At 52.7% G+C, this 70,423-nt stretch overlaps 3 protein-coding genes across 7 annotated transcripts; 1 reads left to right on the top strand and 2 right to left on the bottom strand.

Moving 5' to 3' along the window:
* The first annotated feature begins 48,532 nt into the window (after positions 1-48,532).
* LOC103636299 (high chlorophyll fluorescence 153) lies at positions 48,533-49,571 on the top strand. Of its 2 annotated transcripts, XM_008658657.4 has the most exons (3): positions 48,533-49,035; positions 49,125-49,329; positions 49,424-49,571. In XM_008658657.4, exons 1-2 carry the CDS (start codon positions 48,781-48,783, stop codon positions 49,308-49,310), a joined length of 441 nt encoding a protein of 146 aa, XP_008656879.1. In that variant the 5' UTR covers positions 48,533-48,780; the 3' UTR covers positions 49,311-49,329; positions 49,424-49,571. The 2 variants fall into 2 exon arrangements, with proteins under 2 accessions (XP_008656879.1, XP_035817779.1); XM_035961886.1 differs by having other exon boundaries at positions 49,125-49,571.
* Positions 49,572-51,261: 1,690 nt separating this feature from the next.
* Positions 51,262-52,658, bottom strand: LOC103636298 (glucan endo-1,3-beta-glucosidase GII). Its single transcript, XM_008658654.3, has 2 exons — positions 52,548-52,658; positions 51,262-52,419 (listed from the first exon to the last, which is right to left on the bottom strand). The coding sequence occupies exons 1-2, from the start codon at positions 52,618-52,620 to the stop codon at positions 51,473-51,475; spliced, it is 1,020 nt and encodes a 339-aa protein (XP_008656876.1). The 5' UTR covers positions 52,621-52,658; the 3' UTR covers positions 51,262-51,472.
* An 8,394-nt stretch (positions 52,659-61,052) lies between these two features.
* On the bottom strand, positions 61,053-67,826 carry LOC100193201 (heterogeneous nuclear ribonucleoprotein 27C). 4 transcript variants are annotated; one of them, XM_008656123.4, is made up of 15 exons: positions 67,535-67,800; positions 66,589-66,652; positions 66,447-66,516; positions 66,267-66,356; positions 65,777-65,842; positions 65,555-65,620; positions 65,343-65,431; positions 65,208-65,253; positions 64,287-64,341; positions 63,386-63,462; positions 62,848-62,986; positions 62,615-62,748; positions 62,437-62,541; positions 61,445-61,576; positions 61,053-61,358 (listed from the first exon to the last, which is right to left on the bottom strand). In XM_008656123.4, exons 3-15 carry the CDS (start codon positions 66,462-66,464, stop codon positions 61,293-61,295), a joined length of 1,083 nt encoding a protein of 360 aa, XP_008654345.1. In that variant the 5' UTR covers positions 66,465-66,516; positions 66,589-66,652; positions 67,535-67,800; the 3' UTR covers positions 61,053-61,292. The 4 variants fall into 4 exon arrangements, with proteins under 4 accessions (XP_008654345.1, XP_008654346.1, XP_008654344.1 ...); XM_008656124.4 differs by having other exon boundaries at positions 66,623-66,652; XM_008656122.3 differs by lacking the exon at positions 66,589-66,652 and having other exon boundaries at positions 66,447-66,584; positions 67,535-67,826.
* Positions 67,827-70,423: the final 2,597 nt, after the last annotated feature.

Genomic DNA, 70,423 nt, shown 5'->3' with positions numbered 1-70,423 from the left:
GCGGCAAGACGCCCGAGGGAGGCACAAGCTCACGCCCCCCTGGGAGGGGCCATTCGTCATCGCCAAAGTTCTGAAGCCCGGAACGTACAAGCTGGCCAACAGTCAAGGCGAGGTCTACGACAACGCTTGGAACATCCAACAGCTACGTCGCTTATACCCTTAAGATGTTTTCAAGTTGTTCATATACCTCGCACCCACGCAAAGTTTAGTCATCAAGGAAGGGTCGGCCTCGCCTCGGCAAAGCCCAACCCTCCCTCGGGGGCTAAAAGGGGGGGACCCCCTCTGCGTTGAAATTTTCCTCGAAAAAAGATCTCTTCTGCCAGAATATCTTTCGTGCTTTCTGACTACTTCGAAAAGTGGATCCTGAAAACGACAGAGTACACGTAAGCAGCCAAGGCTGACCGAGCCGAGGGACTCCTACGCCTCCGGGATACGGATACCTCACTCATCACCTTCTGCGATAAGTAACTCGCGTTCGGATAAAGTGATTCCGCGGACCGAACAAGTCTTCACGTTCGGAAGCTCTTCTGCCGAAGCGATCCTTCGAGCCTTCTCGACTGAGTCGGTGACAGGGCCTCATGGACGGGTGAAAGTGCGCGTAAGCGGCAAGGCCGACCGAGCCGAGGGACTCCCACGCCTCCGGGATACGGATACCTCACTCATCACCTTCCGCGAAAAGCAACTCTCGCTCGCACAAACATCCCTGTTACCGACAAAAAAGTCCAGATACTCGAAACAAGAGGAAAGGAGACGCAGCTTTACAACACAGCGAGGGTGTATGTTCTGGCCTCGGCGGCCGCAGAAGGCACACGCTACAAGACACTCTGATCCTGCAGGCTCGGGTCTTGACGCTGGAAGGGGGCAGCAGCACCCTCGGCATCGACGACAACTTCGGCGAGGTTCGACCTAGCCTCGGACGGCGAAACAGTCCGAAGACCTCCACTCCAAAGGACGACGTCATCACCACGCCCGGGCCATCGCCGCCAGGGTCTTCTCCGGGAATCCGGCTCGAGCAGGCGGCTCGGCCGGTTACCCCTGGGGCCTCGGCCAACCATCTCCCAAAGGCGCCAGCCCGACCCGAGGCCTCGGCTGCTCAACTCCGGCGTTGGTCCCGCTCACGGACAACCCGGCTAGGCTCCGGCCAACCAGGTTTTCATTTTCGAGCCAACTCCGCCTCTGTTCATGCTGATATCGCTACCCCTGGCCTCGGCTCGTCGAAGAGCGGCCAAGGGGTCCCTTTAACTAAGCTAGAGGAGCCTCAGACAACAAGGTCGACCGAGCCGAGGGACTCCTACGCCTCCGGGATACAGATACCTCACTCGTCACCTTGACACGGGGCGACTCATGCTTGGTGAAGCGGTTCAGATAATCAACAGGCGAGTCTTAGTGCTCGAAAATGAGGAAAAAACACGGCTCTGTGCCAAAATTACGTACATATTCAGGCCTCGACAGCCACGATGAACAAAAACACTGGCATTCAAAGTGCCATTACAAATGGAACTCTGGTTCCGTCCCCCGCGGGTATGAGCGACCTCGAGCCTGCGGGGCGACGAACGTCGGGGGACCTGCCAGTGACCTCTGCAGCAGCAGCCATGGTCCCGGGTGAACGCGGCCACCGGAGGGCTCTCGTTCGCGGTCCCGCTCAAGGGATGCGAACCAGCTATTAAAGCCAAAGAGCGGGCCGCTCCCAAGCGCACCGGCAGGTCCTCGCTGCCGTCCTCGCCGCGAATGCGAGGGAGAGGGCAGAATGTTGCATCCTAGCTAGGTAGCAACAGTTCGCCTTCCCCGGCATGGCTGGAGGATGTCTCTGCCGCAGGGCTGGAGGGCGATTGCCACCACCAGAAGCTGGAAGAAGAGGTGGCCCGCCGACCCGCGCAGGAGGTAGAGCCCCGGCTCGCCTCGCTCCCCGCCCCAGCGAGGATGACGAACACCCTCGATGCTGAGGGCGGGATCGGGATCACAGCCCGGATTGCCACTCCCCATCCAGGAGCTGGAGGTCACCGTCTTGGGTGACCACCAGCGGAGGGGAGCGACCGGGCTGTGTGATGAAAATCCTTGAAGCCGAACGATGGCTGAAAGGTACCAACTCCCACGGAGTTGCGTTCCTCCAACGATGAGGCGAAAAGACGGCGGGTATCCCCCATCCGGGGGCTTGGAAGGTGGAAAGACGCGATGCATGAGGGAGCGAGAAGACATGGTCGCCTTCCGAAAGGGGTCGCCCTCCTTTTAAAGGCAACTCTCCCTACTTGCGCCCCCAACCGTCATGGGCTGAGTCTTCTCCAACACGCTCCAAGGCCCTCCCCTGCGGCTCCGGCCAACCAGGTTTTCATTTTCGAGCCAACTCCGCCTCTGTTCATGCTGATATCGCTACCCCTGGCCTCGGCTCGTCGAAGAGCGGCCAAGGGGTCCCTTTAACTAAGCTAGAGGAGCCTCAGACAATAAGGCCGACCGAGCCGAGGGACTCCTACGCCTCTGGGATACGGATACCTCACTCGTCACCTTGACACGGGGCGACTCATGCTTGGTGAAGCGGTTCTGATAATCAACAGGCGAGTCTTAGTGCTCGAAAATGAGGAAAAAACACGGCTCCGTGCCAAAATTACATACATGTTCAGGCCTCGACAGTCATAATGAACAAAAACACTGGCATTCAAAGTGCCATTACAAACGGAACTCCGGTTCCCCCTCCGCAGGTATGAACAACCCCACTCCATGGGGGAGGGCCCGCGGAGCAACAGAAGCCTGACGAGCGGCTCGCCGCCGCCCGCTCTGACTACGACGACAACGACCCCCGCTCCGGGTGGCCGAACTGCAGCAGCGCAGGCCTCAGGGTGGGCGCTGCTGCAATCTTGCCCTCGCCCACGCCGACGCTCGAGGGGCGAGGACAAGTACAAAGAGCCGGAGGCCCGAGGCGCGGATGGTGGCGGTGATCCCGTCGGCGACGGGGACTTCTCGAACCGCCTCCGCCTCGGCACCGACGGCAGGGGCCATCAGCCCTCCGGCAGATCCCCACTCAAATCCTCCCGGACGAGTGGGGCACCGGCCTCCGCGTGAAGATGCCACGCCGGTGCAAAGGCAGGACCACCCCAGAACACGAACGCCGCCCTAGCAGCGCGCGACATCTGGGGTGGTCCTCCCGTGCACACGGCGCAGCAGCCGCCCTCCGGCAGGAGGGGCCACCGGGAGCCAAGCCGACGAGCCCGACACGCTGGAGGTGACGACGCCCGCCGTCGACCAGCCCCGCGTTGTCGAAGTCCGGGCCGCCCGCAGGGCCAGTGAGCGCCCTCTCCCTCGAACGCCGCGGGAGAGGGTGACCCACGAACCCGCGCGGGAGGTAGAGCGCCGGCTCAACCCGGCCCCCACCCCAGCGAGGATGATGAACATCCTTGAAGCTGAGGGTGGGACCAAGATCGCAGCCCGACTTGCTTCTCCCCACCCAGGAACTGGTGGTCACCGTCTTGGGTGACCGCCGGTGGGGGGGTACAGCCGGGCTGGCAGATGAAAATCCTTGAAGCCGAACGATGGCTGAAAGGTACCAACTCCCACGGAGTTGCGTTCCTCCAACGATGAGGCGAAAAGACGGCGGGTATCCCCATCCGGGGGCTTGGAAGGTGGAAAGACGCGATGCATGAGGGAGTGAGAAGACATGGTCGCCTTCCGAAAGGGGTCGCCCTCCTTTTAAAGGCAACTCTCCCTACTTGCGCCCCCAACCGTCACGAGCTGAGTCTTCTCCAACACGCTCCAAGGCCCTCCCCTGCGGCGTGGGGGCTGGGTCCCGCATGTCATGCAAACCGGCTCAGAGCAGAGGAAGCCAAACCGTCGCGCGTGGCGCACGCAACCGCCTAGCGGTTACAAGTGACCCTCCACTTTTGCCCAGACCAACGGGCGAAAGAGGCGGGCAGCCATGCAGGCGGCATGCAACCGTGCCAAGTGGACGCGCTTCTCCGACTCCCAACGCGCCCAGCCTGGAGGCCCAGGCCCACGCGTCATGCAACCGGCGCGCCGGATGCTTCATGCAAGCAACTGCACCGCCACTTGCGCCACCACCGCTCCTCTTCGGTTGCGGAACCAATACCGCGACTCGAGGCAACCCAGCACACGACCCAGCAGCGCCAGCCTGGCGCGGCGGTCAATGCAGCCGAAAGTGGGCCGGCAGTACGTAATGACGGTGGCAGGCGGGCGGGAGCAGCGATCACGTCATCAGCCTAGCTCACGTCCCATCCGGGGGCAACAAGAGAACCTCCTCTCACGGCGTGAAGACAATGCGCTCGTGATCCATTCCTCGAATGGCTCGCGCACGCGCAACGGCCGCCCCGCCAACCACTCGCCCCGTCGCATTAACTCCGCGGCGGGACAGGCGGCACCTATGGCAGGAGAAGCTGGCGACGCTTCGCCTTCGTCGTAAAAACCGCACCAAAAAAGGTACGCCGCGTCGTTCGATTTCGTATCCTTTTCCGTTTTTCCTCTTTCTCTATCTCTTGCAACAGGGACCAGGAAAGGGGGATACCCCAAAAAAGATCCTTCCCCGTGAAGGAACCAGGCTCCGAGCCTCCTTACTGATCAGAGGTTCGAAGGCTGGCCCCCCCGAAGGGTTTCAACAGCCGCCTCAGATCGCGTGGGCCCTACACCCACTACTGGTCAGAGGTTCGAAGGCCGGCCCCCCGAAGGGTTCCACGGCCGCCTCAGGCTACTCGGGCTCCGCGCCCATTACTGATCAGGGGTTCGAAGGCTGGCCCCCGAAGGGTTCACAGCCGCCTCAGACGCCGAGCGAGGGATGACCAGGGTACGTTCGATACATAACCAAGGCTCGGGCTGCACTCCCGAGGTACCCTAGGACATTTCCGAGACCAGCGGGAGCGATCTTGTAACGGAATCCCATCAGAGGGAGGCATCGAGCCCTCGGACCCCGTCGCCAGGGGACCGGGTCCGGTAGATCACCCGCAGGTACTTTTGGGCGTGCCTCTGGGCCCCTAGCCGACCCCTAACGAACGGGGCACGGACGTCCACTCGGATTACCCGCTTGCAGCTCACCGGAGACACCATGTTCGGCGCCCATCGAGGGTAACATGGCGCTTTCCCCCCCTCCTCCTTGCGGAAAGGCGACGCAGGGGCGTATGTAAAAAAGCCGAGTCTGTCCCTGATCGCCCTCTCGCCCTGTGCGGAGGCTCGGGGGCTGCTCTCGCAAACCCGGCTCCGGCCGAACCGTTGACAGCGTCAACGTACCAGCCCGAGAACTTGGGCCCCGACCGTACACTCGGGCTACGGCCAGTTCGCATGAGGGAACAACCAGACCGGCCGAAGCGTTACGCAAGGCATTAGGACCTCGGAGGAGTGAAACCACTCCTCCGAGGCCTCGGGGGCTACACCCGGCGGGTGCGCTCGCGCGCACCCACCGGAACAAAACACAACCGAGAAAGGCTGGTCCCCTTGCAAAAAAGTGCGACGAAAGCCTCCAAGCGAGTGCTAACACTCCCTTCGAGGCTCGGGGGCTACTGTCGGGGACCATAATTAGGGGTACCCTCAAGACTCCTAATTCTCAGCTGGTAACCCCCATCAGCATAAAGCTGCAAAGGCCTGATGGGTGCGATTAAGTCAGGGATCAGTCCATTCGAGCGACTCGATCATGCCTCGCCCGAGCCTAGCCTCGGACAAGGGCAGCCGACCCCGGAGGATTTCCGTCTCGCCCGAGGCCCCCCTCCAACGGCGGACACATCTCCGGCTCGCCCGAGGCCTTCGCTAAGAAGCAACCCTGACTAAATCGCCGCACCGACCAACCGAATCGCAGGAGCATTTAACGCAAAGGTGGCCTGACACCTTTATCCTGACGCATGCCCCCCGGTAGAGCCGAAGTGACCGCTGTCACTTCGCCGCTCCACTGACCGGCCTGACAGAAGGACAGCGCCGCCTGCGCCACTCCGACTGCAGTGCCACTTGACAGAGTGTGACTGACAGGCAGTCAGGTCCTGCCAAAGGCACCATAGGAAGCTCCGCTCCGCCCGACCCAGGGCTCGAACTCGGGCTCAGTCCCGGAAGACGGCGAACTCCGCTCCGCCCGACCCAGGGCTCGGACTCGGGCTCAGCCCCGGAAGACGACGAACTCCGCTTCGCCCGACCCTAGGGCTCGGACTCCGCCCTGGCCTCTGCCGAACGACCTCCGCCTCGCCCGACCCAGGGGCTCGGGCTCGGCCTCGGCCATGGAAGACAGACTCGACCTCGGCTTCGGAGGAGCCTCCACGTCGCGCAACCTAGGGCGCAGGCCAGCCACGTCAACAGGAAGCGCCATCATCACCCTACCCCGAGCTGACTCGGGCCGCAGAGAACAAGACCGGTGTCCCATCTGGCTAGCTCCGCCAGATAGGCAATAATGGCGCCCCGCATGCTCTGTGATGACGGCGGCTCTCAGCTCTCTTACGGAAGCAGGAGGACGTCAGCAAGGACTCAACCGCTCCGACAGCTGTCCCTCCATCAGGCTCCGTCGCTCCTCCGACGGCCACGACATCACACCAGCTGGGTGCCAAATTCTCTCCGGCTGCCACATCGGCATGTACTTAGGGCGCTAGCTCTCCCCCGCTAGACACGTAGCACTCTGGTACACCCCCATTGTACACCTGGATCCTCTCCTTACGCCAATAAAAGGAAGGACCAGGGCCCTCTTAGAGAGGGTCGGCCGCGCGGGGACGAGGACGGGACAGGCGCTCTCTTGGGGCCGCTCGCTTCCCTCTCCCGCGTGGACGCTTGTAACCCCCTACTGCAAGCGCACCCAACCTGGGCGCGGGACGAACACGAAGGCCGCGGGATTCCCACCTCTCTCACGCCGGTCACCGGCCGCCTCGCCTTGCTCCTTCCCCCCTTCGCGCTCGCCCACGCGCTCGACCCATCTGGGCTGGGGCACGCGGCGACACTCACTCGTCGGCAAGAAAGGCAAGAAGAAGTCGCAAGCGAAACGCGACGCCGCCGACGCGGACCTTGTCGCCGCCGCCGAGTACAAGAACCCTCGGAAGCCCCCCGGAGGTGCCAACCTCTTCGACAAGATGCTCAAGGAGCCGTGCCCCTATCATCAGGGGCCCGTCAAGCACACCCTTGAGGAGTGCGTCATGCTTCGGCGCCACTTCCACAGGGCCGGGCCACCCGCGGAGGGTGGCAGGGCCCGCGACGACGACAAGAAGGAAGATCACCAAGCAGGAGAGTTCCCCGAGGTCCGCGACTGCTTCATGATCTACGGTGGGCATGCGGCGAATGCCTCGGCTCGGCATCGCAGGCAAGAGCGCCGGGAGGTCTGCTCGGTGAAGGTGGCGGCGCCGGTCTACCTAGACTGGTCCGACAAGCCCATCACCTTCGACCAAGCTGACCACCCCGACCACGTGCCGAGCCTGGGGAAATACCCGCTCGTCGTCGACCCCGTCGTCGGCGACGTTAGGCTCACCAAGGTCCTTATGGATGGGGGCAGCTGCCTCAACATCATCTACGCCGAGACCCTCAAGCTCCTGCGCGTCGATCTGTCCTCCGTCCGAGCAGGCGCTGCGCCCTTCCACGGGATCATTCCCGGGAAGCGCGTCCAGCCCCTCGGACGACTCGACCTTCCCGTCTGCTTCGGAACGCCCTCCAACTTCCGAAGGGAGACTCTGACGTTCGAGGTGGTCGGGTTCCGAGGAACCTACCACGCGGTACTGGGGCGGCCATGCTACGTGAAGTTTATGGCCGTCCCCAACTACACCTACCTGAAGCTCAAGATGCCGGGCCCCAACGGGGTCATCACCGTCGGCCCCACGTACAAACACGTGTTCGAATGCGACGTGGAGTGCGTGGAGTACGCCGAGGCCCTCGCCGAGTCCGAGGCCCTCATCGCCGACCTGGAAAGCCTCTCCAAAGAGGTGCCAGACGTGAAGCGCCATGCCGGCAACTTCGAGCCAGTGGAGACGGTCAAGGCCGTCCCTCTCGACCCTAGTGGCGACACCTCCAAGCAGATCCGGATCGGTTCCGGGCTCGACCCCAAATAGGAAGCAGTGCTCGTCGACTTTCTCCGCGCAAACGCCGACGTCTTTGCGTGGAGTCCCTCGGACATGCCCGACATACCGAGGGATGTCGCCGAGCACTCGCTGGATATTCGGGCCGGAGCCCGACCCGTCAAGCAGCCTCTGCGCCAATTCGACGAGGAGAAGCGCAGAGTGATAGGCGAGGAGATCCACAAGCTAATGGCAGCAGGGTTCATCAAAGAGGTATTCCATCCCGAATGGCTTGCCAACCCTGTGCTTGTGAGAAAGAAAGGGGGGAAATGGCGGATGTGTGTAGACTACACTGGTCTCAACAAAGCATGTCCGAAGGTTCCCTACCCTCTGCCTCGCATAGATCAAATCGTGGATTCCACTGCTGGGTGCGAAACCCTGTCCTTCCTCGATGCCTACTCAGGGTATCACCAAATCAGGATGAAAGAGTCCGACCAACTCGCGACTTCTTTCATCACGCCCTTCGGCATGTACTGCTATGTCACCATGCCGTTCGGTTTGAGGAATGCGGGCGCGACGTATCAGCGGTGCATGAACCATGTGTTCGGCGAACACATCGGTCGCACGGTCGAGGCCTACGTCGATGACATCGTAGTCAAGACAAGGAAAGCTTCCGACCTCCTCTCCGACCTTGAAGTGACATTCCGATGTCTCAAGGCGAAAGGCGTCAAGCTCAATCCCGAGAAGTGTGTCTTCGGGGTCCCCCGGGGCATGCTCTTGGGGTTCATCGTCTCCGAGCGGGGCATCAAAGCTAACCCGGAGAAGATCGCAGCCATCACCAGCATGGGGCCCATCAAGGACTTAAAAGGCGTACAGAGGGTCATGGGATGTCTCGCGGCCCTGAGCCGCTTCATCTCACGCCTCGGCAAAAGAGGCCTGCCTCTGTACCGCCTCTTAAGGAAGGCCGAGTGTTTCGCTTGGACCCCTGAGGCCGAGGAAGCTCTCGGGAACCTGAAGGCGCTCCTCACAAAGGCGCCTATCTTGGTGCCTCCAGCTGATGGAGAAGCCCTCTTGGTCTACGTCGCCGCGACCACTCAGGTGGTTAGCGCCGCGATTGTGGTCGAGAGGCAAGAAGAGGGGCATGCATTGCCCGTTCAGAGGTCGATTTACTTCGTCAGCGAGGTACTATCTGAAACCAAGATCCGCTACCCACAAGTTCAGAAGCTGCTGTATGTAGTGATCCTGACGAGGCGGAAGTTGCGACACTACTTCGAGTCTCATCCGGTAACTGTGGTGTCATCCTTCCCCCTGGGGGAGATCATCCAGTGCCGAGAGGCCTCGGGCAGGATTGCAAAGTGGGCGGTGGAAATCATGGGCGAGACAATCTCGTTCGCCCCTCGGAAGGCCATCAAGTCCCAGGTATTGGCGGACTTCGTAGCCGAATGGGTCGACACCCAGCTACCGACGACTCCGATCCAACCGGAGCTCTGGACCATGTTTTTCGACGGGTCGCTGATGAAGACGGGAGCCGGCGCGGGCCTACTCTTCATCTCGCCCCTCGGGAAACACCTATGCTATGTGCTACACCTCCATTTCCCGGCGTCCAACAATGTGGCTGAGTACGAGGCTCTAGTCAACGGGTTGCGGATCGCCATCGAGCTAAAGGTCAGGCGTCTCGACGCCCGCGGTGACTCGCAGCTCGTCATTGACCAAGTCATGAAGAACTCCCACTGCCGCGACCTGAAGATGGAGGCCTATTGCGATGAGGTTCGGCGCCTGGAAGACAAGTTCTACGGACTCGAGCTTAACCACATCGCTCGGCGCTACAACGAGACTGCGGACGAGCTGGCAAAAATAGCCTGGGGGCGAACAACGGTTCCCCTGGACGTCTTCTCCCGGGATCTGCATCAACCCTCCGTCAAGATCGACGACTCGCCCGAGCCTGAGGCACCCTCGGTCCAGCCCGAGGTATCCTCGGCACAGCCCGAGGCACCCTCAGCTCGGTCTGAGGCGCCCTCGGTTCAGCCCGAGGTACCCTCGGCCTCCGAGGGCGAGGCACTGCGCATCGAGGAGTAGTGGAGCGGGGCCACGCCTGATCGAAATTGGCAGACCCCGTACCTGCAATATCTCCGCCAAGGAGAGCTACCCCTTGACCGAGCCGAGGCTCGGCGGGTAGCGCGACGCGCCAAGTCGTTCGTCTTGCTGGGCGATGAGAAGGAGCTCTACCACCGCAGCCCCTCGGGCATCCTCCAGCGATGCATCTCCGTCGCCGAAGGTCAGGAACTCCTGCAAGAGATACACTCGGGGGCTTGCGGCCATCACGCAGCGCCTCGAGCCCTTGTCGGGAATGCTTTCCAGCAAGGCTTCTACTGGCCAACGGCGGTGGCTGACGCCACTAGAATTGTCCGCACCTGCGAAGGGTGTAAATTCTATGCGAAGCAGACCCACTTGCCCGCTCTGGCTCTGCAGACGATACCCATCACCTGGCCCTTTGCTGTGTGGGGTCTGGACCTCGTTGGCCCCTTGCAGAAGGCGCCCGGGGGCTACACGCACCTGCTGGTCGCCATCAACAAATTCTCCAAGTGGGTCGAGGTCCGACCTCTGAACAGCATCAGGTCCGAGCAGGCGGTGACGTTCTTCACCAACATCATCCATCGCTTCGGGGTCCCGAACTCCATCATCACCGACAACGGTACCCAGTTCACCAGCAGAAAATTCTTGGACTTCTGCGAGGATCACCACATCCGGGTGGACTGGGCCGCCGTGGCTCATCCCATGTCGAATGGGCAAGTAGAGCGTGCCAACGGCATGATTCTACAAGGGCTCAAGCCTCGGATTTACAACGACCTCAACAAGTTCGGCAAGCGATGGATGAAGGAACTCCCCTCGGTGGTCTGGAGCCTGAGGACAACGCCGAGCCGAGCCACGGGTTTCACGCCGTTCTTCCTGGTCTACGGGGCCGAGGCCGTCTTGCCCACTGACCTAGAATACGGCTCCCCGAGGACGAGGGCCTACAGCGATCAAAGCAACCAAGCTAGCCGAGAAGACTCGCTGGACCAGCTGGAAGAGGCTCGGGACAAGGCCTTACTACACTCGGCGCGGTACCAGCAGTCCCTGCGACGCTACCACGCCCGAGGGGTCCGGCCCCAAGACCTCCAGGTGGGCGACCTGGTGCTTCGGCTGCGGCAAGACGCCTGAGGGAGGCACAAGCTCACGCCCCCCTGGGAGGGGCCATTCGTCATCACCAAAGTTCTAAAGCCCGGAACGTACAAGCTGGCCAATAGTCAAGGCGAGGTCTACGGCAACGCTTGGAACATCCAACAGCTACGTCGCTTCTACCCTTAAGATGTTTTCAAGTTGTTCATATACCTCGCACCCACGCAAAGTTTAGTCATCAAGGAAGGGTCGGCCTCACCTCGGCAAAGCCCGACCCTCCCTCGGGGGCTAAAAGGGGGGAACCCCCTCTGCGTTGAAATTTTCCTCGAAAAAAGATCTCTTCCGCCAGAATATCTTTCGTGCTTTCTGACTACTTCGAAAAGTGGATCCTGAAAACGACAGAGTACACGTAAGCAGCCAAGGCTGACCGAGCCGAGGGACTCCTACGCCTCTGGGATACGGATACCTCACTCATCACCTTCTGCGATAAGTAACTCGCGTTCGGATAAAGTGATTCCGCGGACCGAACAAGTCTTCACGTTCGGAAGCCCTTCTGCCGAAGCGATCCTTCGAGCCTTCCCGACTGAGTCGGTGACAGGGCCTCATGGACGGGTGAAAGTGCGCGTAAGCGGCAAGGCCGACCGAGCCGAGGGACTCCCACGCCTCCGGGATACGGATACCTCACTCATCACCTTCCGCGAGAAGCAACTCTCGCTCGCACAAACATCCCTGTTACCGACAAAAAAGTCCGGATACTCGAAACAAGAGGAAAGGAGACGCAGCTTTACAACGCAGCGAGGGTGTGTGTTCTGGCCTCGGCGGCCGCAGAAGGCACGCCCTACAAGACAATCTGATCCTGCAGGCTCGGGTCTTGACGCTGGAAGGGGGCAGCAGCACCCTCGACATCGACGACAACTTCGGCGAGGTTCGACCTAGCCTCGGACGGCGACGCGGTCCGAAGACCTCCACTCCGAAGGACGACGTCATCACCACGCCCGGGCCATCACCGCCAGGGTCTTCTCCGGGAATCCGGCTCGAGCAGGCGGCTCGGCCGATTACCCCTGGGGCCTCGGCCAACCATCTCCCAAAGGCGCCAGCCCGACCCGAGGCCTCGGCTGGTCAACTCCGGCATCGGTCCCGCTCACGGACAACCCGGCTAGGCTCCGGCCAACCAGGTTTTCATTTTCGAGCCAACTCCGCCTCTGTTCATGCTGATATCGCTACCCCTGGCCTCGGCTCGTCGAAGAGCGGCCAAGGGGTCCCTTTAACTAAGCTAGAGGAGCCTCAGACAACAAGGCCGACCGAGCCGAGGGACTCCTACGCCTCTGGGATACGGATACCTCACTCGTCACCTTGACACGGGGCGACTCATGCTTGGTGAAGCGGTTCAGATAATCAACAGGCGAGTCTTAGTGCTCGAAAATGAGGAAAAAACACGGCTCCGTGCCAAAATTACATACATGTTCAGGCCTCGACAGCCATAATGAACAAAAACACTGGCATTCAAAGTGCCATTACAAACGGAACTCCGGTTCCCCCTCCGCACGTACGAACAACCCCACTCCATGGGGGAGGGCCCATGGAGCAACAGAAGACTGACGAGCGGCTCGCCGCCGCCCGCTCTGACTACGACGACAACGACCCCCGCTCCGGGTGGCCGAACTGCAGCAGCGCAGGCCTCAGGGTGGGCGCTGCTGCAATCTTGCCCTCGCCCACGCTGACGCTCGAGGGGCGAGGACAAGTACAAAGAGCCGGAGGCCCGAGGCGCGGATGGTGGCGGTGATCCCGTCAGCGACGGGGACTTCTCGAACCGCCTCCGCCTCGGCACCGACGGCAGGGGCCATCAGCCCTTCGGCAGATCCCCACTCAAATCCTCCCGGACGAGTGGGGCACCAGCCTCCGCGTGAAGATGGCACGCCGGTGCAAAGGCAGGACCACCCCAGAACACGAACGCCGCCCTAGCAGCGCGCGGCATCTGGGGTGGTCCTCCCGTGCACACGGCGCAGCAGCCGCCCTCCGGCAGGAGGGGCCGCCGGGAGCCAAGCCGACGAGCCCGACACGCTGGAGGTGACGACGCCCGCCGTCGACCAGCCCCGCGTTGTCGAAGTCCGGGCCGCCCGCAGGGCCAGTGAGCGCCCTCTCCCTCGAACGCCGCGGGAGAGGGTGACCCACGAACCCGCGCGGGAGGTAGAGCGCCGGCTCAGCCCGGCCCCCACCCCAGCGAGGATGATGAACATCCTTGAAGCTGAGGGTGGGACCAAGATCGCAGCCCGGCTTGCTTCTCCCCACCCAGGAACTGGTGGTCACCGTCTTGGGTGACCGCCGGCGGGGGGGGGGGGGGGGGGGGGGGGGGGGTACAGCCGGGCTGGCAGATGAAAATCCTTGAAGCCGAACGATGGCTGAAAGGTACCAACTCCCACGGAGTTGCGTTCCTCCAACGATGAGGCGAAAAGACGGCGGGTATCCCCCATCCGGGGGCTTGGAAGGTGGAAAGACGCGATGCATGAGGGAGCGAGAAGACATGGTCGCCTTCCGAAAGGGGTCGCCCTCCTTTTAAAGGCAACTCTCCCTACTTGCGCCCCCAACCGTCACGAGCTGAGTCTTCTCCAACACGCTCCAAGGCCCTCCCCTGCGGCGCGGGGGCTGGGTCCCGCATGTCATGCAAACCGGCTCAGAGCAGAGGAAGCCAAACCGCCGCGTGTGGCGCACGCAACCGCCCAGCGGTTACAAGTGACCCTCCACTTTTGCCCAGACCAACGGGCGAAAGAGGCGGGCAGCCATGCAGGCGGCATGCAACCGCGCCAAGTGGACGCGCTTCTCCGACTCCCAACGCGCCCAGCCTGGAGGCCCAGGCCCACGCGTCATGCAACCGGCGCGCCGGACGCTTCATGCGAGCAACTGCACCGCCATTTGCGCCACCACCTCGCCTCCTCGATTGCGGAACCAATACCACGACTCGAGGCGACCCAGCGCACGACCCAGCAGCGCAGCCTGGCGCGGCGGTAAATGCGGCCGAAAGTGGGCCGGCAGTAATGACGGTGGCAGGCGGGCGGGAGCAGCGGTCACGTCGTCAGCCAAGCTCATGTCCCATCCGGGGGCAGCAAGAGAACCTCCTCTCACGGCGTGAAGACAACGCGTCCGTGATCCGTTCCTCGAACGGCTCGCGCACGCGCGACGACCGCCCCGCCAACCACTCGCCCCGTCGCATTAACTTCGCGGCGGGACAGGCGGCGCTTCTGGCAGAAGAAGCGGGCGACGCTTCGCCTTCGCCGTAATAACCGCGCCAAAAAAGGTACGCCACGTCGTTCGATTTCGTATCCTTTTCCTTTTTTCCTCTTTCTCTATCTCTTGCAACAGGGACCGGGAAAGGGGGATACCCCGAAAAGGATCCTTCCCCGTGAAGGAACCGGGCTCCGAGCCTCCCTACTGATCAGAGGTTCGAAGGCTGGCCCCCCGAGGGGTTCAACAGCCGCCTCAGATCGCGTGGGCCCTACACCCACTACTGGTCAGAGGTTCGAAGGCCGGCCCCCTGAAGGGTTCCACGGCCGCCTCAGGCTACTCGGGCTCCGCGCCCATTACTGATCAGGGGTTCGAAGGCTGGCCCCCGAAGGGTTCACAACCGCCTCATACGCCGAGCGAGGGATGACCAGGGGTACGTTCGATACATAACCAAGGCTCGGACTGCGCTCCCGAGGTACCCTAGGACATTTCCGAGACCAGCGGGAGCGATCTTGTAACGGAATCCCATCAGAGGGAGGCATCGAGCCCTCGGACCCCGTCGCCAGGGGACCGGGTCCGGCAGATCACCCGCAGGTACTTTTGGGCGTGCCTCTGGGCCCCTAGCCGACCCCTAACGAACGGGGCACGGACGTCCACTCGGATTACCCGCTTGCAGCTCACCGGAGACACCATGTTCGGCGCCCATCGAGGGTAACATGGCGCTTTCCCCCCTCCTCCTTGCGGAAAGGCGACGCAGGGGCGTATGTAAAAAAGCCGAGTCTGTCCCTGATCGCCCTCTCGCCCTGTGCGGAGGCTCGGGGGCTGCTCTCGCAAACCCGGCTCTGGCCGAACCGTTGACAGCGTCAACGTACCAGCCCGAGAACTTGGGCCCCGACCGTACACCCGGGCTACGACCAGTTCGCATGAGGGAACAACCAGACCGGCCGAAGCGTTACGCAAGGCATTAGAACCTCGGAGGAGTGAAACCACTCCTCCGAGGCCTCGGGGGCTACACCCGGCGGGTGCGCTCGCACGCACCCACCGGAACAAAATGCAACCGAGAAAGGCTGGTCCCCTTGCAAAAAGTGCGACGAAAGCCTCCAAGCGAGTGCTAACACTCCCTTCGAGGCTCGGGGGCTACTGTCGGGGACCATAATTAGGGGTACCCTCAAGACTCCTAATTCTCAGCTGGTAACCCCCATCAGCATAAAGCTGCAAAGGCCTGATGGGTGTGATTAAGTCAGGGATCAGTCCATTCGAGCAACTCGATCATGCCTCGCCCGAGCCTAGCCTCGGACAAGGGCAGCCGACCATGGAGGATTTCCGTCTCGCCCGAGGCCCCCCTCCAACGGCGGACACATCTCCGGCTCGCCCGAGGCCCTGCCTTCGCTAAGAAGCAACCCTGACTAAATCGCCGCACCGACCGACCGAATCGCAGGAGCATTTAACGCAAAGGTGGTCTGACACCTTTATCCTGACGCACGCCCCCCGGCAGAGCCGAAGTGACCGCTGTCACTTCGCCGCTCCACTGATCGACCTGACCGAAGGACAGCACCGCCTGCACCACTCCGACTGCAGTGCCACTTGACAGAGTGAGACTGACAGGCAGTCAGGTCCTGCCAAAGGCACCATAGGAAACTCCGCTCCGCCCGACCCAGGGCTCGGACTCGGGCTAAGTCCCGGAAGACGGCGAACTCCGCTCCGCCCGACCCAGGGCTCGGACTCGGGCTAGGTCCCGGAAGACGGCGAACTCCGCTCCGCCCGACCCAGGGCTCGGACTCGGGCTAAGTCCCGGAAGACGGTGAACTCCGCTCCGCCCGACCCTAGGGCTCGGACTCGGGCTAGGTCCCGGAAGACGGCGAACTCCGCTCCGCCCGACCCAGGGCTCGGACTCGGGCTAAGTCCCGGAAGACGGCGAACTCCGCTCCGCCCGACCCTAGGGCTCGGACTCGGGCTCAGCCCCAGAAGACGACGAACTCCGCTCCGCCCGACCCAGGCCTCGGACTCGGGCTCAGCCCCGGAAGACGACGAACTCCGCTTCGCCCGACCCCAGGGCTCGGACTCCGCCCTGGCCTCTGCCGAACGACCTCCGCCACGCCCGACCCAGGGGCTCGGGCTCGGCCTCGGCCATGGAAGACAGACTCGACCTCGGCTTCGGAGGAGCCTCCACGTCGCCGAGAGCTCGAGCGCGTGGGCGAGCGCGAAGAGGGGAAAGAGCGAGGCGGCCGGCGACCGGCGTGAGAGAGGTGGGAATCCCGCGGCCTTCGTGTTCGTCCCGCGCCCAGGTCGGGTGCGCTTGCAGTAGGGGGTTACAAGCGTCCACGCGGGAGAGGGAAGCGAGCGGCCCCAAGAGAGCGCCTGTCCCGTCCTCGTCCCCGCGTGGCCAACCTTCTCTAAGAGGGCCCTAGTCCTTCCTTTTATAGGCGTAAGGAGAGGATCCAGGTGTACAATGGGGGTGTAGCAGAGTGCTACGTGTCTAGCGGGGGAGAGCGAGCGCCCTAAGTACATGCCGATGTGGCAGCCGGAGAGATTTTGGCACCCAGCTGGTGTGATGTCGTGGCCGTCGGAGGAGCGATGGAGCCTGGCGGAGGGACAACTGTCGGAGCGGTTGAGTCCTTGCTGACGTCCTCCTGCTTCCGTAAGAGAGCTGAGAGCCGCCGTCGTCACAGAGCATGCGGGGCGCCATCATTGCCTATCTGGCGGAGCTAGCCAGATGGGACACCGGTCTTGTTCTCTGCGGCCTGAGTCAGCTCGGGGTAGGGTGATGATGGCGCTTCCTGTTGACGTGGCTGGCTTGCGCCCTAGGTTGGGCGACGTGGAGGCTCCTCCGAAGCCGAGGTCGAGTCTGTCTTCCATGGGTGAGGCCGAGTCCGAGCCCCTGGGTCGGGCGAGGCGGAGGTCGTTCGGCAGAGGCCAGGGCGGAGTCCGAGCCCTGGGGTCGGGCGAAGCGGAGTTCGTCGTCTTCCGGGGCTGAGCCCGAGTCCGAGGCCTGGGTCGGGCGGAGCGGAGTTCGTCGTCTTCTGGGGCTGAGCCCGAGTCCGAGCTTTGGGTCGGGCGGAGCGGAGTTCGCCGTCTTCCGGGACCTAGCCCGAGTCCGAGCCCTGGGTCGGGCGGAGCGGAGTTCGCCGTCTTCCGGGACCTAGCCCGAGTCCGAGCCCTGGGTCGGGCGGAGCGGAGTTCATCGTCTTCCGGGACTTAGCCCGAGTCCGAGCCCTAGGTCGGGCGGAGCGGAGTTCGCCGTCTTCCGGGACCTAGCCCGAGTCCGAGCCCTGGGTCGGGCGGAGCGGAGCTTCCTATGGTGCCTTTGGCAGGGCCTGACTGCCTGTCAGTCTCACTCTGTCAAGTGGCACTGCAGTCGGAGTGGTGCAGGTGGCGCTGTCCTTTTGTCAGGCCGGTCAGTGGAGCGGCGAAGTGACGGCGGTCACTTCGGCTCTGCCGGGGGGCGTGTGTCAGGATAAAGGTGTCAGGCCACCTTTGCGTTAAATGCTCCTGCGATTCGTTCGGTCGGTGCGGCGATTTAGTCAGGGTTGCTTCTTAGCGAAGGCAGGGCCTCGGGCGAGACGGAGATGTGTCCGCCGTTGGAGGGGGGCCTCGGGCGAGACGGAAATCCTCCGGGGTCGGCTGCCCTTGTCCGAGGCTAGGCTCGGGCGAGGCATGATCGAGTCGCTCGAATGGACTGATCCCTGACTTAATCGCACCCATCAGGCCTTTGCAGCTTTATGCTGATGGGGGTTACCAGCTGAGAATTAGGAGTCTTGAGGGTACCCCTAATTATGGTCCCCGACAGTAGCCCCTGAGCCTCGAAGGGAGTGTTAGCACTCGCTTGGAGGCTTTCGTCGCACTTTTTTGCAAGGGGACTAGCCTTTCTCGGTTGCATTTTGTTCCGGTGGGTGCGCGTGAGCGCACCCGCCGGGTGTAGCCCCCGAGGCCTCGGAGGAGTGGTTTCACTCCTCCGAGGTCTTAATGCCTTGCGTAACGCTTCGGTCGGTCTGGTTGTTCCCTCATGCGAACTGGCTGTAGCCCGGGTGTACGGTCGGGGCCCAAGTTCTCGGGCTGGTACGTTGACACTGTCAACGGTTCGGCCGGAGCCGGGTTTGCGAGAGCAGCCCCCGAGCCTCCGCACAGGGCGAGAGGGCGATCAGGGACAGACTCGGCTTTTTTACATACGCCCCTGTGTCGCCTTTCCGCAAGGAGGAGGGGGGAAAGCGCCATGTTACCCTCGATGGGCGCCGAACATGGTGTCTCCGGTGAGCTGCAAGCGGGTAATCCAAGTGGACGTCTGTGCCCCGTTCGTTAGGGGTCGGCTAGGGGCCCAGAGGCCCGCCCAAAAGTACCTGCGGGTGATTTGCCGGACCCGGTCCCCTGGCGACGGGGTCTGAGGGCTCGATGCCTCCCTCTGATGGGATTCCATTACAAGATCGCTCCCGCTGGTCTCGGAAATGTCCTAGGGTACCTCGGGAGCGCAGCCCGAGCCTTGGTTATGTATCGAACGTACCCCTGGTCATCCCTCGCTCGGCGTCTGAGGCGGCTGTGAACCCTTCGGGGGCCAGCCTTCGAACCCCTGATCAGTAATGGGCGCGGAGCCCGAGTAGCCTGAGGCGGCCGTGGAACCCTTCGGGGGGCCAGCCTTCGAACCTCTGACCAGTAGTGGGTGTAGGGCCCACGCGATCTGAGGCGGCTGTTGAAACCCTTCGGGGGGCCAGCCTTCGAACCTCTGATCAGTAAGGAGGCTCGGAGCCTGGTTCCTTCACGGGGAAGGATCTTTTTCGGGGTATCCCCCTTTCCCGGTCCCTGTTGCAAGAGATAGAGAAAGAGGAAAAACAGAAAAGGATACGAAATCGAACGACGCGGCGTACCTTTTTTGGCGCGGTTTTTACGGCGAAGGCGAAGCGTCGCCCGCTTCTCCTGCCAGAAGCGCCGCCTGTCCCGCCGCGGAGTTAATGCGACGGCGCGAGTGGTTGGCGGGGCGTTCGTCGCGCGTGCGCTAGCCGTTCGAGGAACGGATCACGGGCGCGTTGTCTTCACGCCGTGAGAGGGGGTTCTCTTGCTGCCCCCGGATGGGACGTGAGCTTGGCTGACGACGTGACCGCTGCTCCCGCCCGCCTGCCACCGTCATTACTGTCGGCCCACTTTCGGCCGCATTGACCGCCGCGCCAGGCTGGCGCTGCTGGGTCGTGCGCTGGGTCGCCTCGAGTCGCGGTATTGGTTCCGCAATCGAGGAGGCGCGGTGGTGGCGCAAGTGGCGGTGCAGTTGCTTGCATGATGTATCCGCCGCGCCGGTTGCGTGACGCATGGGCTTGGGCCTCCATGTTGGGCGTGTCGGGAGTCGGAGAAGCGCGTCCACTTGGCGCGGTTGCATGCCGCCTGCATGGCTTCCCGCCTCTCTCGCCCGTTGGTCTGGGCAAAAGTGGAGGGTCACTTGTAACCGCTGGGCGGTTGTGTGCACCACGCGCGGCGGTTTGGCTTCTTCTGCTCCGAGCCGGTTTGCATGACATGCGGGACCCAGCCCCCGCGCCGCAGGGGAGGGCCTTGGAGCGTGTTGGAGAAGACTCAGCCTGTGACGGTTGGGGGCGCAAGTAGGGAGAGTTGCCTTTAAAAGGAGGGCGACCCCTTTCGGAAGGCGACCATGTGTCACACCCGGTTTTAGAAGGCAAACCGAATGCGAACCATGTACGTGCCAGGATCAGTTATTCACGTACACAGCAGTTACATAATATGGACATCATCACACAGTGCTCAAAATAGTATTAATAAGGGGAAATAATAGTCGATTACATCATACGTCTGAGACGTCCATATAGTTCTTACAATAAATCAAAGTGCGGAAAAGAAACGTAGATAACGCGGCCTTCACAGGCAGCCGACTGGGGGTTGCCGCTAACCCACACCTAGAACTCGTCGTAATCTTGGAACTCCTGGAAGTCTCCTTCCACAGCTTCATCTTCGCCTGAGCAGTGGTTGCAATGCTGACAACCTGGGGGGGGGTTTGGTGTGTAGAGCAAGGGTGAGTACACATCAACATACTCAGCAAGCATCCCGTTTGGCTGTAGTGGACTAGCTTTATGTGGGGATAAGTCAAGCAGTTGCTTTTAGTTGGTCAGATTATTACTTACTAGTAGAGAGCCAAGTTTTAGCATTAACCCAAGTTATTAACCCAAACGTACTCCTTTCCAAACGGAAAGAGTACCACTTACCAGCACCATAATCATAATCAAAACCATCAATTCTCATATCCACCTGTACCGAAGTATCTCTGATCAAGTACCACTAATCACTGGAGCTCCCTTGGCCGCTCATAACCGTGAGCACGGCTGATATATCAGTTTCATAACACTCTGCAGAGGTTGTGCACTTTACCCACAAGCCGTGATTCCCTCTTGCCTCGGGCCGATCAAACCCTTAAACACTACCAAGGTGAATAGGCAGGGTTTCACTACGTAGCCTTTACAAAGATTCCCCGGGGCTGTAGCCACCCGTTAGGTTTCCTAAATGCACCGCACTCCTCCCCAAGGGGCGAACCCAAACTTGGCAGAGCGAGCCGCATACACCGAGCCCCATTGACGGCACGACGGCTAAGTGAACTACATCCCGGATCCTCTAATTATTCAGCTAAGGGCACCCCATTCCACCCTCATGGTTGCACTGTTTTCCCGGGCGGTCATCCATAGAACAGGTCCTTACGGAGAGGCACTCGAGAAACCGCTCGAGTCCCCTTGAAAACCACAAGTATAATCATAAAGAAGAACGGGAAAACAGCGTATCATAGATAATCACATCATGTTCATTGATTAGAGTTGAGCAATAGCATCAGACTAAGTAGTAATAATCCGACCCAAATAGGTAAACAAGGACATGGATAACAAAAGCTAGTCAATCCTTAGGTATAAATGTGTAATGCGGGAGGTGAATTAAAGAATGAATAGGACAGAGATAGGTCAAAGGACACTTGCCTCCACCAACCGACTGCTGCTCAGGGGCTTCTCCTGCGAATTCCTCGGGCTCTTCGACCGGATCGTTCTCTATGCGAGCGCAAACATACATACATCCATCCACATATTTAATACAAAAGAACAGTACACCATACAAGATAACAAATAAAGTGAATATGCACCAAGTATGACATTCGATAACGCATTTGTTATGGTTAGAAAGAAACGGGAAAGGTCTCGCAGGGGGTTAAATCTTATGCACTAATGACACAATTGGTTTTTTAACAAAATAATTCTGTTATATATATTTATATATACTAATGGAAACCTAATCACTTTTAGTTGATCAACATTGCACAGGGTAAACAATTAACTACGTGAATCAATAGCATAACGGAATTTTAAATTAAACTTCCTATTTTCCCATAGCATGAACAGTGATTAGCCTACTTAAAATACAGTAATTATGATCACAGAAAGTAAATAAAATAAAAATAAAAAAAAATAAAAAAAACAGAGGGGGGGGGGCGGTTGAACCGGCCCTAGGGGCGGTTGAACCGGCCCTAGGCGGGGCGCGCAGGGGCGGCCGAGCCGGGGCGGCTGAGCCGGCGGCGGGCGGCCGGGCTGGCGAGGGCGGGCGGCGCAGGGGGCGGCCGAGCCGGCCGAGCAGGGGGGCGGGGCGGCCGAGCCGCTGGGCGCGCAGGGGCGCGGGGCAGGGCGCGGGGCGGCCGAGCGGCCGAGCCGGCCATGGGGGCGCGCGCGGGGGGGGGGGGGGGGGGGGGGGGGGCGGCCGGGCTGGCCAGGCGGCCGAGCCGGGGGCGCGCTGGGGGGCCGGGGGCGCGGCCAAGGGGCCGAGCGGGCGAGGGGAAGGGGAGGGAGGAGAGGGGGAGGGAGGAGAGGGGGAGGGGGAGGGGGCTCACCGGCGGGGATCGACGGCGAGGGGCGGCCGGCGGCAGGGGGCGGCGCGGCGGCCTAGGGTAGGGGGCAGGGGCGGCGGCGGCTTAGGGTGAGGGAGAGAAAATGAGAGAAAATGAGAGGGAGGGAGAGAGAATTGGGAAAAATAGAGGGGGTGGGGGGGGGGGCGGCTTGGGCCAATTGGGCCCAAGGGGGGGGGGGGGCGCCAGGGGGCGGCTGGGCCGGCCGGGGTCGGCCCAGGGCGCGGGAGAGAGAGAAAGGGGAGAGAGAAAGAGAGAGAAAGAAAGATAAAAGATTTTCCGCTTGTTCTCGAAATCCGATTTTTTAGATGAATGCGATTGCACTTTCAAACAACCAAAAATGCAAGGGCGGCATGGTGCATCAAACAACATAAAGTATTTAGGGTTTTTTAATACCTACGGGAATTCCAAACCGAATCCCGCTAAACTTTGAAAAAGGTCAAGGTTTAGCGAGGGGAAAAAGAAAAGGGAAAGGTAACGCCCGAATTTTGGCGAGTAAAGAAAAGAAAAAAATTCAACTGCAAAATTCGGGGCGTTACAAACCTATCCCCCTTAAAAGAATCTCGCCCTCGAGATTCAGGGCTGGCTAGCAAAGAGCTCCGGGTACTTGGCCATCAGATCATCTTCACGCTCCCAGGTTGCTTCTTCCTCAGAGTGGTGACTCCATCTGACTTTGCACATTCTGACGGTCTTCCTTCGGGTGACTCTATCTGCAACCTCAAGGATCTGAGCTGGCTTCTCAATATAGGTCAAGTCCTCCTGGACTTCAAGACCTTCCACTGGCAACTGCTCTTCTGGCACACGCAAACACTTCTTCAATTGAGACACATGAAAGACATCATGCACAGCAGACAAATTCTCTGGCAGGCTGAGCTGATAAGCCACTTCTCCACGCTTTGAGAGAATTTGATACGGACCAATGTAGCGGGGTGCTAGCTTGCCTTTCACTCCGAACCTTCTGACTCCTCTGATCGGTGACACTTTCAGGTAGACAAAGTCTCCGACTTCGAAACTCAGCTCTCTTCTTCTTGTGTCTGCATAGCTTCGCTGCCTCGATTGCGCTATCTTCAGATTCTCTCGAACCATCTTGATGTTCTCTTCGGCTTCGAGCAAAATATCTGGCCCAAACACCTGCTTCTCTCCAGGCTGATCCCATTGCAACGGAGTTCTGCAACTCCTTCCATACAGCGCTTGAAACGGTGACATCTTCAAACTGGCCTGGTAACTGTTGTTATAGGAAAACTCTGCATAAGGCAATCTCTTGTCCCATCCGGACTGATCTTGCAACGCACAGGCTCTCAACATATCTTCAAGAATTTGATTGGTTCTTTCAGTCTGACCATCTGTCTGTGGGTGATAAGCTGAACTGAAATTCAGATGCGTGCCCAAGGCTTCATGCAACTGCTGCCAGAAATGAGAGGTGAACTGCGTTCCTCTGTCTGACACTATCTTCTTTGGCACACCATGAAGACAAACGATCCGAGACATATACAATTCTGCCAATACTGCACTGTTGTAGTTGGTCTTGACAGGTATGAAGTGGGCTGACTTGGTCAAGCGGTCCACTACTACCCAAATGGAATCGTAGCCGGCTCGAGTGCGAGGCAATCCGACTATGAAATCCATACCAATTTCATCCCATTTCCACTGAGGGATCTGCAACGGTTGCAACAATCCAGCTGGTCTCTGGTGTTCTGCCTTAATTCTTCGACAACTATCGCACATAGCCACATGCTCTGCGATTTCTCTTTTCATTCCGTACCACCAGAATTTCTTCTTCAGATCCTGATACATCTTCTCACTGCCAGGGTGAATCGAATAAGCTGTCTCATGAGCTTCCTTAAGAATCAACTCCCGAATAGACTGGACATTGGGAACACACAAGCGGTCTTTGAACCATACCACACCTTCTGCATCTTCTCGAAAGTCTTTGCCTCTGCCATCTAGAATCAATCGCCGAATCTCACTGATCTTCTCATCATTTTTCTGCGCTTCTTTGATTTCGCGCTCCAAGGTAGGTTCCAATTCAACTGTAACTCCTCGCGAATTGTTCAGAAACCCGAGACTCAACCTGTCAAACTCTTTGGCCAACTCATAAGGCATCGGACGAGCGACCATCAGATTGACTTGACTCTTTCTGCTCAAAGCATCTGCCACTACGTTCGCTTTTCCTGGATGGTAATGAATCTCCAACTCATAGTCTTTGATCAATTCTAACCATCTTCGTTGCCTCATGTTCAATTCTGACTGAGTGAATATGTACTTCAGACTCTTGTGGTCTGTGTAAACATCGCATTTCTGTCCATACAGATAGTGCCTCCATGTCTTCAGTGCGTGAACCACTGCTGCCAACTCTAGATCATGGATTGGGTAGTTCTTCTCATGAACCTTCAGCTGTCGGGACGAGTAAGCCACAACTCTTCCCTCTTGCATCAACACGCATCCCAAACCTGTGTAACAAGCATCGCAATACACCGAGAAGGGCTTGTGCACGTCAGGCAAGACTAGGACAGGCGCTGTTGTCAACTTCTCTTTCAGCGCTTCAAAGGCCTCTTGGCATTTCTGGGTCCACTTGAACTCAACCTTGTTGCCTAGCAACGCTGTCATTGGCTTCGCAATCTTCGAAAACCCTTCAATGAATCGCCGATAATATCCGGCCATTCCAATGAAACTCTTGATTCCTCGAGCATCCGTTGGCGCTTTCCAGTTTAGAATGTCTGCCACTTTCTTCGGATCCACAGCCAATCCTTCTTTGTTGATTATGTGACCCAAGAACAGGACTTCACTGATCCAGAACTCACACTTGCTCAACTTTGCATACAACTGGTGCTCTCGCAATCTCTGCAACACCATCTTCAAATGATCTGCGTGCTCTTCTTCGCTTTGAGAATAAACCAGAATGTCATCAATGAATACCACCACAAACTTATCAAGGTAATCCATGAATACACTGTTCATCAAGTTCATGAAGAATGCTGGCGCATTGGTCAAACCAAAAGACATCACTGTGAACTCATATAAACCATACTTGGTAATGAATGCCGTCTTCGGAATGTCCGAAGGTCGGATCCTGAGCTGATGATAACCTGACCTCAGATCGATCTTGGAGAACACACTGGCTCCTCTCAACTGGTCGAACAGATCTTCAATTCTGGGCAAGGGGTACTTGTTCTTGATCGTGACCTCATTCAAAGCTCGATAATCGATACACATCCTCTTGGTGCCATCTTTCTTCTCCACAAACAAGACAGGGGCGGCCCAAGGCGAGGTGCTTGGCCGGATGTAACCTTTCTCTGACAGCTCATCAATCTGCTTCTTAAGCTCAACCAACTCTGGTCCAGATATTCTGTAAGCTCTCTTAGAGATGGGGGCGGTTCCAGGAAGAAGCTCTATAGCAAATTCAACTTTCCGCTCTGGTGGCATACCCGGTAAATCCTTTGGAAACACATCTGGGAATTCAGACACAACCTTGATACTCTCAATTGGATCTGCTTCACTGCTATCGACAGCCATCTGATAACAACTTCCCTTCTTCGGCTCAGGTGGGACTAACTCGGTCACCACTTCCTTTCCTAGTGGGGACACCAACTTGATTGTCCTTTTATCACAACTGATAACTGCCTGATACTTATCTAGCCAATTCATCCCTAGGATGACATCTATTCCCTGAGTACCCATTACTATAAGGTTGGCGGGAAACGCTATCCCCCTTATTTTCACACTTATATTCAAACAAATGCTATCGGCTCGAATTCTACCACCGGCTGAGTCAATTTGAATGGGGGTTAACATGGTAGTAGTTGGAAGATTATGTGCTTCTACCCATGATGCAGTAATGAAAGAATGCGTTGCTCCAGTATCAAATAACACTTCTGCAATATGGGAGTCGACCGGGAACATACCTACTATCATGCCGGGGGTCTCCTGAACTGCTTCAGCTTCCAAATGGTTCAGCCTTCCATGATTATAGCGCGGCTGAGGGCGATTGCCTGATCCAGGCTGAGGCACATTCTGCTTCGCTGGGGCATTGGGGCTTGACTGCTGCTGGGCTGCCTTCTTCGGACATTGCATCACCCAGTGGCCCTGCTCTCCACAGTGGAAACATGCCCTGTTTCCAACTTGAGCTGGTGCTGCCTGACTGTTCTGCTGATTTGCTGGGGCAGGAAGGCGAGGTGCCTGCTGATTCTGCCTTTGAAACTGCTGATGCTGCTGAGGTGGACGCTGGTTCTGCCTGAACTGCTAAGGTTGATTGCCTGAGAAACGAGGACGACTGCTGCTTCCAGGCTGGGGTCCACTGATCTTGCGCTTACGATCTTCCATCTCCTTGCGCTTTCTCTCTGTCATGATCGCTCTATCAATCAGGTGCTGGAATGTCGGGAAGGTGTGATTCATCAGCTGATACTGCAGAGGGTCAACCAAGCCTCTCAGAAAACGGTATTGTCGCTTGGCGTCGGTGTTGACATCTTCAGGAGCATAGCGAGACAATTGCAGAAACCTGTCTCGATACTCACTGACAGACGATGACCCTTGCTTAAGGGCCAGGAACTCCTCCTTCTTTACTGTCATCAGACCTGCAGGCACATGGTACTGACGAAAGCTACCTCTGAACTCTTCCCAGGTGATGGTGTCGGGGTTGGCATGGGTGGCGAGGTAAGACTCCCACCATGACTGGGCTGCTCCTCTCAACAGACGGGGACCATACAGAACTTTCTCCCTGTCATCGCACTGAGCGGTATGCAACTCCCGCTCCACAGTGCGCAGCCAATCTTCAGCATCCATGGGGTCAGAAGAATGAGCGAACGTTGGTGGATGACCTCTCATGAATTCAGCACGCTTATCTCTAGGCATCTGAGGCATCTGAGGCTGGGGTGGAGCCTGCTGCTGCTGCTGCTGCTGCTGAATGGCGGCCAGAGTCTGACCGATGGCTTGAACTGCCTGAGTCTGCATCAGAAACATCTGCTCAATCGACATCGGGGGCGGGGGCGGCAGCTGCTGCTGCTGGGGCGCCTCATCTTGCTGACCGGCTTGCTCCTGCTGAGCACGCCTTCCTCCTCTGCGCCTGTTCTCTGACATCTGCAGAACGCAACCACACATCAGAACTGATCTGGCAAAGCTTGCAGCATAAGAAAAGAGTATAGAATTCTCCAACAGCACTGAACAGATGAGCATCTTCACTGATCTCCAACACAGACCACACAGCTTCTCAGATAAAGAGGAAAGTGGAATAAAAGTTTTCCCAACTATATAACTAACTTTATTGACATAGTAGGTAAACCAAAATGCAGGGGATACCCACACTCTGGTGACAATCATTACAAAGATCCAAACCAATCATAGTTCATCATGACAAACATAAATGCACAGGATATAGCAAACTACCCTGTCTAACTAAGACTAACTAAGACTGAGACTAACGCTAAGACTGAAGCTTCTATGTATATATTTATTTCGTATTAATTACAAGATCCAACTCTAACGATCTATGGTTCTAGATTTATCTTGGTCTTGCAGGCGGGATTGCCATAAGACTGGTGTCCACGCTGAGGTGAGCGGTACGGGTGCTGAGTCCCAACGGGAGCGGGGGAACCACCGTCCAGGTGACAACGTTCCGCGCGCTCAGCCCGCAGCAGGGCGATCTCAGCACGAGCCCTACTCAGCTCGTCTAATGCATGGTCCAGCTCCGTGTTTAGCACGGCGGCTAGGTTGACTGTGCTGCTCAACCTAGGATTGCCCTCACCGACAGGTGAGACAATCACGCCTCCTGTGCTGCCAGATGAACGGCGGGGGTAATACTTCAGGTCAAGACCATCAGCTGCCCCACCGAAAACCGAGCAGTAGTGCGAAAGCGCACGCCGTGCAGCATCTTGCATGGCTGCCTCAGCTGAGTCCCGTTCAGAGATAGAATAGTGCTCTGAACAGGCCTCCGCACCCTGGAGACTGTTCTCCGGGCAGCGCACCAAGCAAGTTGCCTCCCAGCGATCCGGGTAGACCCCGCGACTATGCTGGTAGACCACACAGCGATACTCGACGGACCAAGTATGCCGGTCAAATGCCCGACGTAGCAGGGTGTCGAGCGCATCGTGGAAGTGACACCCGCGAGCGGCGTCGCGAGTGATGGGTCGAGCAACCCATCCTTCCGGCTCAGGGTTAGCAGAGAAGTCGGTGTTGTGGCTCGAGCTGTCATCGCCATCTCCGTCGTCTGGGTCTCCTCCAGCAGCTACTCCAGAAGCTGGGGCGCCCAGTGGTGGTGCAGGGGGCGGCTCCAGAGGAAGCACAGGGGAGCAGCTCCTCACAGACTCTATCTCCTGGTGGAGCGAGAAGGAAGAGCTCTGCTGCTCCTGTCGTCGACGCTCCTGCTCCTCACGCAGGCGGTGGTGTAGTCTCTCCAAGTGGCTGGACTGTCCGGCCACGGGACGGCGAAGCGGACGCTCAGCAAGGCGGGAGGGTAAGAAGGGGATGACTGACTTTCGTGCAGTGTGTCTAAGTCGAGCCATCTACAAAAGACATCGCAAGCAAAAGGGTGAGAACAGAATTAATATGACCAGCAAGTAATAAGTAAATGAAGGATCAGAATGAAACGCAATTTTTTTAGCAAGGTATTATATATAGTAGAACATAGGTTTGGTCGGTATGACCAACTTTTGAAGGGATATCAAAGTCAAGGAAGAGACAGAGGTCTATAGTCCTTAGAACGACCATTCTACTCTAGGTTAGCGGTCCTACAGTCAGCACGGCTTTGATACCACTTATGTCACACCCGGTTTTAGAAGGCAAACCGAATGCGAACCATGTACGTGCCAGGATCAGTTATTCACGTACACAGCAGTTACATAATATGGACATCATCACACAGTGCTCAAAATAGTATTAATAAGGGGAAATAATAGTCGATTACATCATACGTCTGAGACGTCCATATAGTTCTTACAATAAATCAAAGTGCGGAAAAGAAACGTAGATAACGCGGCCTTCACAGGCAGCCGACTGGGGGTTGCCGCTAACCCACACCTAGAACTCGTCGTAATCTTGGAACTCCTGGAAGTCTCCTTCCACAGCTTCATCTTCGCCTGAGCAGTGGTTGCAATGCTGACAACCTGGGGGGGGGTTTGGTGTGTAGAGCAAGGGTGAGTACACATCAACATACTCAGCAAGCATCCCGTTTGGCTGTAGTGGACTAGCTTTATGTGGGGATAAGTCAAGCAGTTGCTTTTAGTTGGTCAGATTATTACTTACTAGTAGAGAGCCAAGTTTTAGCATTAACCCAAGTTATTAACCCAAACGTACTCCTTTCCAAACGGAAAGAGTACCACTTACCAGCACCATAATCATAATCAAAACCATCAATTCTCATATCCACCTGTACCGAAGTATCTCTGATCAAGTACCACTAATCACTGGAGCTCCCTTGGCCGCTCATAACCGTGAGCACGGCTGATATATCAGTTTCATAACACTCTGCAGAGGTTGTGCACTTTACCCACAAGCCGTGATTCCCTCTTGCCTCGGGCCGATCAAACCCTTAAACACTACCAAGGTGAATAGGCAGGGTTTCACTACGTAGCCTTTACAAAGATTCCCCGGGGCTGTAGCCACCCGTTAGGTTTCCTAAATGCACCGCACTCCTCCCCAAGGGGCGAACCCAAACTTGGCAGAGCGAGCCGCATACACCGAGCCCCATTGACGGCACGACGGCTAAGTGAACTACATCCCGGATCCTCTAATTATTCAGCTAAGGGCACCCCATTCCACCCTCATGGTTGCACTGTTTTCCCGGGCGGTCATCCATAGAACAGGTCCTTACGGAGAGGCACTCGAGAAACCGCTCGAGTCCCCTTGAAAACCACAAGTATAATCATAAAGAAGAACGGGAAAACAGCGTATCATAGATAATCACATCATGTTCATTGATTAGAGTTGAGCAATAGCATCAGACTAAGTAGTAATAATCCGACCCAAATAGGTAAACAAGGACATGGATAACAAAAGCTAGTCAATCCTTAGGTATAAATGTGTAATGCGGGAGGTGAATTAAAGAATGAATAGGACAGAGATAGGTCAAAGGACACTTGCCTCCACCAACCGACTGCTGCTCAGGGGCTTCTCCTGCGAATTCCTCGGGCTCTTCGACCGGATCGTTCTCTATGCGAGCGCAAACATACATACATCCATCCACATATTTAATACAAAAGAACAGTACACCATACAAGATAACAAATAAAGTGAATATGCACCAAGTATGACATTCGATAACGCATTTGTTATGGTTAGAAAGAAACGGGAAAGGTCTCGCAGGGGGTTAAATCTTATGCACTAATGACACAATTGGTTTTTTAACAAAATAATTCTGTTATATATATTTATATATACTAATGGAAACCTAATCACTTTTAGTTGATCAACATTGCACAGGGTAAACAATTAACTACGTGAATCAATAGCATAACGGAATTTTAAATTAAACTTCCTATTTTCCCATAGCATGAACAGTGATTAGCCTACTTAAAATACAGTAATTATGATCACAGAAAGTAAATAAAATAAAAATAAAAAAAATAAAAAAAAACAGAGGGGGGGGGGCGGTTGAACCGGCCCTAGGGGCGGTTGAACCGGCCCTAGGCGGGGCGCGCAGGGGCGGCTGAGCCGGCGGCGGGCGGCCGGGCTGGCGAGGGCGGGCGGCGCAGGGGGCGGCCGAGCCGGCCGAGCAGGGGGGCGGGGCGGCCGAGCCGCTGGGCGCGCAGGGGCGCGGGGCAGGGCGCGGGGCGGCCGAGCGGCCGAGCCGGCCATGGGGGCGCGCGCGGGGGGGGGGGGCGGCCGAGCCGGGGGCGCGCTGGGGGGCCGGGGGCGCGGCCAAGGGGCCGAGCGGGCGAGGGGAAGGGGAGGGAGGAGAGGGGGAGGGAGGAGAGGGGGAGGGGGAGGGGGCTCACCGGCGGGGATCGACGGCGAGGGGCGGCCGGCGGCAGGGGGCGGCGCGGCGGCCTAGGGTAGGGGGCAGGGGCGGCGGCGGCTTAGGGTGAGGGAGAGAAAATGAGAGAAAATGAGAGGGAGGGAGAGAGAATTGGGAAAAATAGAGGGGGTGGGGGGGCGACTTGGGCCAATTGGGCCCAAGGGGGGGGGGCGCCAGGGGGCGGCTGGGCCGGCCGGGGTCGGCCCAGGGCGCGGGAGAGAGAGAAAGGGGAGAGAGAAAGAGAGAGAAAGAAAGATAAAAGATTTTCCGCTTGTTCTCGAAATCCGATTTTTTAGATGAATGCGATTGCACTTTCAAACAACCAAAAATGCAAGGGCGGCATGGTGCATCAAACAACATAAAGTATTTAGGGTTTTTTAATACCTACGGGAATTCCAAACCGAATCCCGCTAAACTTTGAAAAAGGTCAAGGTTTAGCGAGGGGAAAAAGAAAAGGGAAAGGTAACGCCCGAATTTTGGCGAGTAAAGAAAAGAAAAAAATTCAACTGCAAAATTCGGGGCGTTACACCATGTCTTCTCCTCCCTTATGCATCCTGTCTTTCCACCTTCCAAGCCCCGGATGGGGGATACCCACCGTCTTTTCGCCTCATCGTTGGAGGAACGCAACTCCGTGGGAGTTGGTACCTTTCAGCCATCGTTCGGCTTCAAGGATTTTCATCACACAGCTTGGTTGCTTCCCTCCGCTGGTGGTCACCCAAGACGGTGACCTCCAGCTCCTGGATGGGGAGAGGCAATCCGGGCTGTGATCCCGATCCCGCCCTCAGCATCGAGGGTGTTCGTCATCCTCGCTGGGGCGGGGAGCGAGGCGAGCCGGGGCTCTACCTCCTGCGTGGGTCAGCGGGCCACCTCTTCTTCCAGCTTCTGGTGGTGGCAATCGCCATCCAGCCCTGCGGCGGAGACGTCCTCCAGCCATGCCGGGGAAGGCGAACTGTTGCTACCCAGCTAGGATGCAACATTCCGCCCTCTCCCTCGCATTCGCGGCGAGGACGGCAGCGAGGACCTGCCGGTGCGCTTGGGAGCGGCCCGCTCTTTGGCTTTAATAGCTGGTTCGCGTCCCTTGAGCGGGACCGCGAACGAGAGCCCTCTGGTGGCCGCGTCCACCCGGGACCATGGCTGCTGCTGCAGAGGTCGCTGGCAGGTCCCCCGACGTTCGTTGCCCCGCAGGCTCGAGGTCGCTCATACTCGCGGGGGACGGAACCAGAGTTCCGTTTGTAATGGCACTTTGAATGCCAGTGTTTTTGTTCATTATGGTTGTCGAGGCCTGAACATGTATGTAATTTTGGCACGGAGCCGTGTTTTTTCCTCATTTTCGAGCACTAAGACTCGCCTGTTGATTATCTGAACCGCTTCACCAAGCATGAGTCGCCCCGTGTCAAGGTGACGAGTGAGGTGTCTGTATCCCGGAGGCGTAGGAGTCCCTCGGCTCGGTCGACCTTGTTGTCTGAGGCTCCTCTAGCTTAGTTAAAGGGACCCCTTGGCCGCTCTTCGACGAGCCGAGGCCAGGGGTAGCGATATCAGCATGAACAGAGGCGGAGTTGGCTCGAAAATGAAACCTGGTTGGCCGGAGCCTAGCCAGGTTGTCCGTTAGCGGGACCGACGCCGGAGTTGATCAGCCAAGGCCCCGGGTCGGGCTGGCGCCCTTGGGAGATGGTTGGCCGAGGCCCCAGGTGTAACCGGCCGAGCCGCCTGCTCGGGCCGGATTCCCGGAGAAGTCCCTGGCAGCGATTGTCCGGGCGTGGCGATGACATTGTCCTCCAGAGTGGGGATCCCTGGACCGCGTCGCCGTCCGAGGCTAGGTCGGACCTCGCTGAAGGTGTCGTCGATGCCGAGGGTGCTACTGCCCCCTTCCAGCATCAAGACCCGAGCCTGCAGGATCAGAGTGTCTTGTAGCGTGTGCCTTCTGTGGCCGCCGAGGCCAGAATACACACCCTCGCTGTGTTGTAAAGCTGCGTCTCCTTTCCTCTTGTTTCGAGTATCTGAACTTTTTTGTCGGTAACAGGTATGTTTGTGCGAGCGAGAGTTGCTTCTCGCGGAAGTTGATGAGTGAGGTATCCGTATCCCGGAGGCATGGGAGTCCCTCAGCTCGGTCGGCCTTGCCGCTTACGCGCACTTTCACCCATCCATGAGGCCTTGTCACCGACTCAGTTGAGAAGGCTCGAAGGATCGCTTCGGCAGAAGAGCTTCCGAACGTGAAGACTTGTTCGGTCCACGGAATCGCTTTATCCGAACGCGAGTTACTTATCGCAGAAGGTGATGAGTGAGGTATCCGTATCCCGGAGGCGTAGGAGTCCCTCGGCTCGGTCAGCCTTGGCTGCTTACGTGTACTCCGTCGTTTTCAGGATCCACTTTTCGAAGTAGTCAGAAAGCACGAAAGATATTCTGGCAGAAGAGATCTTTTTTCGAGGAAAATTTCAACGCAGAGGGGGTTCCCCCCCTTTTAGCCCCCGAGGGAGGGTCGGGCTTTGCCGAGGCGAGGCCGACCCTTCCTTGATGACTAAACTTTGCGTGGGTGCGAGGTATATGAACAACTTGAAAACATCTTAAGGGTAGAAGCGACGTAGCTGTTGGATGTTCCAAGCGTTGTCGTAGACCTCGCCTTGACTGTTGGCCAGCTTGTACGTTCCGGGCTTCAGAACTTTGGCGATGACGAATGGCCCCTCCCAGGGGGGCGTGAGCTTGTGCCTCCCCCGGGCGTCTTGTCGCAGCCGAAGCACCAGGTCGCCCACCTGGAGGTCTTGGGGCCGGACCCCTCGGGCGTGGTAGCATCGCAGGGACTGCTGGTACTGCGCCGAGTGTAGTAAGGCCTTGTCCCGAGCCTCTTCCAGCTGGTCCAGCGAGTCTTCTCGGCTAGCTTGGTTGCTTTGATCGCTGTAGGCCCTCGTCCTCGGGGAGTCGTATTCCAGGTCAGTGGGCAAGACGGCCTCGGCCCCGTAGACCAGGAAGAACGGCGTGAAACCCATGGCTCGGCTCGGCGTTGTCCTCAGGCTCCAGACCACCGAGGGGAGTTCCTTCATCCATCGCTTGTCGAACTTGTTGAGGTCGTTGTAAATCCGAGGCTTGAGCCCTTGTAGAATCATGCCGTTGGCACGCTCTACTTGCCCATTCGACATGGGATGAGCCACGGCGGCCCAGTCCACTCGGATGTGGTGATCCTCGCAGAAGTCCAAGAATTTTCTGCCGGTGAACTGGGTACAGTTGTCGGTGATGATGGAGTTCGGGACCCCGAAGCGATGGATGATGTTGGTGAAGAACGTCACCGCCTGCTCGGACCTGATGCTGTTCAGAGGTCGGACCTCGACCCACTTGGAGAATTTGTCGATGGCGACCAGCAGGTGCGTGTAGCCCCCGGGCGCCTTCTGCAAGGGGCCGACGAGGTCCAGACCCCACACAACAAAGGGCCAGGTGATGGGTATCGTCTGCAGAGCCTGAGCGGGCAGGTGGGTCTGCTTCGCATAGAATTGACACCCTTCGCAGGTGCGGACAATTCTAGTGGCGTCAGCCACCGCCGTTGGCCAGTAGAAGCCTTGCCGGAAAGCATTCCCGACAAGGGCTCGAGGCGCTGCGTGATGGCCGCAAGCCCCAGAGTGTATCTCTTGCAGGAGTTCCTGACCTTCGGCGATGGAGATGCATCGCTGGAGGATGCCCGAGGGGCTGCGGTGGTAGAGCTCCTTCTCATCGCCCAGCAAGACGAACGACTTGGCGCGTCGCGCTACCCGCCGAGCCTCGGCTCGGTCGAGGGGTAGCTCTCCTTGGCGGAGATATTGCAGGTACGGGGTCTGCCAATTTCGATCAGGCGTGGCCCCGCTCTGCTCCTCCTCGATGCGCAATGCCTCGCCCTCGGAGGCCGAGGGTACCTCGGGCTGAACCGAGGGCGCCTCGGGCCGAGCTGAGGGTGCCTCGGGCTGTGCCGAGGGTACCTCGGGCTGGACCGAGGGCGCCTCAGGCTCGGGCGAGTCGTCGATCTTGACGGAGGGTTGATGCAGATCCCGGGAGAAGACGTCCGGGGGAACCGTTGTTCGCCCCGAGGCTATTTTTGCCAGCTCGTCCGCAGTCTCGTTGTAGCGCCGAGCGATGTGGTTAAGCTCGAGCCCGTAGAACTTGTCTTCCAGGCGTCGAACCTCATCGCAGTAGGCCTCCATCTTCGGGTCGCGGCAGTGGGAGTTCTTCATGACTTGGTCGATGATGAGCTGCGAGTCACCGCGGGCGTCGAGGCGCCTGACCCCTAGCTCGATGGCGATCCGCAACCCGTTGACCAGAGCCTCGTACTCAGCCACATTGTTGGACGCCGGGAAATGGAGGCGTAGCACATAGCGTAGGTGTTTCCCGAGGGGCGAGATGAAGAGTAGGCCCGCGCCGGCTCCCGTCTTCATCAGCGACCCGTCGAAAAACATGGTCCAGAGCTCCGGTTGGAGCGGAGCCGTCGGTAGCTGGGTCGACCCATTCGGCTACGAAGTTCGCCAATACCTGGGACTTGATGGCCTTCCGAGGGGCGAACGAGATTGTCTCGCCCATGATTTCCACCGCCCACTTTGCAATCCTGCCCGAGGCCTCTCGGCACTGGATGATCTCCCCCAGGGGGAAGGATGACACCACAGTTACCGGATGAGACTCGAAGTAGTGTCGCAACTTCTGCCTCGTCAGGATCACTGCATACAGCAGCTTCTGAACTTGTGGGTAGCGGATCTTGGTCTCAGACAGTACCTCGCTGACAAAGTAAACTGGCCTCTGAACGGGCAATGCATGCCCCTCTTCTTGCCTCTCGACCACAATCGCGGCGCTAACCACCTGAGTGGTCGCGGCGACGTAGACCAAGAGGGCTTCTCCTTCAGTTGGAGGCACCAAGATAGGCGCCTTTGTGAGGAGCGCCTTCAGGTTCCCGAGAGCTTCCTCGACCTCTGGGGACCAAGCGAAACACTCGGCCTTCCTTAAGAGGCGGTACAGAGGCAGACCTCTTTCGCCGAGGCGTGAGATGAAGCGGCTCAGGGCCGCGAGACATCCCATGACCCTCTATACGCCTTTTAAGTCCTTGATGGGCCCCATGCTGGTGATGGCTGCGATCTTCTCTGGATTGGCTTCGATGCCCCGCTCGGAGACGATGAACCCCAAGAGCATGCCCCGAGGCACCTCGAAGACACACTTCTCGGGATTGAGCTTGACGCCTTTCGCTTTGAGACATCGGAATGTCACTTCAAGGTCGGAGAGGAGGTCGGAAGCTTTCCTCGTCTTGACTACGATGTCATCGATGTAGGCCTCGACCGTGCGACCGATGTGTTCGCCGAACACATGGTTCATGCACCGCTGATACGTCGCGCCCGCATTCCTCAAACCGAACGGCATGGTGACATAGCAGTACATGCCAAAGGGCGTGATGAAAGAAGTCGCGAGCTGGTCGGACTCTTTCATCCTGATTTGGTGATACCCTGAGTAGGCGTCGAGGAAAGACAGGGTTTCGCACCCAGCAGTGGAATCCACGATTTGATCGATGCGAGGCAGAGGGTAGGGAACCTTCGGACATGCTTTGTTGAGACCAGTGTAGTCTACACACATCCGCCATTTCCCCCCTTTCTTTCTCACAAGCACAGGGTTGGCAAGCCATTCGGGATGGAATACCTCTTTGATGAACCCGGCTACCGTTAGCTTGTGGATCTCCTCGCCTATCACTCTGCGCTTCTCCTCGTCGAATCGGCGCAGAGGCTGCTTGACGGGTCGGGCTCCGGCCCGGATATCCAGCGAGTGCTCGGCGACATCCCTTGGTATGCCGGGCATGTCCGAGGGACTCCACGCGAAGACGTCGGCGTTCGCGCGGAGAAAGTCGACGAGCACTGCTTCCTATTTGGGGTCGAGCCCGGAACCGATCCGGATCTGCTTGGAGGGGTCGCCACTGGGGTCGAGGGGGACGGCCTTGACCGTCTCCACTGGCTCGAAGTTGCCGGCATGGCGCTTCACGTCTGGCACCTCTTTGGAGAGGCTTTCCAGGTCGGCGATGAGGGCCTCGGACTCGGCGAGGGCCTCGACGTACTCCACGCACTCCACGTCGCATTCGAACGCGTGTTTGTACGTGGGGCCGACGGTGAAGACCCCGTTGGGGCCCAGCATCTTGAGCTTCAGGTAGGTGTAGTTGGGGACGGCCATAAACTTCGCGTAGCATGGCCTCCCCAGTACCGCGTGGTAGGTTCCTCGGAACCCGACCACCTCGAACGTCAGAGTCTCCCTTCGGAAGTTGGAGGGCGTTCCGAAGTAGACGGGAAGGTCGAGTCGTTCGAGGGGCTGGACGCGCTTCCCGGGAATGATCCCGTGGAAGGGTGCAGCGCCTGCTCGGACGGAGGACAGATCGACGCGCAGGAGCCTAAGGGTCTCAGCGTAGATGATGTTGAGGCTGCTGCCCCCGTCCATAAGGACCTTGGTGAGCCTGACGTCGCCGACGATGGGGTCGACGACGAGCGGGTATTTCCCCGGGCTCGGCACGTGGTCGGGGTGGTCAGCTTGGTCGAAGGTGATGGGCTTGTCGGACCAGTCTAGGTAGACTGGCGCCGCCACCTTCACCGAGCAGACCTCCCGGCGCTCTTGCTTGCGATGCCGAGCCGAGGCATTCGCCGCATGCCCACCGTAGATCATGAAGCAGTCGCGGACCTCGGGGAACTCTCCTGCTTGGTGATCTTCCTTCTTGTCGTCGTCGCGGGCCCTGCCACCCTCCGCGGGTGGCCCGGCCCTGTGGAAGTGGCGCCGAAGCATGACGCACTCCTCAAGGGTGTGCTTGACGGGCCCCTGATGATAGGGGCATGGCTCCTTGAGCATCTTGTCGAAGAGGTTGGCACCTCTGGGGGGCTTCCGAGGGTTCTTGTACTCGGCGGCGGCGACAAGGTCCGCGTCGGCGGCGTCGCGTTTCGCTTGCGACTTCTTCTTGCCTTTCTTCTTGGCGCCGCACGGAGTAGACGCCTCGGGAGCATCTTCCGATGGGCAGCCCTAGGGCTGCTTGTCCTTTCGGAAGATAGCCTCGACCGCCTCCTGGCCAGAGGCGAACTTGGTGGCGATGTCCATCAGCTCGCTGCCCTGGTGGGGGTCTTGCGACCCAACTTACTCACCAGGTCGCGGCAGGTGGTGCCGGCAAGGAACGCGCCGATGACATCCGAGTCGGTGATGTTGGGCAGCTCGGTGCGCTGCTTCGAGAATCGCCGGATGTAGTCCCGGAGAGACTCTCTCGGTTGCTGCCGGCAGCTTCGGAGGTCCCAGGAATTCCCGGGGCGCACGTACGTGCCCTGGAAATTGCCGGCGAAGGCTTGGACCAGGTCATCCCAGTTGGAGATCTGCCCCGGAGGCAGGTGCTCCAACCAGGCGCGAGCGGTGTCGGAGAGGAACAGGGGGAGGTTACGGATGATGAGGTTGTCGTCGTCCGTTCCACCCAGTTGGCAGGCCAGGCGGTAGTCCGCGAGCCACAGTTCCGGTCTCGTTTCCCCCGAGTACTTTGTGATAGTAGTCGGGGGTCGGAACCGGGTCGGGAACGGCGCCCGTCGGATGGCCCGAAAGAAGGCCTGCGGACCGGGTGGTTCGGGCGAGGGACTCCGATCCTCCCCGCTGTCGTAGCGTCCCCCACGCCTGGGGTGGTAACCTTGGCGCACCCTCTCGTCGAGGTGGGCCCGACGGTCGCGATGATGGTGCTCGTTGCCGAGGTGGCCCGGGCCGCAGGCGCAGTGTTGCGCGTGCGCCCGGTGTAGACCGAGGCTTCCCGCATGAATCGGGAAGTCGCGGCATGAGGTTCCGAGGGGTATCCCTGCCTTCGGGAGGCAGAGCTCTCGGCCTGTCGGACCGCAGCGCCTTCCAGGAGATTCTTGAGCTCTCCCTGGATTCGCCGACCCTCGGTGGTTGATGGCTCCGGCATCGCGCGGAGAAGCATCGCTGCTGCAGCCAGGTTCTGACCGACCCCACTGGATGCGGGTGGCGGTCTGACCCTGACGCCGTCGGCGACGCGGTGCTGGAGACCCTGGGGCAGGTGACGTATTTCTCCGGCCGAGGGTTGGCCCGCCCATGCCTGCCCGACGTCCCGGCGGATCGGCTCAAGCGCTCCTGCTCCCTCGTCGAGCCTGGCCTGTGCCCCGCGGACTTGCTCGAGCTGTGGGTCGTGACCCCCCGTCGGAACGGGGACCACAGCTAGCTCCCGCGGGATGTCAGCGCGAGGCACCGGCCTAGGGAGATCACCGTCCTCCGGCATGCCGAGATGATTGATTTCGGAGGGATCCCCTAGATCGACGTGGAAACATTCGCGGCTTGGGCCGCAGTCCTCGTCGTCGAGGCTGCGGCTACCGTTGGAACAGTCGGAGAGGCAGTAGTCACATGCGGTCATGAAGTCCCGCATGGCACTGGGGTTGCCAAATCCAGAGAAATCCCAACAGATGTTGGGGTCGTCATCTTCCTCGGACCCAGAGGGCCCGTAGGTCGAGACGTCCGTCAGCCGGTCCCAAGGCGACCGCATGAGAAACCCCAGAGGGTTTGAACTCGCCTCTACGAGAGCGCCCGCCAAAGCAAGGTCGCTAGGCGGGTTGTGGCTAAGTCCAAATGACGTAGGATGGGAATCGGTCGGTACCTTTCGGTCGACGAGCAGCGACATAGTCACGTCGGGGACTGATTGCACCGCCGTCTCGGGTACGAGGGCGACGTCCTGCAAGCTCTCCGTGAGCGCACTGGCGTCGTCCACTTGCTCGGGATTGGCGTGTCGCGGGGAGACGGCGCTCACCTTCGTCTCAAACGCGAGGTCGACGCCCGACGCGCCCCCCGTTGGGGCGCTGGTGACGTCGACTCGCTCGACAGCCGACGAGGCGCGGCCTCCCGCTTGGCCTTGGTTGCCCCGCCTCCTCCTCCGTTGGCGGGGGAGAGGTCGGGGCGAGCTCGAATGTTGTTCTTCCACCACGCGGGGAAGACGTTGTCGATTCCGCCGCTGGCGGGCGGGCTGTCGGCCGCCATTGTCGTTGTTGCGCGGCGGTGGAAGGAGTATCATGTCGTAGCTGCGTCGGAGGACATGAACTCAAGACTCCCGAAACGGAGCACCGTCCCGGGTCGGAGAGGTTGCTGGAGACTGCCCATCTGGAGCTTGACGGGAAGCTGTTCGTCAACACGCAGCAGGCCCCTACCTGGCGCGCCAACTGTCGGCGTTTCGAGACCGGGGGGTCCCTCGGGCTGACGAGTGAGTGTCGCCGCGTGCCCCAGCCCAGATGGGTCGAGCGCGTGGGCGAGCATGAAGGGGGGAAGGAGCGAGGCGACCGGCGACCGGCGTGAGAGAGGTGGGAATCCCGCGGCCTTCGTGTTCGTCCCGCGCCCAGGTCGGGTGCGCTTGCAGTAGGGGGTTACAAGCGTCCACGCGGGAGAGGGAAGCGAGCGGCCCCAAGAGAGCGCCTGTCCCGTCCTCGTCCCCGCGCGGCCAACCTTCTCTAAGAGGGCCCTGATCCTTCCTTTTATAGGCGTAAGGAGAGGATCCAGGTGTACAATGGGGGTGTAGCAGAGTGCTACGTGTCTAGCGGGGGAGAGCTAGCGCCCTAAGTACATGCCGATGTGGCAGCCGGAGAGATTTTGGCACCCAGCTGGTGTGATGTCGTGGCCGTCGGAGGAGCGACGGAGCCTGGCGGAGGGACAGCTGTCGGAGCGGTTGAGTCCTTGCTGACGTCCTCCTGCTTCCGTAAGAGAGCTGAGAGCCGCCGTCGTCACAGAGCATGCGGGGCGCCATCATTGCCTATCTGGCGGAGCTAGCCAGATGGGACACCGGTCTTGTTCTCTGCGGCCCGAGTCAGCTCGGGGTAGGGTGATGATGGCGCTTCCTGTTAACGTGGCTGGCTTGCGCCCTAGGTTGGGCGACGTGGAGGCTCCTCCGAAGCCGAGGTCGAGTCTGTCTTCCATGGGCGAGGCCGAGTCCGAGCCCCTGGGTCGGGCGAGGCGGAGGTCGTTCGGCAGAGGCCAGGGCGGAGTCCGAGCCCTGGGGTCGGGCGAAGCGGAGTTCGTCGTCTTCCGGGGCTGAGCCCGAGTCCGAGCCCTGGGTCGGGCGGAGCGGAGTTCGTCGTCTTCTGGGGCTGAGCCCGAGTCCGAGCCCTGGGTCGGGCGGAGCGGAGTTCGCCGTCTTTCGGGACCTAGCCCGAGTCCGAGCCCTGGGTCGGGCGGAGCGGAGTTCGCCGTCTTCCGGGACCTAGCCCGAGTCCGAGCCCTGGGTCGGGCGGAGCGGAGTTCGCCGTCTTCCGGGACCTAACCCGAGTCCGAGCCCTAGGTCGGGCGGAGCGGAGCTTCCTATGGTGCCTTTGGCAGGGCCTGACTGCCTGTCAGTCTCACTCTGTCAAGTGGCACTGCAGTCGGAGTGGCGCAGGCGGCGCTGTCCTTTTGTCAGGCCGGTCAGTGGAGCGGCGAAGTGACGGCGGTCACTTCGGCTCTGCCGGGGGGCGTGTGTCAGGATAAAGGTGTCAGGCCACCTTTGCGTTAAATGCTCCTGCGATTTGGTCGGTAGGTGCGGCGATTTAGTCAGGGTTGCTTCTTAGCGAAGGCAGGGCCTCGGGCGAGCCGGAGATGTGTCCGCCGTTGGAGGGGGGCCTCGGGCGAGACGGAAATCCTCCGGGGTCGGCTGCCCTTGTCCGAGGCTAGGCTCGGGCAAGGCATGATCGAGTCGCTCGAATGGACTGATCCCTGACTTAATCGCACCCATCAGGCCTTTGCAGCTTTATGCTGATGGGGGTTACCAGCTGAGAATTAGGAGTCTTGAGGGTACCCCTAATTATGGTCCCCGACAACATCGGATGTAGAAACTATTAAAATAGAATTTGTAGATCTCAAAAAATTATGCAACTTTATAGTTGGTCACATTTTCAAATAAAATGGTACTGATAAAATGGTATAGTATAGTGTGCTGTGTGTGACTAAAGAAATCAAAGACTTCTCTAAACCTGAAATAAAATGGTACTGATTATGGCGGTAGTCTGATTGGTGAATACCAATGGAAACACATACCTATACAAATCCATCTATACCCATGAGTATCAACCATTCTGACCCGCAATATAAAATAAACCCACCCAACCCAACCCATTAATAATTAAAATCCATCATAACCCACCAAAACAAAATCATTTCTTAAACCCACCTAAAATACTCATTTACACCGACCCTATTTGCAGGCTATCTGTGGGCAGAATCTACCATGCATAAACCTTATTTATGCATAAAATCCTACGAATATAATGAAGGCAACACGAAACATTCATTACGTTATATCTCCTGTCGGTGGATTTGTTTATGGTCGCAGCAAATCTTCATGCCCCGTCCATTTACTACGGGCTACGGCGGGGGCTGCATGCATGGTCACCGCCAGCTCAAGACGCGCGCTCTCGTTCTCGTTCATCTATCCGCTGTACGCCTGTACGTGTAGCAAGCCGGCCGGCCTTCAACTGCAAGCGCGTCGCGTCGTCGGCTACGGCAATTATGTCCCACCGATCGGTGAGACGACGTACGTACGACTCATCAAAACGATGCCACATTACATCTATCGTCTTGCGCTGCTATGTACACGTACTATGCTGGCAGCTGGCTGGCACACGTCGTATGCCTACGGACGGACCGGCCTGCTGAATATCTAACATCCACGAGTAGTCTCGAGTACGTACGTACGTACGTATACGACACGGCACGACAAATACGACGTAGGAGGTGAGAATTCCAGTGATATCCAGATTGTAAGACGGTCTCTAGTGTAGTGTGTAAAAATACGGGACTAGACGACAATGTTTACTCCTACGCACTGCCCTGTGCTAAATAAAACAGCAGCTAGCAGCTAGCAGCTAGCAAGAATCAGGAGGGGATATCCGTGCATCGCCGTACGTCTTGGCTGTCGATCTATCAGCACGGCAGGTCGTACCGGCCGGCGAACGAAATGTGGTTGTTCGTTCGAGCTAGCTGGCGCGGCCGGCGTGCAGCTGACGATGGACATCAATAATACTCCTCCTACTGCTACGCCATGCATGCACGATGCACCTTCCATCGAAATCGAATCCGAGGGGAACATATATACATATACTACGACGACGTACGGGAACGTACGTACCGATGGATCCGAGTCGTTGAAGACGGACCTAGCTGTAGAGCAAGGCAACTCAACAGTATATGTGCCGGGGCACGGTACGGCCGATCACAACGCCGTGCGCCCCCCAGCAGGCTGGCTGGCCGCGGCCGGCCCTAGCTAGCTACCGGCGCGGCGCAGGACACGTACTGAAGCATGCATGGGCTGGGCCGATAACACATCAGGACCACGCATGCATGCGTGCGTGCGTGCCGGCCGCTGGGAATAGAAGAGGCCGGGCATGCAGATCCCGATCAGCAGAGCGCGCGCGTGGCTGGCACTGGCACTGGCAGGGCTACTTGCAATTTCACTGTATGCCTCTGCCACACGCCCACGCACCTTCTCTCCTCTCCTTGCATGCATTGCTGGCCGAGTGCACAACGTATGCACTGCACACCACATGACGACGAACAAGGTATCGCATGCACGCTGTGGTACAATGTCGTATATATATGGCTCATCTTGGGCCGGGGAGGCGGTAGCAGCTAGCAGTCCCAACTCCCAACAGCTAATAGCGTGTCCTGGCATGCATCGTGCATGAGGACGACCGGACAAGGCCAACAGCAACAGTGGAAAGAAAGCTCGATCATATGTGCATGCAATGCATGCGATCCCCCATCATATACCCTACTACTCCTGTCCGTCGCCGGCCGGCCGACGCCCATCATCGTCAGCCCATGCATGCAAAAGGCAAGAGCCGGGAACAAGCAAACGCTAGTGATTCACTGGGCCGCCTACCGTAGTCGCTTTCTAGTTATGTCGTGCTCGGACGATTCGGAACCAATAAGCATGGGCACATCCACGAGTCGCTCCGTGTGGCCATGGCCTAGCAGCCATCCAGCTAGTAGTGGCTAGTAGAGGTATAGCTATACAAATACGGTGTGATTGGTTGCGTGGAGGAGTGTGGCTCATCTCATGCGACTATGCCAGCTTGGCTCGTTGGAAACGAACGCTCGCTACGTACTTAGGCCTTGTTTGTTTCGGATTATAATCTCTCTAGATTATATAATCCAGTGCAAATAATTCAGTAGGTAAACAAACATCTAGATTATGAGTTCAGATTATATAATCTAAAGTCTAAATTATGATAATCTCATAATCTCCTCAAGAGTAGCTTATTTGAGATTATTTTGGCAAAAGACCCACTACCCATGGTTATGTAAATAGAAATTATAATATATGACATCCTTCTTTCCTCACCTCACATAAACAAACAAGGGTAATGTTGTCTTTATGAATAATCTATATTTATATAATCTAGAGTACCAACAACTACATATAGATTATAATATATCTACACTTGGGCTCCAAACATTGCCAATGTGGAAGGTGCCATTGATGCAGTTCATGATAACCAAACTTGGACCCAACAAATAGATGCTATATCAACTCAAATGTGGCAGCATAGGGGGTCTAGCCGTGTGTAATTTCTTTGTGGTCTTATTCTAAGAAACATTGTACTCTGCAGTGATATTTTTTGTTATCAGCCTTACAATCTGAGAAACATTGTACTCTGCAGTGATGTTTTTTTGTGGAACTTAATTATTTTTATATGCTGAGAGAAATTGTGATCTGCAGTGATGCTTTTTGTTTGTTGTCTTGAAACTGTATCATTTTTTATATGCTGAGAGAAATTGTGATCTGCAGTAATGTTTTTTGTTATCAGCCTTACAATCTGAGAAATTGTACTTTCTACTTTGAAGCTTAATTATTTTTTATATGCTGAGAAAATTGGTCCTATGCTATGATGCCATTTCATTACCTCTTCTTATGACTTCAATTTTATAAATGTCTTATCAATTGTATATAGACTATGGAAGTTGAGCAAGTTCCTGCTGGTAGTACCTCAAGGACTGCCATGCGCTGGACCCCTGTGATGTCAGCCTATATCCTGAGGAAGTTTGCAGACTTGGTTGGGCAAGGAGTAAAAACGAATAAAGGGTTCAAGGAGGTCCATGTCAACTCTATTGCCAAGGCATTGACTGAATTCAGTGGCCAAGAAGTCACAGGCATCCAGGTCTACAATCATTTGAGGAAGTGGCATAAAAAATGGATCAGGGTTTGTAGGCTCAAGGACCTAAGCGGTGCTCATTGGGATGAGAATACATTCATAATCATCCTTGATGATGAACACTTGCTGGGCCATACAAAAGACAACCCAAAAGATGATGAATTCCTCAATGTGCCAATTGAAAACTATGTGCAGATGCATATTATATTTGGAGCTGGGCAAGCTACTCGCAAGTATGCCATGGCCTCAAATGAGCCCCTTGGCACCATCTCAGATATCACTGAAGGTGCTGGTGCATTTGAAGAACCATGTCTTGTTGGTACTACTGCCTCTGGTTCTGCTGGTGCCAACCCTTCTCATAGTGGTGCTGGTGCTGGTAGTTCCTATGGATCATATGGAAAGAAAAGGAGACTCAATGATGAAGAGTTGGGGATTATGACAGGGCTTACTGGAGCTGTGAACAAATTGGCTGAAGCTGTCCAAGCACCTGTTGTAGTCCAGACCATAAATGTCCACCCTGATCTGTATCAAATTTGCATGAGTATTCCAGGTTTCACTGATGAGGACTTGATGACTTGCCTTACCTACCTATTGGACAACAAAAGGCAAGGTGATGGCTTTGTGAAGATGGAGCCTAAACACCGTGTGCTTTGGCTAAGGTAGCACCTTGCAAAGATTTGAGCAGACCAGTCTTATGTCTATGATGCCTAATACCTTGCTCTATGCGTAGTACTTTGATATACGCCTAATACTTTGCTCTATGCCTATGGCACTGAATCTGGAACTGTGGATGATAATTAATAATTCTGAGACTTTTCTACTGGTCTGTGATGATTTTATATTGAACTGTTGCCTTTACTTGCCTATGATGATATGTTTTATAATGATGATCAATCAAGGGAGTATGACTTGTTGCTTTGTTTTCCTTGCTCATTTTGTGAATTTTGCCTATGATGAAATATGTTTGACTAATGGCCATTCATGGGAGGTTGACTTACTGCTTTGTTTTCCTTGCTCTTGGTTTTCTTCCAGTCTATGTTTTATTTTGGGTCACGCAACCAAACATACTCTATCCTTTAATCTGATTTCTCCATCTGCCCTATGTTTTCCCATGTATGGTCAAATGAGGTGTTTATTCATACAAATCTGAGGCAATTTATTGTATTACTCTCATGAGTTGATCAAGTGATTTGAATTGATAATAATTTCTGAGGCAAAGTATAAAAGAACCCACTCCCCATGTATGGTCAAAAGTTGGGTTCTTTTCTTCTGTTTATGTTGTTACCATATTTCATACAAATCAATGTTTATGATTATGATCTGTTTACAATACTAAATGGTTGTTTCTGTTCTTAGTGCCATATGTTGTTTCCATATATAGATGTTCCTATAAATGTTCCTATATATGGCACTGAGAAGGTTCTTTCTTCTCAGCGATCTTCTCAATGTCGTCATTTATAGGAACCCATCTGATGATATTCTCTGTTCCACTCCCCATTGATTTCCTTCCGTTTATGTTCTTTTCTTCTCTTTTCTATTTATGTTTCTGTTTATGATCTGTTTACAATGACCTGTTTACCATGATCTGTTTACAACTAGCAGGAGGTGTTTACCATGATCTGTTTACAATCATATGATCTAATTACAACTAGCACGGTAACACAAGCTCCTGTTTAATTCATATTATTGTAATTCATTGTCATTTTTCTCTAATGGTAAGTTGCTATGGTTGTAAATCATATTCAAATGATTGTAATTAGTTCAATTTATGTTTCAAAATCATATTTTTAGTTCAAATCTGTTCAATTTATTATTTCAAAATCATATTCAAATGATTGTATTACAAAGGATCTGTTGTAATTTATTTCAATTTATGTTTATGTAAGTTGCTCCTACTGTACAGAGACCTGATGGGGTATTATTCAAAATCTGTTGTAATCTATGGGCGTAAATCATATTTAGATGATTGTAATTAGTTTAATTTATGGGTCAAAATTATATTTTTAGTTTAAATCCGTTGTAATTTTTCTAATAATGCTTAAATTTTTGAAATTTGGCGGGAACGACATCTAACACATCAAAATTGGCGGTAACTCAATTGGGCCAAGCTAAAAAAATGAGAACTAAATAATGTATCATATGAGTCAGGTTTATTTTGATCAGCCAACCAAACATCTTAGGTTAGCTCATTATATGCGGGCTCTCTTGACCCTGGTCCTCTCACTGAGCTAGGCTCAGGCTGGAGCAGGCAACCAAACATATCCTATGTTTATGACTGTTGCATTATCTGAAATAAACTTTTTCAAAGTTAAAGTTGCTAAAGAATTATTTAAGTTCTAAAACATCACAAGAAACACTAAATAGTTTGACTAATTTGTATATATCGAGAAAGTTTTCATTTTTTTCTCCGTAACAAAGTACGAACGATTGAAACGACAAAGGCTCTCCGAAACCGCTGGGCGCGGCGGGCCTCGAGGGACAGATGATGTCCGGCCACCGGCGCTGGCCCGTCTTTTCGATCGATCGGCCACGTGCAAAACGCTTGTCTAGCTAGCTAAGCTGCCTGCTGCTAGTACGACGTACGTGCTAACTGATCTGGCGTCCATCTCTCTGTGTACGTACGTCATCATTATTGGCCAATGCCCGTCTTCCGTCACACTCAAATGTTACTGTTAGCGTGTTAACGAATGAATGGATTTTGTTGCACGGCCAATCCGAGCCGGCACGTAACACTTGACGTCATGGAGGGCGCCGCCGCCGGCAACACACGGAGCACCATGCGTCACGCGTGGCGCCAGCGGTGACGCAGGGACGGACGTAGCACGGGTGACGAGGTCCGGTGACGTACGTGACGGCGGCGCGAGGGAATGGACATGATATGGCGCCGGCCGCAGCAGGGAACCGGTGACGGGCGGGGGTGGGCAAGGCAGGTTCCGTTTAGTTTCTCCCTCGTGCAAATTTCAAGCGGCGGCTACACCTTCCTTTTTCTTCCACTCCCATCGACGCCACGCCGCCCGAATCTACTACCGATGGCGACCCGACGCCGCCCGGCAGGATGGAGTGGGATATGCACACTTCACGTGCCTCATGTGCTTGCGTGATGCCAATTTCCTCTTCGTTATTTACTTAATTTTTTTATGGATGCGAATAAAATATATACCGTGGCGCCGTTTTTTTGGACGCAGATTCTCGCCTGCGGAGTAGTAAAAAGTCCAAATGGATTCGGGTCACAATTCCTTTTTTTTTTGTGTGTGTGTTCAACAACAAAACAAAAAACGGTCCGCATTTCTGCTGCTGTCCATGGCACGCCGTACCGTTGAATATTTATTTCGGCAGCCCAGCAGCTAAGGTAGTTGTTTCGTTGGGCTGAGACCTCCCACGCTATGTTGGGCCGTGTGTGCCATACGCGGGCCTCTTCGTGACATCCAATGCGGTTCCCCTCCCCTCCTACAGTCCCACAGCAGACAGCACCACCGGATAAGGCAGGCAACCGCTGCCCGCTCACGTCTGGCGTCTGGGAGCCTCCGATTCTGAGAGCAGCCCATGGCGCGGGGCGCCCACGTCGTCCGAGCACTCTCCCAGCCACCTCGTTTTGTCCGAGCCAGCAGCTGCGCCAGGCCGGTGCCGGGAGCCTCGCGGCGGCGGCGGCGGGGCCGGCTCATGGTGGTGCGGGCCGGTGGGCCGCCCAGCACCAACGCGCTCATCCTCGCCTTCGTGCTTCCGCTCTCCCTCTTCGTCGGCACGCTCGTCACCGCCGCCCGCGTCGCCGACGACCTCGACGACCGCTTCCTGAGGGAGGTACGACGTGTACAACGCAGCGCTCGCGCTGCTTCTGTTACTGCTACCAACAAACGTACTACATATATATACATGTAAACTCCATGCAGATGGAGATAAACCGAGCGATACTGGAAGAGAACGAGGCGTCCGACGAGGACGGTGCCGGTGAGGAAGACGACGATGGGGAGGAGGAAGAGGGGGTCGACCTGCCGGTGGTGGTGGAGGAGGAGCCCGCCGTTGTCGGTCCACGCACCAGGAACAGGCCGAGAAGACGAGTGTTCTCTTCTCAATAGTGTTGGTTCTGATTTACAGGTAATTAATATAAACAAGGGAATACGTCATCATCTGTGTAGCCGGCACTCCTGCCACGTGCGATGCAATTAATGCAGGCGGTATATTTTGCTAGGATTATGTGCACCAAAGGTTCGTGACGACGTAGTGTTTTGAATTCTTGTAAGGCTCCTCTTCAAAGCCCACGCCGAAGCACATCTGAGTACTTCAAATTTAATGTATATCCATATGAGCAATCTAACGAGTTCAAGAATTTTAATTTATCGCCTGTGCAATCATAGTGGACAGAAGCGTGGTCCGGGTCAGTGGCCGATCCAGGGGTAATTTAGATGGAAAAATTCCTACTATGCCATCAGATTTTATACTCATTCCTTATGTATTATTGAGTAACATGTATGTATACTTTTTTGTGTATGACATGTGGGGCCGATGACATAGAAGTAACGAGCTCTCGACTACCTGTAGTCTGGTTAAAAACAAACTACTACTTAGCATTTAAGTCTAAAGAAATAAATCTATGCAATTTACAACCTAATTTAAAGGATCAAATGTGTTATAAGATATTTTAGTTATTTTCTACTCAAAGATCGAATTGGTGAAAACTATATATATATGGTATCGAATTATACACAATATTACTTATCAAAAAAATTATTCTTGGCTACTCTATGTTTAAATCCTAGACCCTCCACTGTCGCGGTGGGAATTGAAGCGAGCACAACAAAAACGTGATCGAAAGGATACTAATGGGAGGAGAGGTGGCTCCTAAAAAAGGAAACGACAGCTGAATAAAAACTAAAACTTTGTCAAGTGCGGATCTTTAGGTATATTTGGTTGGACTGTGGCCGTTAAAAAAGCTGTTGTGGGGTGTCAGCCCCGGTCTTATGATTTTGAGGGCCCCATGCGAACTGATAATGATGGACCCTCTAGACTATATAAAAAGTTATATGATATGCAGCGGAACAAATTAGTACATCGTATGTAAATGATGATGTGCATTGAAAGTGGGTTTTAAAATATCTAAGACGTTAGATAATATACATCGATGCAAATTAGCTTTGCAAGTTGAGAAATAAGAACGACGGCCACAAAATAACATGAATCCTGATTGCTCGACCGTGCGTGCCTGGAGGATGGAGCAGTGGCGCCCAACGCCCTAGAATCCTGGAGGGTTGGATTGGCGAGATGGCGAACGACGATCACGTTGATGGTATGGTCGCACAGACGCGCGACGACGTGAGCGTGATGACTGGGCAGTGGGCAACATGTGTCGCGTGGTCCTTGTGCCTCGTGCGTCCGTGTGCCCAGTCCTACCGGCTTTTTAGCTACCTATACTATTTTACTACTAGTATATAGCACGTGCTAATGCTACGTTCCTAAGAAGGGGAAGAGTGGGGTGAACGACGACGGTGGTGGCGCAAGGGGAGGGGTTGACGACGGTGTAGACGTGAGGAGGGGAGGGTTGAAGGATGATCCAAATAATATTGTCCATTAAATTTGAGTGCGCAATAGAGATAATGTTATTCAACGATCTGAACCGTTAATTTTGATGTTGTGTAAGTATGAGTGCAATTTGTTTGGTGGATTTAGTAAAGATTATGAGTATGTGGATTATTTTGTTGGATGAGTTTTGTAAAATGTAAACTTGTGTATTATATTGTGATATAGATACTAAATATTAGGCCCCGGCTCTCGCCTCTTGCATGGGCTCAGGGCCGGTCCTGTGAGCTGTGAGCTGTTAAAAAGCTAAAAATGTTTAGTCGAAACCACTAAAAATCGTTAAAAGTTTTTCGATATATGTTTTCACAGTTAGTTCCATCTGAAAGACATTAAAAACAAGTCCGGAGGTGTTTTCATTTTTGCACTGTGAGAAAATTGACTTTTAGAAAAGCTATTTTCTGGATCCAGTCGTTTGGCTTGACTTTTAGTTTTTAGAGACAAAATCCAAAGCCAAGAGCCAAACCAAACACACACTAAGTGGGTCTGTCTGTCGATATCCTGTACTAAGTGCGGATCCTGTTACTGGTAATCCGTTGACAGTCAAGAAATACTTTGTCAAAAGACAACTGGCAAAAAAATATTTATATGTATTACATCTAGAAAGTCGTTTTTATTTTTTAATTAATAACCCTTTATTTTATGTACCCATGCGTACATGCTCTACTCAATTTCCTGCGAAATTAATAGGGTAAACTGGTGTCTTGTCCGGATTAAAGAGCCCAAACTTCTTCTCCGTAGGGTCCCCGTCTTTCTGGTCCTCGTTGAACATGGCGAACACGTACACCTCCATGGGCCCCGGCTTCCTCGGCGTGCCCTTACTGGCATGGTCGATAAGGTTCTGGTTATACGTCCGCGCGTTGTCCAGGGTGGCGCCGTTCCCGTCGGCGGACGGCCACCCGGTCTCCGACACCACGACGTCGACGCCGCCTGCGCCGGCCTTGTCCAGCGCGGCGCGGACGGCGTCCACCATCGCGTCGAAGAGGTTCGTGTACACCAGCCCGTTGGCGGGGTCCGTCACCGTCGTGGAGCTGGGCTGGAACAGCGCGTAGTCGAGGTCGATGCCGCCGTCGCTGTACTGGTACGCGAAGTAGGGGTAGACGTTGGCGAGCAGCGGCGCGCCGTTGGCGGCCAGGAACTGCGCGATGGGCGACATCGCGGCGGGGTCCCTGAACACGCCGCGGGACGGCGGCGAGGAGTCGTCGACCGCGTCCATCTTGACCGCCGTGGACACCTTGACGCTGCCGGCGAGGCCGGCCGACGCGAGCGCCGCGTGCACGTTCCGCATGGCCTGCAGCACCGACGCGGCGCCGGGGACGACCTCGTTCCCGACCACGACGTACCTGATGTCCACGTCCGGGTAGTAGGCCTGCACGTTGTCGCGGACCCAGGACGCGGCGCTGGCCGGGTCGGCGGCGAGCTCGCCGACCTTGCCGTTGCCGACGTCGAGGGCGAGCGCGACGCCCGAGCCGCGCAGCGCCGTGAGGAGGTCCTGGTCGGCGAAGTAGAAGCGCATGCTGGCGATGCCGTTGGACTTGTAGAGCTGCACCACGTCGCTCTTGGACGGGAGGCCGCTGCCTAGCACGCCGTAGCACACGCCGATGGCTCGCACGCCTGCACACATCGGACACACATATATATATATATATATAGATAGGCTCAGTGAATCGGCTTAGATGCTTGCGTTGTATGCATATATAGCTCTTCATCATATCGGAGCTCATGAAAATGGATATATATACTTGTCGCAACGGCGGCGAATGCCGTAACAGCCATTGCTGCTGCGAGCACGGGAGCCACGCCTCGAGCAGCCATCGTCTTCGATGCCGGTCACGACGCGACCCTGGAGAGATTTATAGCCGTCCATCCATGCCTGACTGACTCTGACTGCCTGATGGAGCTTGGAAACTACGTACCGCAAGACCGGGACAAGGTCAGCTGATGGAAAGAAAGTCGTCTCGCCGTCTTTGCGTACGCTTGGATCGGAGCAGGACTGTGGTGCAGCCGTGCAGCACTGCAGCCGTGGCCACCAAAGCAGCCATTGCGAGAGAAGGCGCAGACTTGGAAGACCTGTGCGAGCGAGACAGTGCACACGTTTTCCAGTGCCGACCAGGAAGGAGTCCGTGGCAGGTGGCAGTGGCACGCGCATGAAGCAGTTCAAATGCATCGTGCATGCGGGAAGCGCGCGGCGGGTCTTGCACGCTTCGCCAGGTCACTTCTTGTGGACACAGCACGTGTCATCCGCGCAGAGTTTGGAATTCCAGGCTCCCAATCCCAAGCCGTGTGGTGAGACCAGCAGGAACTCTGCCCCGAATTCCTGGTCAAGTTCTGACAGATTGGTTCACATTTTAACTAGCAAAACATACTAGAACCTGACAAGATCAGTGGGAATGGCCATTGCAAAGTCAATTAACTGTTGCAAGTCGAAGTCACACAACAGGCACAGAAATATGCTACAGATGTCTTCTGCGAATATACATGGGTTAAAATGTCTCCATATAAGCTTTCGCCTAGGCCCCTCAAAAATCTCAGAGACAACAAACAAGAGAGATGTGACGCGCTTCATAGTTCAGCACTAAGAATCAACGATGATGGTGATACTGAATTGCCGATATACATATATATATATATATATATATATATATCCTTTGTTGAGTACACCTCGATAAATGAATGAATGAATGAATGGAGTAACTAGCCTCCCTACCTCGTACAGCACCAAAACAAGATATGTACACCGACGTATGCACGCCAGATGAACAAAGGGAGGCAAATTACATGTGGTTGTGGGGATTTGTCAAGAGGCCTCTATAAACTTTCTTTTATCAATCAAAACTAAGTGAAGCCTAACCGGCCTGGTGTTAGAACTGCTGGGTTGGTGGGTCATTGTGAGGGAAATCCACATGTTACCTGTGTGCACTATAGGGAGGAGGGAGCTATTCAATGTGGGAGGGGCCCACTGAGACGAAACTGTACAGCTATATCAGGAGGTTTATTTCGTTGATGTCATCCATAGGGATCTCCAGGCCCATCAAGTCGAGATCCTAGAGCCCGACGTCGTCGTCGTCGTCCAGATTTAACCAGCAGCCAAAGTCGGCGTCCATTCCTGGCCTGGCAGCTCGAGGTTAGATAGGTCCAAAGCCAAAGACAGCCGAAGCCATCGCTGGCAGGCAGGCGTTGTTCTGGCTGGAAGCTGTAGATCCCTGTGGTTACTGCTTGGAGGAGCAGAGATGTTGGCTGTCTTCTGCTTGGGCTTCGTTTTGTTCTTCCTTTCACCTTTTGCATTGGATGGGGATGGACGGCCAGACCTAAGGCTGTCTCGGCTGTGCTGCCCCCTTCCCTTCCCTGTCCCTCTCGCTTCTTTTTCCTTCCGTGTTGCTGACGAGGGAAGTACCAAGGGCTAGGTTTTCCAAGTTGCTCGTGGCAATCTTGAGCAATGTTCTCTATATCCATCCTCTATATCCGTCTTTTACAGTATTCTTTAAAAGATTCTATCCTCTATATCTCCTTCCTCTCCAACAACATTCTCTAAATCTCGTCCTCTATACTCAAATACTTATATTAGATACATTATTTATTTATTTTTTTATACATACATATTTGTCATACTCTTAAATGTATTGTACATATTTTATTTTTCTAAACCGGTTATTTAAAGTATTCAAATGAATAGAGAGCTATTTAGAGAAACTCTATATATAAAGAATTCGTCAGCGTTCTCTAAATTTAGAGAACCGTTTAGAGGATATTGCTGGAGAGCGTAGAAGACTGTTTAATCCTCTATATTTAGGATACAGGACCCTTTAGAGGTCTTTGTTGGAGCTAGCTATGCTACCTACAACCTCATCCAGCAACAATTCCCTTTGTTTTACATTGTTTGTCCAGGGATCCTCAATTGCAAATGACAGGTCCGTCAGGTGACTGCTTCCTCGCGAAGCATCTGATGCACTGGCCCTGTGGACTGCTCTCATTGTTGCATTATTATCTGCAATTAGGATAATAAATTAGATCCCTGATGGCCGGGCAATGCAACACATACGGCTTTTCGGTTAGCTCTCAATTCATGTAGATTGAGTGGGATTAGGTGGGTTTAAATCCAAGCAAATCAAACTTCTTAATTTTTTTAATCTTATCCAATCTATATGTAATAGAAATAACTGAATAAGGTCTAACTAGTACTCCCTCAGTCCAAAAAAGGACGCAACTCTCGCCTTCTGATAAGGCAAATATTTTTAAGTATGACCAAAACTCCCCTAAAAAATTACTGAAGTTTATCATATCGAGTAAGTATCATTAGAACGATGATGTCATAAATATTAAAAGGGAAATTTGGATCCATACCATTAAAAGATCACCACTTTGGATCCATACCATTACTATCTCACTTACATGTGGGTCCACATGAGTAAATGACATGTGGGGTCCATGGTATATATCTAAAGTTTGGATCTTTTAATGGTATAGATCCAATTGTTCCATATTAAAAATATTTTCTATAGACTTAGTCAAAATTAGAAAAGTTTAACCCAACCCAAACTCAGAATTGCATCCCGTTTTGGGATGGAGGTTGTATAAACAAAAGTTGCTACAGACAGCGCAAACAATTATTATGGTGATACAATGGGTCTGTTTGTTTCGGCTTCTGGCAGCTTCTGGCCACCAAAAGCTGCTGCGGACGACCAAACGTCCAGCTTTTCAGCCAACTTCTATAAAATTCGTTGGGACAAAAACTATCCAAAATCAACATAAACACATAATCGGTTGAGTCGTTGTAGTAGTAGAAATCCGTCACTTTCTAGATTCTGAGCCCTATGAACAACTTTATCTTCCTCTACACGTAATCGTAATGATACTCAGATTCTCCCCACAACTAGATTCTCCCCACAGCCAGATTTTCAGAAAAGCTGGTCAGAAAAAAGCTGAATCAAACAGGCCCAATACCTTGTGAAGCGGTATCTGGACTGCTTCCGTGAGACGTTGCTGATAAAAACATATCCTTGAAAGTAGGCTCATCAAAGCAACTTCTCCCAGCCACCTCATAGTTTTGGCATCGCACTAGTACTCGTTTGACAAACCTTAGAGCAGCATGTTTGCTAGTTCTACTAAATTTTTTGCTGCTTCAAACATTTGGATCACAGAAGGCCTGGAGATTAGCACGAATTGGTCAATCACTTAGCTAAGTATGTGAAAACATATTAAACTTAAGTGTCCACAAAGTAAGCAGAGCTAAGGAATGTATAAAAATTGTCTTCCTCAAAAAAAGTATGTTCAGCACAGCCGTATTCCGCTTCCTAGGCATACAGGTTCATTTACTCTTGGACATCAACTGTAAAGGCAAGACTTGCACTACAACTCTTTCAGTATCATTTATCATTTGCCTTACTCACAAATTTTTACTCATATCCTTTTACAAAGGGAGAGAAATGATTAGGTCTCTCAAGTTTCTTCGTTTTTAGCGCTTAATGCTAAAGAGGGAGAAATTAAAAGGCCCAAAGCAAAAGGACCGCACCACCACTCTGTTTTTAAAAACTGTTTCACAAAGGGGGGAGAAATTATAAATTATTCAAATTATAAAAACCCTATTGACAGGTAAGAGAAGAACTTCTTCAGGGGAGCTTTTATTTAGCCAAAGGAAAAGCATTTGAAATAGGAGGATGAATTTTCAAGATCTTGAAAATGCTTTTTGACATCATATTCTTATACCATGGGCTATTTGCAAAAGAATTTGAAAAGACTTTTCGAAGAGATTTGCAAAAACAAACAAAGTGGTGAAAGTGTGGTCCGAAATGTCAAACTAGAAGAAAGCAACCATATATACTTAAAAATACTTTCAATTTGTTTAATTCAAAGTAACTTATGCACATCTATCAAAATTATAAACTAGTTACATTCTGACTCTTTATATTTGTTTTGGTTTGTGTTGGCATCAATCACCAAAAAGGGGGAGATTGAAAGGGAAATGGACTTAAACATTTTCTATAATCAATTTTGGTGCTTGACGTCCATCACAAACCACGTGGACTAACTAATTTGCCTAGTTGTCATTTATCTCAGGTGCATAAAGTTCAACATAAACCAACAAAGAAAATGAGTTGGGGAACTCTACAAAGTTTGGAGCAAAAACAAGTATTGGTGCAGCCAGCAGCGCACCAGACATTGTCCGGCGCCCAGGCCGAGACACCTCGCGAACTGTCTGCTCTCGGGTTTTCTCAGAGCCGTTCCACTAAAATTCACCGGACCACCGGACTGTCCGGTGAGCCAACTGAGCAACTGTCAACTTCGCCAACGGTCGACTGCGCTGACGGAGGAATAGTGAACAATGCAAAAGTCAGAAGTCAGAACTGCAAAGTCAGAACGCACTGGACTGTCCGGTGTGCCACCGGACTGTCCGGTGCCGCAAGAGGACAAAAGACTTCGATGGTTAACCGCTCCAAACCCCAACGGTCGGCTGACGTGGCATGCACCGGACAGTGAACAGTGTCATGTCCGGTGCATCACCGAACTGTCTGGTGTGCCCATCGACAACAACGACTGCAATAGTGGTTGGAGCTATAAATACCCTCAACCACCACCATTCAAAGCATCTAAGTTTTCAGACCTTCACATTCAATACTAGAGCAAAGACATACACTACAAGACACAATCAAAGGATCAAATCCTCTCCAAGTTCCAAAATCAACTCTAGTGCTTAGTGACTTGAGAGAGGGTCATTTGTGTTTCTTTTGTTGCTCTTGTTGCTTGGTTGCTCTCTTCTTCTCACTCTAATTCTTCCAAGTGCTTTGTAAAGCTAACAAGAAACACCTAAGTGTGTGGTGATCCTTGCGGGGTCTTAGTATCCCGTGTGATTAAGGAGAAGCACTCAACCGGTCTAAGTGGCCGATTGAGAGAGTGAAAGGGTTGAAATAGACCCGGCCTTTGTGGCCTCCTCAACGGGGACTAGGCTCTTTGGAATCGAACCTCGGGAAACAAATCACTGTGTTCACTTGTGTTGATCTTCACTCGAATTGTTTCTTCCCTCTCCTCTCTCTCTCTAAAAGTTCTCTTGTTCACATCGTTTTGAGTTTGCTCCCAAAGTTATCCGCATTGATTGAGCAATTCATAGCAAGAGAAACTATCTTCCGCACTCCGAACTTATTTCTAACCCTAACCCCAAGTGTAGTGCGTGTTCAAAGTTTATATTTTTAGGTTTTGCCTATTCACCCCTCTAGGTGACTTTCACCAGGTCACATACAGACCCTGTTTTAGACATTCTAGACATTGTTGCAAAGATAAGGATATAATATGTCCAACTCAATTGATCCCACATCAAAATACTCTCAAAGCTGATCAGAATCACTGTAACAAAATGACATCTAGAATCTGCAAAAAATTAGCTACGTCTGTTTTTTGGCCTAAAGGCCTTGTACATCCTAGGGCTGCTCGACCACCCCCTTGGTCACCTCCTGAGTCAAGGGCGGCTCCAATTCAAGTGAGGGAGGATGATGAGTACATCACTCCCATACAAACAATACATGGACCGACAAAACGAGCATGTGCACGAAAGCTGAATCTCTAGGATCGTTCTAACCTAGTCAATTGTGTTTTAGAGTTTACGCTTGTTGCCACGAATGTTTTCATGATTAGAAACTTTGGAGTGGACCATCAATGACTTAGGAAAGGCTAAGGTGACGAGGAGAAGCAACAAGGGCGTCCACAACAGGAAGGAGATCAAGTCCGACTCACCTGCGATTCCATCTCGGGTTCTAGGGCCAGTCTACACTAAAATGGACGTATAGGATGCATCTGGACTCCGATTGAGACCAACTTGATATGGTTGGAAAGATAAAAAGATTATCTAACCAACACAATTTGTCCCACCTTAAAATTCATCTGGAGTCAACGGAAATTATCGAAACAATTCAGTGCTCAGATTCTATTTTTGGTGCTGCGACACCGTATGTTGAGCCGTTGGGTCGTGTATCGTGTTGGAGCCCATTAGGGGTGCCTCCAGGGGTTGTGCACGCCCCTAACCTCTATTTTGACAGTAGTCGCGCCATATCATGGTTTGGATTTTGCTTAGATCATATATGTCATCGAACAGTATCGTCGTTCATCGGTTTGTGAAACCCCACCTCGTGATCAACAGAGTTTTGGTTGCGTTCTACCTGTTCGTCTTACTTGTGTTCTTGATTGCGCTTGCAGAGATAAGCCTTCGTGGCGAGGTCACTCATGTGTCACGGGTGATAACCAACGGAGCAGTGGTGTAGTGATTGCGAGGAGTCGTTCGCTCGGAGCTTTGGATTATCAATGTCGAGATCTCCACCCAATCAAGTTATCCAACCTAATGGAAGATTGAGCCTTTGCCTTCTATCAGCGTGCCCTGTCGAGAGCGCGTGGGGCCGAGGCCAGGGCTGGGGCGGCGGGCGAGGGGATGACGAGGGGGAGGCCGAAAGAGGCATGCAGGCAGCTGCTCATCCCCGACTCGTGCGGAAACGAAGCGAGGTCGGAGGCAAGGCCTAACCGAATTGGCAAGGGCGAAGGAGGCATGGGCGGAGGAGGCTTGGAGCCGACGGGATGGACGGTCCAGATTGCCGGGAGACAGAACAGGCAGACGACAAAACCAGGGAGGCAATCTACCCCCTTGTGTTCTTCGTAGTAGTAGAGATTTTCCCCGCACTTGCATGCCGTCACAGTGCTACAAATCCATTTTGGCTTTCCACTAGCAGAGTTGCTCCAGCCAGCCTTCGATCAACTTGTAGTTCTTAAAGCATCTCCAACAATGCCTCAAACTAGTGTTTCTAATATAAATATAGGGCTCTATACAGCATAACTACTCCAACAGTGTCTCATTTGATAAAATTAGGTCAAAAAATTACAGGGCACTCTCTCAAGTGCCTCAAATTTAGAGATGCCCTATAATATATTTGGGGATTTACTGTTGGAGCATAATATTTTTTGATACCCTAAATTCAATAAAATTTACTCTTTTTAAAATTATAAAATATTTTTATAGGTCACGTTATTGGAAATGCTCTTATCTAGTTCTATCTTCACGCTCAGCTCAACATTTTTTCTTGCTTTGATTTTCTATCCAATTTTTAGTGCATCGGTTCAAATGCAAAACTTCAAACGAAATTTAAATGTCCCAAGCCAGAAGGGTTTCTTCTCTCTATCTCCAAGCACAACTGTAGCGTATAACACCCACCCACTTTAACAAACATGGGTATTTGGTTCTCCTGACCAAAATTTAGTTTGTGTCGTATTGAATGTTAGAGTGTCAATTATAAGTACTACTAGCAAAGTGTATATATGTTGTTACAATTTCCATATATGTTAAGTATAAAATATAAATGTAAAGACATGTGTGACATGTTGGCTAGGTAGCTATGAATGTGGATTTAGAGCCAAAACCCATGGTCTATATCCCCATAAATAGTTTTAGCATTTTTACTATTTAAATATCGGGAGCACAAAACATTTTTACTATTTAAATATGGTAGAGCACAATGATCGTGGAATCGAGAAAACTGATACTTTAATACAATAGAGAAATATTGTCTAATTATAAAACTAATTACATAGATATAATCAAGGCAAATTTATTAATCATAATTAATCTATAATTAGCATATGTTTATTGTAGCATTATATAAACAAATCATAGACTGATTAGGCTTAATGAACTCATCTTACCATTTAGTCCTTACATATATCAACACTATAAAATCTACCATTTTAAACTTTGTAAAAAAAACATCCAACCAAATTACCTACATAGACATAACATCTACTAAATCCACTAAATAAATTACACATACACTTAATCCAATACCAAAATCAACGTTTTAGATAGCTTGATAACCCTTTCTCACTTATTTAAATCTAATGGACAATATTGTTTAGATCATCCCTCCACATGACCTCGCTCCCTCCGGTCACCGACTCTCCTTTCGCGCCACTGCCGTCTACCTCTTCTTAAAATTATAACATCAGCATGAGCTATATGCTAGTCTATATAATTAGTTTTATAATTAGGTTATATTTAATATTTCTAATTAGTGTTCTGATATGATGTAACTAAACTTTAGTCGGCAGGATTTTAGTCAGCGGGGTCCAAAGGGGGCCTAAGTTGCAAAGAATTATATAGTTACCACGTGCAACCAACCGTAGAGACTAACGATCAGACGGTTCCGGGCGCCCGTCGATCGCTTATAACTTCTTTTGAAAATGATCTTTTTTTTTATCACACATCCAGCACTCCCACACAATAACTACACAAAGGCTGCTGCCTTCATCGTGTGTCAATAATGTGAATCACGGCAAAGAAATTGCATAAAAGCATTTCCATGTCCAAAATTACAACATGAACAAATCGACAGATTCCGCACGGCCCTCTTACGATTAACATGCCACTTAACGTAACACTTAACATTCTTAAAATGTTTCTTTTCGCCATTTCAGTTTCCTTCCCTGGAGGTAAACTAGAACATCACTGACAATGGACACGTTCAGTAAGGTCGGTATCGCCAATCCGATCTTGATCGGCTGCTTCCGCTGCTGGGGCCATAGCCATACTAGAACATTATAAAATTGATTATTAGATGACGATTCACAGATGATTAAAAAAAACTTGCCATTTGTGCATTTGTTTGGTGCTTACATTGTAATCTAGACCGCCACAGAACCTGCCGAAAGATCTCATTGAACCATAAGCTCCGTAAAGATCCATTGGATCAATGTACCCACCAGCAGCTGAATCATTCTCAAGTGGTGCCGCTGTGTCTATTGCAACCTGAAAGAAAGAGCAGAAACTCTCAGATGTGTTTTGTTGAGTGGAGAATAGAGCGGCTCCATTTATAATTTTTTGGGTGTTTGGTTTCCAGCGGAACAGCTCCTAGAGTCCCCATATGTAAATTTACTAGGGACTGTTTGGGATAGCTCCAGCTCTAAGAAATTTGGTGGAGTTGATGGAGCAGGTCATTAGATACTCTAGAAAATCTTGGAGCTGGAGCTGTGGAACTGTAACCCTTTAAAAGACATTTAGATAAGTAATTTTGTTTATTATTTAGATCAAAATTATTTGTTAAAAATATTTAAATTGATATTATAAACTACAGCTCTACACTGGAGCTAGAAACTGGAGTCATTCCAAACACCCCTTATAAATAGTTGGAATGCTCCCGCTCCACCAAAATGACCGGAGGCGAGTGGTCTTCTCCCTCTCTTCCACTCCAACCAAAGTACCAAACAAAGAACAGAGCGGCCCTGCTCTATTCTACTCTTTAACCAAACAAAAAATAGAGCGACTCTGTTCTGCTTGCTAAACACATAATAGAATGGCTCCATTCTCAAAAACTGGAATAGAGCCGTTCTATTATAGTTGACTCTTCAACCAAACGTACCCTTAACTTGCATCTAGGTGTGGTAATGAATCATAATCCAAATGTTTTTTTCACAATGTGTTTGAGCCCTTAATTAATTGTAGTTCAAAAATGCATAAGAGCTCATCCTTAAATTTTATAGTGTAAAATTTAGAGTCCATTCTCACCCGTACTTGCATCCCCCCCAAGACAAGGACAATACTATCATTTATTTTTACATTAGAATATTAGATACAAAGGTAGCAGGGGCAAGGAACAACAGCAGCCTTACCTCATGGCCTAGAATTTCATGGCTTCTACGAGCTACTCGTTCTGCCACACCATCATCAGCGAAGGTGACAAACCCAAAACCTCGGTGGCCGCTTCTTTTGGGGTCCTGTACAGAAATTCGAAGAGTTAAGACATCTAATATATTGTGGTATGCCAAACAATGCCAGTCTTAGCCGCACCTTTGGAATATATGCATCTACGATTCGACCAAATCTGCCAAAGTACTGCCTTAGATCATCTGTGTTTGCTTCTTGTGGAAGTCTACCAACAAATATCTTCTTGCCCACTGCTTGAGAGGGTCCATAATACCCTCCTGATTGATGGAAGTCAAACAGTGAAATACTAAGCCGAGAAGAAAAGTTTATGTGTGTTAAGATCTGTCAAAAAAATCTATAACACATCGAAGACTTACTTCCATAAGCTGATCCAGGATGGTCATACAGCGTTGGTGCACCCAGAGTTGCATACCTGGTAGCAGCTGAAATGTATGCGTTATATGCACCATAGCCACCCTGAGATGGCCTACTCGGGGGGTATCTGACATCTTCATCCTGATGCAAACATATTTTTAGGCGGCTATAGATACTAAGCATCTAAAATAGTAAATAATCCAGTATTCTAGTGTAACACAGCACATTAAAAAAATCACAAATATATCACTAGATAAACTATAATATCCAGTATTCTGGTGGCACAAATACACTAAAAATCACAAATACTCCCTCCATTCCAAATTATAAGATATTTTTGGCTTTTTTAGGAACATTATTTTTACTATATATGTATCTAGATCTAGACATAGTGTATATCTAAGTGCATAGCAAAATCTATGTATCTAGAAAAGGCAAAACATCTTATAATTTCAAATGGAGTGTATCACTAGACAAACTAAATGCAGCTAGTAGATGGATCTGACCACAACAAAGTTCTATTTCAGAAGAGCAAGGTACCTTAGGAGTCGCACGATCAACAACTACTGTTGTACCATCAAGCTCATGTGACTCTTGCATGATGTTGTCCACAGACTCTATTTAATTACATTCAAAATTAGAATAATGTAAAAAGGCAATGGCGGGAACAAAAGAATGGTTCAGAACAATGAAAATATGGCCAACTTTTATTAAAATACAATGTGCAGAACAATAAACAACTTGAGCAAGAACTGTTACTACAAGAATCCTATCCCAAATCCTAATACACGAAATTCATGCAAAACAAGAAAAAGAAAAGTGTAACAATTCTCTACATAGATCCTCAGATAAAGAACAATCCACAATAAGAATGGAATCATTGTAAATCACTCAACGGCATTAATACTGTATTGGATAGCACCTGATTACAACAACAACAAAACATTTTAATCCCAAGCAAGTTTGGGTAGGTTACAATTGAAACCCAACAGAAACCAAAGTCAAGGTTCAAGCACATATATAGTTGTTTTTCATATACTCCTATTAAAGGATAAATCTTTGGGTATATTCCATCCTTTCAAGTCTCATTTTAATGCCCCTTCCCATGTCAATTTCGGTCTTCCCCTGCCTCTCTTCCCATTGCTATCGCGCCTTAGGATCTCACTACACATTGATGCTGATAGAGGTTTCTGTTGGATATATTCAAACCATCTCAACCAGTGTTGGACAAGCTTTTCTTCGATTGTTATGGACTCGGTCCCTTCTTGTATGGCCGCAAACCCAACGCAACAAAAATAAGGAGAAACCTAAGGCAACTATTGCATCATAACTACTTCAGCAATTACATTTTCTGTTAAAGCTGATGTGCCCCACCCCCTCAACTCAACCGGGAAAAAATCTCTTCACATCTAAATGAGCTGGAAAACATCCGTAAACGTACCTGCACTCTGAAACGTGATAAACCCAATTCCACGATGCCCTTTTGAACCATGTTCCTACACAGGAGATGTGAGTGTGGAGCACAAATTTTAGTATAATAATTGTCGTATCCACCTCTAATTTATCCAATCATGTAATGTCGTGTAACTATTGAATGCTCCATGGTTAGAGCAATGGAGCAAAATACTCACGCAAGCAAAACAAAGTTTTTGCACTATCTTAATGCTGGCAAGAAGTACAAAGGTCTGTGCTAATCAAAATGCTGAGAATGCACTGATATAAATTCTGCCCTACTCTTCACTGGCATCACTCTCCATAGTCCCAGATTGGTATACTGATGATGGAGGCCAATAAGGTTATAGAAATCATGAATATGATAACCCCAAAACTCGTACACAAGTCAGGAACTTCATTCAATGACTTTGTATTAAACATACTTGTATGCTTAAGATTGCATGTTAAAGCCTTTGCCCACTAATGTAAACCACATGGTTTATTTCAAAGCCCTTATGTTATACTTATATCCAAATTAAGAAGTGGTGTCTCACAACTTGCTCAGGCAATAAATGATGGCATTGTCCAATATCCCCTTAGTTAGTAATTTCACAAATTAAACAAGGAACGATTTTGTGGGTGGCTGGAGGGCCAGCCCATCAAACCTCTCCTAATCCTTATTTCTTGATATGAGATGGGAGGTATCTACTTTCAAGCAAGCAATGAAGAATTAATCCCAATAGTCTAGTCTCCCTAGAAGCTGACTCCGCCCGGCTATCTGCCTATCTTCATGTTGGTGGTTACCCCTATGATCTAGGATCATAACATGGAAGAGATCAACTAGCATAGAATCATTATGAGTACTACTGCTATTTGAAGGGTACAGATGCAATCTTCCATACAAAACCAGTTTTAGTTTTTTTCTAACCTTTGGCATGTAAAGATCAAGAATTTCCCCAAAAGCTTCAAAATGTCTGTTAATAAAGTAGTCCAGTTTAGACAAGCTCGATACAAATCAATAAGGATATAGATAATGAAAAAAAGTATAAATGCTCTAACTGACCTACGAAACATCGACTCATCCACCGATTGCGGAATTCGAGCAACGAATATCCTTGTAGCTTTCTTTGATCCTTGTGATTTCATTTCTTCCTGTGTTAAGAGAAATTTACACCATAATCAATACCAAATAGGCAAATATATCTGGACACTTATCTATGGTACACAATATGAAAATTACCAGAAAGAAAAGGTAACCTTTTGTATGTTATTTACCTTTGGAGTAGCTACCTTCACTTCTAATGTACGGCTCCCAAGAACATGCTCGCAATCAAGAACATTCTGAAAGGATAATGCAGTGATTCAGAAAACTCATTTGAAATGGGCACCATAAAACAGCTGCATATGGATTCCAGTTAAAGATTGAATGACACAAATAATTTATTATGCAACAGCATGCGTGGAGAAAATGAAGGATTATCTTCATTATTCTACTACCTTTGCATCGTCAGCTGAGGCGAATGTTACATAGCCAAACCCGCGAGATCGCCCAGAAGACCGCTCCTATTATTTTTATATGCAAGAAATATGGTCATAAATAAACATCTCAATCAGCATATATAGTGATCAAATAGTGCAAGCAGCAGATGAACATACAAAAATGGCTAATATTGCATGCCTGTGTACAAAAATGAACTAGGAATTAACTGTAATTGAACAGCACAAATATTAAAAATAAAATAGTAAATTTCAAGCCAGTCAAAAAATACAAGATAAAAAATAGCTAAGAGGACACAGGCATATGGCCACACATAATTTTCTATTCATAAGCAAACTATTCTTGGAGAAAATAAACAATCAATACTTTTCAAAATTATTGGAATATAAGGACAAGTACTTCAGGAATTGTAATGGCACAAAACTAAGGGTAAGAAAACATAAACAGTATAGCACCTGCCATTCAATCTAAATGTGAATTATGGCAAACCTTCATGACGACACAATCGTCTAGGGGTCCAAACTTGGCCATGTACTCTCGTAACCCTTCAGTGTCAACATCCCAGGGGATACCGAGAACCTAGGTGCATTAATTGTGCATCCTCATTATCCCTCGAGCGTGACATTCATGTATAGAATCTTACAAAGGAAAGAAGGGTTGGTAAATTACCACAAGCTTCGTAGCCATTGCAGTACTGGCTACAGATCAATGTCAAAAACTTATTTGGATCTTTATTCCCCTGTATCAAGGAGAACTCTCAGCAATCTACTGAAGGTCCCCAAGATTAACACAGATATTGCCTTGAACCTACGATGAAGAGTGCATGGTTTAAATTTCTTGAACACCTTGCGTCAAGTTGGCAGCCTTCATTGGATCTGAAAGTTGGTATGGTTTGGTAAAAGACTAAAAGTGTCTCACGGCCAGATAACCAGCCAATGGCAACATAAGATTCCAATAACTGGATAAGTAGGATGTGTATCTGCGCTAGGCAGCTGGAAATATAACCAAAAAAATACCAAATAGGACATCTCACAACAATAATTAAATAATATAACATAAACGCTACTGAAGAGTGGTTAACTAAGTACATCATAAAAGATGGCAACAAAATCATGATGAAAAGGAAAGAACATTACAGCGGCTCAGCAATATTGATTTATCAACGAAATATAGAATGCTCTGACGCAGAAACATTGGATTGCCTGGCACCCGGACCTATCTATCTATCTAGCTCCAGTGAGGTAGAATGCTAGTTATCCAAAAAGTCAAGTGGGTTACCGCCATACAGTGTCATGTTCTGCAGTGCCTCCATTTTGGGCCCACGCCAAAGTCCAATTTTACCTCTCAGGAGAAAGCTAAGCACATAGCTCTCACACCGAACACAATTTAGTTTCCAGAAATTATGCCCCCGGGGCAAAAATCTCGATTCCAGATGAGTCCCCTGTGCCAGGAGCCAACAACACGAGTCACGGCGGCCTTGGCATGGGGGATGGAAATGGAATTGAGACCCAGAATCCCCCCCCCCCCCCCCCCCCCCCGAAAATTAACCGTGCCAGTACCATAACCATGCTGTCCGAAAGGGCGGAACCAGCATAGGACATGTATACACCGGATAACTTTCCGAAAACTGGAAGTTAGCAGACACCATGCGTGCACTCGCAACTGGGCCAGATCCGAGTATAGATAATGCATTAGGGTTTGGGGTGTTCGATTCCGCGCAGCGGGACGGGAAGGCCCGGAGAGGGGCAGTGGCGTACCTGGTGAGCCCACGTCAGCGGAGAAGACGTGGCGACGGGCGGCGGCGCGCGCCGCCGGCGAGGAGCTCACGGAGGGAGTGAGGGAGGGGAGGAGGCGCTCGCCCAGTCGTCGCCGCGAGGAACCAAGGGAGAGGCGAGACAGCGGAGGGGAACGAGGTCGTCAGGGACTCAGAGCCGTGCAAAGCACCGTTGCTCCATCCGACGACGCCCCTCTCAGTCGTGGACGTAGATGGGCTCTTGCTGGCCCTGGCGGCCCATTAAGGCCGGTTCTGCTTGTACCAGGGTGGACATTCGGGCAATATTTTGTTTCGGCTACAAAGAATTTTGACCTTCTCGCTAGCTCCGCTTCTTATAAGCAACAATTGGATCTATACCATTAAAAGATCCAAACTTTAGATATATACCATGGACCCCACATGTCATTGACTCATGTGGACCCACATGTAAGTGAGATAGTAATGGTATGGATCCAAAGTGGTGATCTTTTAATGGTATGGATCCAAATTTCCCTTCTTATAATGTAAAAACCTGGAAGCTGAAAAAAAACAGTCACGATGTATTTAGCATGGCTCTCCTTTATTCTAGAGCAACTCTATTTAGCAATTAGCATGGCTCTGTTTTATTCTAGAGCAACTCTACTTCAAAACTATGGATGAAGTAGCTCTATTCCAGAGTTTAGATTGCTTTCTTATAACTAGTGGCAGTGGTGAGTAAATAAATTCAAACTCTATGTCTAATTTGTTTTGAAAGATTTCGGAGGATCAAAAGAATTACTCCAAAAAAAATTTACTACATCTCTTAAAACTCTATGGAGTTTGCAACTCTCGAGTTAGGGCGTTTGACAGGCTCTGGTCAACCATTTCTTAGAGTTTTGCTCTGAAACCATGCAAAACACGTCCATAGTTTTTTTTTACCGTTCGTGAGGCAAGAATAAGTCGTTGCGACAGATATGGCCCATGATCGCCACTCTGCGTCGTCGCTTGTAGGGACCGAGAGAACACGTGGTGGGGGCGATAGCTGGTTGTCAGCTGGGCTAGCAGCAGCAGTCAACCAAATGGCGGCACGGGATAGGGTAGTTGACTACTACTGCCTCCGGTCACAAATATATGACACTGTCGATTTTTTTCGAAAACTTTGACCACTCGTCTTATTCAAAATATTTATTTAAAATATAAAATTTTAAGTCAAGCACAAACTACCTTAAGTGATAAAACAAATCACAAAAAGATGATAACTCATTATTTTTTTAATAATAAGAGTATTTAAAGTTTTTTTAAAAGTCAACGATGCCATATATTAATGAACGGATGGAGTAGTTTTTTTATTGTGACGTTAACTGTGTGTACTCGTTAAAAGTGGCTAGTAGATCAAAATGTACATGCAAAAGACCCGACCCATGAGCAAGAATGGCCCACGATGCACGGTGTTGTGCTCCCTCTGTCACGGTGGAGTTCATGGGTGGTGACAGGGGTGAAGTCAGGATTTAAGTATAGAAGGGACAAATCAAATTGAGAGGAGCTGTTGAGAGGTATTTTACATTATTTATATGGTGGTTGGCTGATAGAATTAGTGGCTCTTATATAATTAGGAGAGTATTAGGGGGACATTATCCTCCTCTGCTCCTCCCCGGCGTCGCCCTGGGTGGTGATCGACCACAGCACACATTGTTGCTCCCGTTGGCGTCGTCCACGAGCCCTTGTCTGTGCCTTGTAGGCGAAGTGGAAGAACCACAGGGTGAGGACAAACTGCGTGGGGTCGGAGTCAAGCGGGCGGAAGCCCAAGGTGAAGACGTGCGTGACTCAAGGCGTGTTTAGAGGAGAGATAAATTAGTTCCAACTTCATCAGCTCCACCCCACCATCTTCAAAATATATTGAATGTGTTTGGCAAAAAAATTGGTGGAGCTAGTGAAGTGAAGCTGTTTTAGATGCTCCGTGTTAGAAATATGCCCTAGAGGTAATCATAGAGATGATCATATTTCTTTGTATCCACAATATATTGTTTATTGAATATCCATGAAAGTCATCTTGTAATGATTGACAATTATGTGAATTGTTTGTGAAACTCTTTACTTGTATGGTTATTCTAAAAAAATTCCATAGTCAGAGTTCATGACTATCACATGTATTAGTTGATGACTATGTTTCACAAGTCATAGACATGGAGATGTCAAACTAATAATGTGGGCACATGTATGATGCCATGCTAGACTGACCAATGTGAGATTTTGTAATATAGTTCTCTCTTGCGACATGTATGCTAAGTTCTTAGACCTAAGATTGTCGCATGTGCTCAAGATGTGAATTGATCTACTTTAGAACTATCGAACGCTATTCCATAATTGGGTAGTCATAAAGATGGTTTTGGGTTTATCGAAAAGCATGTTGTGAGGCATGATCGATCAAGATGGAATTTGTCCCTCTCAGCTTGAGGGAGATATCTCTAGACCCCTCGAGTGATCGGATCAAGAAATACATGGTCGTGCTAGGGTTAAGTGTTAACCCATAAAAGGATTTCGAGTCACAACATCGAGAAAGAGAGGTTGACTTAGAGCTAGACCAAATATCATGAGACAAAGTGAATAACATGTACATAATGTTGTGATGACCCGTCTGATATGATACTTACGTGTGCATGGGAGTTGACACGTCTTGCTAGAGGCCGCTGTCAACTATTGGGTTGAGTAGTACTCAGCCCATGTCTATATGTACGTGAATCTATAAGGATCCGAATTGGATGAGGTCAGATAAGGATCCAGATTAGACCTGGTATAGGAGTTCTAATGGGCTTCAGATTTAGAAACTTCGTAACTCCATTTATGGGTTGAAGCAAGCATCTCTGAGTTGGAATATTCGTTTTGATGAAGTAGTCAAAGGATTTGGTTTTTATCA

Source organism: Zea mays, chromosome 8 (genome assembly GCF_902167145.1).
Source record: "Zea mays cultivar B73 chromosome 8, Zm-B73-REFERENCE-NAM-5.0, whole genome shotgun sequence".
NCBI lineage: Eukaryota > Viridiplantae > Streptophyta > Magnoliopsida > Poales > Poaceae > Zea > Zea mays.
The sequence above is the reverse complement of the archived record's forward strand: the minus strand, read 5'-3'. Positions and strand labels throughout refer to the sequence as shown.

Excerpts from the sequence above, each read along its gene's own strand:
- LOC100193201 (XM_008656122.3), bottom strand. Across the intron at positions 65,254-65,342 it reads GATGAGTCGATGTTTCGTAG|ACATTTTGAAGCTTTTGGGG; the intron begins GTCAGTTAGAGC and ends CTTTATTAACAG. Across the intron at positions 62,542-62,614 it reads TAGATGCATATATTCCAAAG|GACCCCAAAAGAAGCGGCCA; the intron begins GTGCGGCTAAGA and ends ATTTCTGTACAG.
- LOC103636299 (XM_008658657.4), top strand. The coding sequence starts at position 48,781 with ATGGCGCGGGGCGCCCACGTCGTCCGAGCACTCTCCCAGCCACCTCGT. Across the intron at positions 49,036-49,124 it reads ACGACCGCTTCCTGAGGGAG|ATGGAGATAAACCGAGCGAT; the intron begins GTACGACGTGTA and ends AACTCCATGCAG.
- LOC103636298 (XM_008658654.3), bottom strand. The coding sequence starts at position 52,620 with ATGGCTGCTCGAGGCGTGGCTCCCGTGCTCGCAGCAGCAATGGCTGTT. Across the intron at positions 52,420-52,547 it reads ATTCGCCGCCGTTGCGACAA|GCGTGCGAGCCATCGGCGTG; the intron begins GTATATATATCC and ends CGATGTGTGCAG.